At 47.7% G+C, this 69,946-nt stretch overlaps 3 protein-coding genes and 1 long non-coding RNA gene across 12 annotated transcripts in view; 2 read left to right on the top strand and 2 right to left on the bottom strand.

Annotated features, from left to right (window-relative positions):
• Positions 1–22,545, top strand: part of LRRC24 (leucine rich repeat containing 24) — a 43,211-nt gene extending 20,666 nt beyond the window's left edge. For 2 of the 3 annotated variants that reach the window (XM_039330205.1, XM_039330204.1), the window contains 4 exons: positions 10,471–10,642; positions 12,001–12,279; positions 15,573–15,741; positions 19,451–22,545. In XM_039330205.1, the coding sequence (XP_039186139.1) occupies positions 10,481–10,642; positions 12,001–12,279; positions 15,573–15,741; positions 19,451–20,460 (1,620 nt within the window). In that variant the 5' untranslated portion in view covers positions 10,471–10,480 and the 3' untranslated portion in view covers positions 20,461–22,545. Of the gene's footprint in view, positions 1–4,000; positions 4,149–10,470; positions 10,643–12,000; positions 12,280–15,572; positions 15,742–19,450 lie in introns of those variants that run through there. The other variant, XM_039330206.1, reaches the window with a different exon arrangement.
• A 1,954-nt stretch (positions 22,546–24,499) lies between these two features.
• On the bottom strand, positions 24,500–30,165 carry LOC120302181 (abnormal spindle-like microcephaly-associated protein homolog). The gene is made up of 2 exons (XM_039330221.1): positions 29,901–30,165; positions 24,500–26,179 (listed from the first exon to the last, which is right to left on the bottom strand). The coding sequence occupies exon 2, from the start codon at positions 26,177–26,179 to the stop codon at positions 24,701–24,703; it is 1,479 nt and encodes a 492-aa protein (XP_039186155.1). The 5' UTR covers positions 29,901–30,165; the 3' UTR covers positions 24,500–24,700.
• Positions 30,166–37,794: 7,629 nt separating this feature from the next.
• On the bottom strand, positions 37,795–63,603 carry LRRC14 (leucine rich repeat containing 14). 7 transcript variants are annotated; one of them, XM_039330211.1, is made up of 6 exons: positions 63,544–63,603; positions 47,135–47,348; positions 46,133–46,251; positions 44,889–45,246; positions 41,120–41,755; positions 37,795–38,602 (listed from the first exon to the last, which is right to left on the bottom strand). In XM_039330211.1, the coding sequence occupies exons 4-6, from the start codon at positions 45,209–45,211 to the stop codon at positions 38,032–38,034; spliced, it is 1,530 nt and encodes a 509-aa protein (XP_039186145.1). In that variant the 5' UTR covers positions 45,212–45,246; positions 46,133–46,251; positions 47,135–47,348; positions 63,544–63,603; the 3' UTR covers positions 37,795–38,031. The 7 variants fall into 7 exon arrangements, with proteins under 7 accessions (XP_039186145.1, XP_039186144.1, XP_039186143.1 ...); XM_039330210.1 differs by lacking the exon at positions 63,544–63,603 and adding an exon at positions 63,474–63,522 and having other exon boundaries at positions 47,090–47,348; XM_039330209.1 differs by lacking the exon at positions 63,544–63,603 and adding an exon at positions 63,474–63,522.
• Positions 63,604–63,690: 87 nt separating this feature from the next.
• Positions 63,691–67,013, top strand: LOC120302182. Its single transcript, XR_005555097.1, has 3 exons — positions 63,691–63,776; positions 66,383–66,494; positions 66,626–67,013. It is a non-coding gene; the product is annotated as an uncharacterized LOC120302182 (long non-coding RNA).
• The last annotated feature ends 2,933 nt before the right edge of the window (positions 67,014–69,946 follow it).

The raw sequence follows: 69,946 nt of genomic DNA, 5'->3' as shown, positions 1-69,946 counted from the left end.
AGGAAGAGGAGGAGAGCTGTGGGGTCCTGGGTGCCCTCTGAACTTGGTGGTTTTCTTCCAGACATTTCATTACCCAACTAGGTAACATCATCAGTGCTAGAAGGGGGGGAGGAGGAGGAGGAGGAGGACGTCATCGTCGACGACGATGATTAGGACTATAAGGTCCTTGTTGCTCTCTGGGCTGGGTGGTTTTCTTCCAGACATTTCATTACCCAACTAGGTAACATCATCAGTGCTAGAAGGGGGGGAGGAGGAGGAGGAGGAGGAGGATGTCATCGTCGACGACGATGATTAGGACTATAAGGTCCTTGTTGCTCTCTGGGCTGGGTGGTTTTCTTCCAGACATTTCATTACCCAACTAGGTAACATCATCAGTGCTAGAAGGGAGTGGGGGTTTGCAGGGAGGAGGAGGAGGAGGAGGAGGAGGAGGAGGAGGAGGAGGAGGAAGACGACGACTGTGGGGCCTAAGCATGGTCATTTGCTTGCAGACATTTCATTAAAACCAGCTGACCTCATCTGTGCTACAATGATGAAACCTCCCTCCCTTCTGACCCTGATGAGGTTATTTAGTTGGGTCACGAAATGTCTTCAAGAAAACCGCCAAGCTCGGAGACCCCAAAGTAACTTTTGCTTATCCAGGACCTGTCCTCCGTGCAACGCCAAAAATTTCTAATTTTAGTCTGTGAATAAGATATATTTTATTTGGCTTTCCAAAAGCCACCTCATCGTTTCAAATGAAGGATGCCTTGCTTAAAGTTTTTAGGAATCAAGTTTGCTGACCTGGCTTGGCGTGAGCTGCTTGCTGTGTGAATCGCTAGAGCTGGGTAGCTGCCAGAGTCGTGATGCTGCTGCGGTTGAAAATGGGTGGATTGCCTCAAAGTGTTTCACAACTTTTAAAGTGTCTGGACTTCAATTCCCAGAATTCCCCAGCCAGCTATGCTGGCTGGGGAATTCTGGGAGTTGAAGTCCAGACATCTTAAGATGGCTAAGATCGAAGAACACTGCCCTAAACCAGGGCTCAACAAACTTGGCCACTTTAAGACTTGTGGACTTCAACTCCCAGAATTCCTTAGCCAGCCATGAGGCCACCCATGCTGGCTGGGGAATTCTGGGAGTTGAAGTCCAGACATCTTAAGATGGCTAAGATCGAAGAACACTGCCCTAAACTAGGGCTCAACAAACTTGGCCACTTTAAGACTTGTGGACTTCAACTCCCAGAATTCCTTAGCCAGCCATGAGGCCACCCATGCTGGCTGGGGAATTCTGGGAGTTGAAGTCCAGACATCTTAAGATGGCTAAGATCGAAGAACACTGCCCTAAACCAGGGCTCAACAAACTTGGCCACTTTAAGACTTGTGGACTTCAACTCCCAGAATTCCTTAGCCAGCCATGAGGCCACCCAGGCTGGCTGGGGAATTCTGGGAGTTGAAGTCCAGACATCTTAAGATGGCTAAGATCGAAGAACACTGCCCTAAACCAGGGCTCAACAAACTTGGCCACTTTAAGACTTGTGGACTTCAACTCCCAGAATTCCTTAGCCAGCCATGAGGCCACCCAGGCTGGCTGGGGAATTCTGGGAGTTGAAGTCCAGACATCTTAAGATGGCTAAGATCGAAGAACACTGCCCTAAACCAGGGCTCAACAAACTTGGCCACTTTAAGACTTGTGGACTTCAACTCCCAGAATTCCTTAGCCAGCCATGAGGCCACCCATGCTGGCTGGGGAATTCTGGGAGTTGAAGCCCAGACATCTTAAAATGGCTAAGATTAAAGAACACTGCCTTAAAGATTAAGCTTCTTGGCCCGAGATTATCCTTCTGGCTCTGCCTTCTCCTGCTCTACAGCCCATAATATTTTGGGCTTCAATACTCTCCTGCAGTTCACCTGGGCTGCCTCTTGGCTTCTGCAGGCTCCAGGGTAGATCAGGCCGTTCGTGCAGGAAAATACCAGCCAAACTTTTCTTGACAAAACCCATCTTGATTTTCTGCCCAAGCTTTTGTTAAAAGGGTTTTTTTTTTCCCCTCCTGCATTTGCATTCTGATCAGAGTGTTGCGTATCAGAGGCAGCTGCCATCAGAAGCAACTGTGTTCCCTGATCCTGGTTCACAAAATGCAGGTAGTCCTCAAGTTACAACGACAATTCAGCCCAGAATTTATGTTGCTAAGTGAAACAGCCGTAAGTGTAAAAAACGGTCATCTTTTTCCAGTGCCATTGTAACACCGAACGGTCACTAAATGAACCGTTTTAAATTGGGGACTTCCTGGACATCTTTGCACAAACCTTGAAAGCAGCCTTTCTCAACTTTTAAGACCAGTCGACTGCAACTCCCAGAATTCCCCAGCCAGAATTCTGGGAGTTGTAGCCCACTGGTCTAAACTAGAGAAAAACCGACTTGGTGAGCAGCCCATCTTGGCCAAATGCGGTTGTTTAACCACAGACCTGGTTAAGTATGTGTGAACTCCACCTTTGAGTTCATTCATGGAAGGGTAGAGAGTCAGCTAGGGCAGGGGTCCCCAATCTTGGCCACTTTAAGACTGGTGGACTTCAACTCCCAGAATTCCCCAGCCAGGCACGGGGGTTGGACTAGAAGACCTCCAGGGTCCCTTCCAGCTCTGTTATTCTGCAAGGGTTATTCTGGGGCTCAGTTGCGGCCGAGGACTAGCTGCATAGGGTTTCTCCTGCCTGAGCAGGGGTTGGACTAGATGACATCATCATCATCATCATCATAAAGTTGGAAGGGACCTTGGAGGTCATCTAGTCCAACCCCCTGCTCAGGCAGGAAGCCCTGTACCATTTTGGACAAATGGCTGTCCAGTCTCTTCTTAAAAACTTCCAGTGTTGGAGCATTCACCGCTTCTGGAGGCAGGTGGTTCCACTGGTTAATTGTTCTCACTGTCAGGAAATTCCTCCTTAGTTCCAGGTTGCTTCTCTCCTTGATCAGTTTCCATCCCTTGATTCTTGTCCTGCCTTCAGGCGCTTTGGAGAAGAGCTTGACTCCCTCTTCTTTGGGGCAGCCCCTGAGATACTGGAAGGCTGCTATCCTGTCCTCCCTCGTCCTTCTCTTCATTAAACTAGACCTACCCAATTCCAGCAACCGTTCCTTATATGTTGTAGCCTCCAGTCCCCTGATCATCTTTGTTGCTCTTCTCTGCACTCTTTCCAGAGTCTCAACCTCTTTTTTACATCATGGTGACCAAAACTGGATGCAGTATTCCAAGTGTGGCCTTACCAAGGTCCCGTCCAACTCTGTGATTCTGCAAGGGTCTCCTGCTTGAGCAGGGGGCTGGACTAGAGGACCTCCAAGGTCCCTTCCAAGTCTGTTCTTCTGTACTCTGTACGGAAACCAACCGGAAGATGCTTCATTCTTTTGTTTAGCTGAGAAGGAGACGCTCCCGAAGCCGCTGGACTGTGATGGAAGAACCCTTTAAAGCAGTGTTTCTCAACCTTGACCATTTTAAGGCATGTGGACTTCAACTCCCAGAATTCCACAGCCAGCAATGCTGGCTGTGGAATTCTGGGAGATGAAGTCCACATGCCTTAAAATGGTCAAGGTTGAGAAACACTGCTTTAAATATTCTCTCAAATATTCTCTTGCAAAAACGGAGTTGCAGCTTCCCCTGGGAGCTTCGCTTGCAGATGCTTTAGCCCCCCCCCCACTTCCTCCCCCCCCCGCACACATCTGCCCAGCAGGCAACCTAGAAACTCCCACCCCCTTTGGGGGGGGTCTGCGTGGTCTCTGTGGGGGGGGGATGGAGATCCCTGCCCACCCATTTCTCCCATAATTCCACCCGCCTGGCTTTGAAAGCTGAAGGTCACATGGGATCCCCTCCCCCCCCCCCCCGTGGCTGAGTTTTCTAATGACCTGTCATGCTTGATCCACCGTAATCTCAGGGGAGAATTCTTGATTACAAGCCCCTGGGATTAAGAGGCTGGCGGCTTTGCACGTCATCCCTGCCCTATCCGTGGAGGATCAGGCTGGATCGTGATCTGGTGCATCACCCGCTGTATCTGCTTCTCCGTTTGGCAAGGGCGACCGAGAGTCCCTGTTGCCATTTGGTCTTTAGAGCCTCTGAAGCCCGCGGGAAGTCCTTCGGAAAGCTTCGTATTATTCTAGCCCTCCAGTGGGGGAACTGAGGCAGAGGGAGCCAGGTGGGTGCAGTCAATCAAAACATGGTTCTCTCGGTGCTTGTGGAGTCCTTAGTAGTCTCTGAGCTGGGTGTTTTGCTTGCAGACGTTTCATGACCCAACTAGGGAACATCATCCGTGCTAGAAGGGAGTGGGTGTTTGGAGTGGAGGAGGAGGAGAAAGCGAGGAGGAGGAGGAGGAGGAGGAGGAGGAGGAGGAGGAGGAGGAGGAGGACGACGACTGTGGGGTCCTTGGTGCTCTCTGCGCTTGGTGGTTTTCTTACAGACGTTTCACGACCCAACTAGGGAACATCATCTGTGCTAGAATGGATTGGGGTGTGTAGGGAGGAGGAGAAGAAGGGGAGGAGGAGGAGGAGGAGGAGGAGGACGACTGTGGGGTCCTTGGTGCTCTCTGAGTTTGGTTTTTTGCTTGCACATGTGTCATGACCCAACTAGGTAGCATCATCCGTGCTAGAAGGGTGTTTGGAGTGGAGGAGAAGGAGAAAGGGAGAAAGAAGAAGAGGAGGAGGAGGAGGAGGAGGACTGTAAGGTCCTTGTTGCTCTCTGCACTTGGTGGTTTTCTTACAGATGTTTCATGACCCAACTAGGGAACATCATCACTGCTAGAAGGCAGAGGGGTTTGAGAAGAAGAGGGGGGGAGGAGGAGGAGGAGGAGGAGGAAAGGACTCTGGGCTCCCTGGTGCTCACTGAGCTTGGTGGTTTTCTTGCAGACGTTTCATGACCCAACTAGGGAACATCATCTGTGCTAGAAGGGAGTGGGGTTTGTAGACAGGAGGAGGAGGAGGAGGAGGAGGAGGAGGAGGAGGAGGAGGAGGAGAGGACTGTGGGGTCCCTGGTGCTCACTGAGCTTGCTTGTTTCCTTGCAGACGTTTCATGACCCAACTAGGTAACATCATCCGTGCTAGAAGGGAGTGGGTGTTTGAGAAGAGGAGGAGGAGGAGAAGGAGGAGAAGGACTGTGGGGTCCTTAGGGCTCTCTGAGCTTGATTTTGCTGGCAGACATTTCATGACCCAACTAGGTAACCTCATCCGTGCTGGTGAGTGTGGGGTTTCCTCTGTCTATATACAGTAGCCTCTCCTGGAAATGTTGGTGGGGAATCTGCTTTTCTACTTGGCAATTCCTTAATTAGGGTATTGTTTTCTGCTAGATTGTCTGTCTGCTATCGATTATCCGGGTGTTGGCTGCTGGAAAGAAGGCCTTCTGGCCTTATTGCTTAGCTTTTTCATGGTCTCTTTGCAACGGTGGTGAAAGCAAGGTTTATCTCTATGGGTCTGTTGAGGGCTGACTTGTCTGAATGCCAGACTTGCAGGAATACCCTAGGAAAGACCAAGGAGAAAACCACATTCTCACCATACATCCCCCCTCCCCGAGACCGGCAGGTGGGCTACTGTATTTAAATGCGTTGCAGACCCTACATCAGTGGTGGCGAACCTATGGCACGCGGGCCAGAGGCGGCACTCAGAGCACTCTCTGTGGGCATGCGCGCTGTGCCCCGGAGATGACAACTCTCCTCTTCAACCAGCCGTGCCCGCTAACTCGCCGAGGTCCCACGTGGCCGGATGCATCCCAGCACCCATGCGCTCGCTGGCCTCTGTGTGCGGGGGATGATGGTGTCAGGCAGCAACCGCCCTGGCCCCTGCCTCGCCTTGCCCTGTGACAATGGCACCCCCACCCTGCCTCGCCTTGCCTCGCCTCACCCCGCAGGATGGAGACCCCCAGGATCCCCCCCCAATCCTGCCCCCACAGGCGTCCCTCCCCAGGAGCAATATTATGGTCACGCCCACCCTGGCGATGCCCATCCATCTGCATGACTACCATAGCCACATCCACCAGGCGGTCCACGCCCACCTGGCCCCTGGCGATACGTAAGTGGGTTTTGGGTTGCAGTTTGGGCACTCGGTCTCTAAAAGTTTCGCCATCACTGCCCTACACCATTTCAGACAAATGGCTGTCCAGTCTCTTCTTAAAAACTTCCAGTGTTGGAGCATCCACCACTTCTGGAGGCAGGTGGTTCCACTGGTTAATTGTTCTCCCTGTCAGGAAGTTTCTCCTTAGTTCCAGGTTGCTTCTCTCCTTGATGAGTTTCCATCCATTGCTTCTTGTCCTGCCTTCTGGTGCTTTGGAGAATAGCTTGACTCCCTCTTCTTTGGGGCAGCCCCTGAGATACTGGAACACTGCTATCATGTCCCCCCTCGTCCTTCTCTTCATCAATCACATCAAAGACTCAGTCACCAAGATGAGCTTGAAATCGAAGGAGCCACCTCGAGCGCTGAGAATCCATCATTTTTACAAGCGGAGAACCAAAAGCTTATTATTCACAGACCGGATTAATTGCTGACCGTTTTCTGCGTAGTCCTTGGTGCCCTCTGAGCTTATCTGTGCTTGCAGACCTTGTCCCAAAGCTGCTTTTTCCAAAAAAGCAACTCGGTTTTGTTTTGTTTCTTTCTTCTTCTTTGAAAACATTTTTTGCTTCTCCTTCCAAGAACTGAAGAAGCTTCTTTGATTAAAATGGAAGAACTAAAGAAGTTTTTGGGGATGAGAAGCGAAAAGTTTTCAAATAAAAAAAACACACACACACACAAGGTTCTACATTTAGGCAAGAAAAACCAAATGCACAAGTACAGCATAGGTGGCACCGTGCTCAATAGTAGTAACTGTGAGAGGGACCTCGGAGTCCTAGTAGACAATCACCTAAATATGAGCCAGCAGTGTGCTGCAGCTGCCAAAAGGCCAACACAGTGCTAGGCTGCATTAACAGAGGGATAGAATCAAGATCACGTGAAGTAGTAATACCACTCTTCAATGCCTTGGTAAGGCCACACTTGGAATACTGCATCCAGTTTTGGTCACCACGATGTAAAAAAGATGTTGAGACTCTAGAAAGAGTACAGAGAAGAGCAACAAAGATAATAAGGGGACTGGAGGCTAAAACATATAAGGAACGGCTGCTGGAATTGGGTATGTCTAGTCTAATGAAGAGAAGGCCAAGGGGGGGGGGACATGATAGCAGTATTCCAATATCTCAGGGGCTGCCATAAACAAGAGGGAGTCAAGCTATTCTCCAAAGCCCCTGAAGGCAGGACAAGAAGCAACGGGTGGAAACTGATCAAGGAGAGAAGCAACCTGGAACTAAGGAGAAACTTCCTGACAGTGAGAACAATTAACCGGTGGAACAACCCACCTCCAGAAGCAGTAAATGCTCCAACACTGGAAGTTTTTAAGAAGAGACTGGACAGCCATTTGTCCGAAATGGTGTAGGGTTTCCTGCCCGAGCAGGGGGTTGGACTAGATGACCTCCAAGGTCCCTTCCAACTTTACTACTATTACTAAGAAAGTCCAGTTGCCTTTTGGAAAAGCAGCTTTGGGACAGTCGTCACCTGGACGATTGAGGACCTCCATAGACCAGGGGTCTTCAAACTTGGCCCTTTGGTGACTTTCCCGGCAGGGAGAACAATTGTTCAGGGGAACTGCTGGCCACCAGAGGTTGTGGGTGCTCCGACACGAGGAGGTTTTTAAGAAGAGACCGAACCGCCACTTGTCTGGAGTAGGCTTTCCAGCTCAAACGGGGTTGGACTAGAAGACCTCCGGGGTCCCTTCCAAATCTGTTATTCTGAAAGTGAGGTCCTGCTGACTGGGGGGGGGGGTGTCCTGGTGTCCTTCTGCCTTCTCTTGCTTTGGTGCTATATTTGGCTTCTTGGGCGCCCAGCCTGCCAAAGCGGCACGTGATGATGCTCAGACTGGGCGCCACGCCAGCCCCTTGGCTCAGCTTGAGGATGCGGTAACATTTCGGAGGATTGGGGGGGGGGGCTTAAAGCAAAGAGTTCGCTTGAAGAAGAAGAGGAAGATTCAAGCAGCCGGGGGGAGGAAGACCCACGGCCCCCTGCCCAGCTTGTAGACCCCTTGGATTTATGGCGAGGCTCGGGGGGGGGCCTTAAAGACAGACATCTGTAAGCTCTCTGGGAGCCTGGGAGCTCCACACTGCAGGCTCCTTGGTGGAGGGTGCCCCCACCCCAGAGCAAGCGTGGGCAACGGTGGGAACGTTACAACTGGTTCACTCCGACTCCCAGAATTTCCTGAGCCAGAAGCAATGTGTGACAACCCCAGCTGAGTCCAAAATACCAATGAAGGAGAATCTTTGTAGCTGAGGGTTGACATGAGTGGGTCCTGGGTGCCCTCTGAGGTTGGCTGTTTTCTTGCAGACGTTTCATGACCCAACTAGGTGACATCATCAGTGCTGGAAGGGGGGTGTTCATGGAGAGGAGGAGGAGGAGGAGGAAAGGACTGTGGGGTCCTTGGTGCTCTCTGAGCTTGGTGGTTTTCTTGCAGACGTTTCATGACCCAACTAGGTAACGTCATCAGTGCTAGAAGGGAGAGTGTTTTGTGGAGAGGAGGAGGAGGAGGAGGAGGAGGAGGAGGAGGAGGAGGAGGAGGAGGAGGAGGAGGAGGAGGAGGAGGAGGAGGAGGAGGAAAGGACTGTGGAGTCCCTAGTGCTCTCTGAGCTGGGTTGTTTTCTTGCAGACGTTTCATGACCCAACTAGGTAACGTCTTCAGTACCTGAAAGGAGTGGGCTTTACTCTCTGTTTGTGTACAAGTGGTTTGCCCTGTCGATATTGTTCGAGCGTTGGTTTCTTGTGCGATCCTTGGTGCCCTCTGAGCTGGGTGGTTTTCTTGCAGACGTTTCATGACCCAACTAGGTAACATCATCAGTGCTAGTAAGCTGTTTGCCCTCAGTTTATATTCTGGGGTCTTGCCCCTCTGGGGAGGGGGAGTCCTAGGGATGCTTTGGTTGGGCTGTTTACTAATGGCTCCGTGGCTGTTTCTTGACTGGGGTCTTGCTGACTTGAATGCTGGTCTGTTTGTTGGAAGCCGGCTTGGAAGGTGACGAGTGGCGGATCATGTGATCCCAGAATGCCGCAACAGTCCTTGGTACCTGCCAGTTGCCCCCAGTCCACGAGGATGCTGTAACGGTTGTTAAGTGGGAAAAGCAGCCCTAGGTCCCTTTTTTTCAGTGCTGTTGTAATTTCAAATGGTCACTAAAAAAATGGTCGTAAGTCGAGTCGACTTATAATAATTCGCTTAGTGACCATTCAAAATTACACAAAAAAGGGACTCATGGACCATTTTTCACACTTACGACCGTCAGAGCATCCTCGTGGACGTGCGATCAAAATTCAGACGATCGGCAACCGACTCATGTTTATGACGGTTCGCAGTGTCCCCGGGATCATGTGATCCCCCTTTTGGGACCTGCTGACAAAGTCCAGGGGGGGAAGCTGGCTTCACTTAACAACTGTTGTTACCAACCTAACGACTGCGGCGATTCACTTAACGACTGCGGCGAGAAAAGTGGTAAAATGGGACAAAAACTCGTTTAACAGCTGTCTCGCTTAGCAACGTAAATGTTGGGCTCAGTTGTGGTTGAAAGTTGAGGGCTACCTGTACACAACAGGATGGGGCAAAAATCAAAGACTAGCTGTAGAAAGGGCCCAGTTGGGCACTCTTGAGATCATGTTAATGATCCTCGTCATCACCAGACTGCCCAAGGGTTACCATCCGGCCATCTTGGGGTGCGCTGCCTCATTCTCTCCTGTGTTGGGAGCCCTTTTGCAATTCTTTCTCTCTCACTTTCTCTCCCTCTCCCTCTTTTTCCCTCCCTCCCTCCTCTCTCTCTCTCCCTCTCCCTCCTCTCTCCCTCCCTCTCCCTCCCTTCCTCTCCCTCCCTCTCTCTCTCCCTCTCCCTCCCTCCCTCCCTATCTCTCTCCCTTTTTCTCCCTCCCTCTCCCTCTTTCCCTCCCTCCCTCTCTCCCCCCTCTCCCTCCCTCTCTCCTTCCCTCCTCCCTTCCCCTCCCTCTCCCTCCCTCCCTCTCCCTCTCTCTCCCTCTTCCTCCCTCTCCCTCTTTCTCTCCCTCCCTCCTCTCCCCCCTCTCTCCCCCCTCTCCCTCCTCTCCTCCCTCCCTCTCTCCCCTCTCCCTCCCCTCCCTCCTCCCCCTCCCTCTCCCTCTCCTCTTTCTCCCTCTCTCCCTCTCCCTCTCTATCTCTCCCCTCCCTCCCTCCCTCTCTCCTCCCTCCCTCCCTCTCTTCCTCTCCCTCCCTTCTCCTTCTCCCTCCCTCTCTCCCTCTCCCTCCCTCTTCTCCCCCTCCCTTCCTCCTTCTTCTCTCTCCCTCCCCTCCCTCTCTCTTTCTCCTCCCTCCCTCTCCCTCCCACTCTCTCCCTCTCCCTTTCTCCTCCCTGTCCCTCCCTATCTCTCCCGCTCCTTCCTTCCCTCCCTCCTCTCCCTCTCCCTTCCTCCTTCCTCTCTCTCTCTCCCTCTCTCTCTCCCCTGCAGCTGGTCTAGGATGGCCCCGGCGAAGGTCCCACTTCTCTGCCTCCTGCTGCTCGGGCTCCTGGTGTTCCAGGCGCACGTGTGCCCTGCGCCCTGCCGCTGCTACAGCCTGACCGTGGAGTGTGGCTCTTTGGGGCTGAAGGACATTCCAGGGGGCCTCTCCCCCAACACCCAGGTGAGGCCGCCAGCGCCCCCCTCTCCTCTCCCCCCCCCCAGGTGCGTTCTCACGAGCCAGGCAAGGTTCTTTATTCCCTCCCGAAGGGGCTTTTCCAGGAAGGCCACCGGGCTTTCTCTGCTTTTCCCTGAAGACGTTTCACTTCTCATCCAAGACGCTTCTTCGGTTCTGACCAAATGGTGGAGAAGGGAAGGACTGGTAGTCTTTGCAGTCATCTGATTGTTAGTACTCCGAAGGTCGGTCGTGAGCGCTCTCAGTGCGGGGGCTTATCTTGTATGGTTCCACGTCCAGAGGGCAGATGGGTGTAGAACTTCAATGGCTTTCAAGACAGCTAACTCCCCCTCCTCCTCCTCTTCCTCCTTTACAAAAAACCCATTCCTTCTAGTGCTGATGATATTGCCTAGTTGGGTCACGAAATGTCTGCAAGAAAACCACCCAGCTCAGAGAGTATCCAGGATCCCACAGTCTTCTTCTTCTTCTTCCTCCTCCTCCTCCTCCTCCTCCTCTCCAAAAACCCCATTCCTTCTGCCACTGATGATGTTCCCCAGTTGGGTCATGAAACGTCTGCAAGAAAACCACCCAGCTCAAAGAGCACCAAGGACCCCACAGTCCTTTCTTCTTCTTCTTCTTCTTCTTCTTCTTCTTCTTCTTCTTCTTCTTCTTCTTCTTCTTCTTCTTCTTCTTCTTCTTCTTCTTCTTCTTCTTATTCTTCTTCTTCTTCTTCTTCTTCTTCTTCTTCTTCTTCTTCTTCTTCTTCTTCTTCTTCTTCTTCTTCTTCTTCTTCTTCTTCTTCTTCTTCTTCTTCTTCTTCTTCTTCTTCTTCTTCTTCTTCTTCTTCTTCTTCTTCTTCTTCTTCTTCTTCTTCTTCTTCTTCTTCTGCTTCTTCTTCTTCTTCTTCTTCTTCTTCTTCTTCTTCTTCTTCTTCTTCTTCTTCTTCTTCTTCCTCTTCCTCTTCCTCTTCCTCTTCCTCTTCTTCCTTCCTCTTCTTCCTCTTCTTCCTCCTCCTCCTCTTCCTCTTCCAATCCCCACTCCCTTCTAGCACTGATATTGTTCCCTAGTTGGATGATGAAATGTCTGCAAGAAATACAGTCAAGTTCAGAGAGCACCAAAGACCCCACAGTCCTTTCCTCCTCCTCCTCTTCCTCCTCCTTCTGCAAGCCCCCCTCCCTTCTTCCACTGATGATGTTCCCCAGTTAGGTCATGAAACGTCTGCAGGAGAACCACCCAGCTGGGAGGGCACCGGGGACCCCATGCTGTAATTTACGCAACAAAGGACTGTGTCCCACCCTTGACTGAATCTGGGCTTTGTCCCTCCCTCCCTCCCTCCCTCCCTCCCCCCCTCCCCCCCCACTTGTCAGACCATTTTCCTGCAGGACAACAGCATCACCCAGATCCGGCAGCAGGAGCTGGCTTCTCTCCTGGACCTGCAGTACCTCTACATGCAGAACAACAGCATTTCCGCCCTGGAGCCTGGCGCCTTCCACCACCAGAACCGGCTGCTGGAGCTGGCGCTGAACGGCAACCGCATCCATTTGATCAACAGCAGCATCTTCAAGGGCCTGGAGCACCTGCGCGTCCTCTACCTCTCGGCCAACCAGGTCACCCGCCTGCCGGACTTCACCTTTTGCGACTTGGAGGTCAGGCTCCCTGGGGGGGTCCAGGGGGGAAAAGAGGCCGGAGAGCCTTCAGCCCCCCACTGACAGCAGCATAGGGCCATTGGGATTGGGATTAGGATGATTAGGATTAGGATTAGAATTAATTAGGATTAGGATTAGAATTAATTAGGAGGATTAGAATTAGGATTAGGATTAATTAGGATTAGGATTAGAATTAATTAGGATTAGGATTAGAATTAATTAGGAGGATTAGAATTAGGATTAGGATTAATTAGTATTAGGATTAATTAGAATTAGAATTATTAGAATTAGAATTAATTAGAATTAGAATTATTAGAATTAGGATTAAGATTAGGATTACAATTAGAATTATTAGAATTAGAATTAGAATTAATTAGGATTAGGATTAGGATTAGAATTAATTAGAATTAGAATTAATTATTAGGATTAGAATTAGAATTAGGATTAATTAGAATTAGAATTATTAGAATTATAATTAATTAGAATTAGAATTGTTAGAATTAGAATTAGGATTAGAATTATTAGAATTAGAATTAATTAGAATTAGGATTAGAATTAGGATTAATTAGAATGATTAGAATTAGAATTATTAGGATTATTAGATTAGAATTAGGATAGAATTAAAATTAGAATTAAGATTAGGATTAGAATAAGAATTATTAGAATTAGAATTAATTAGAATTAGGATTAGAATTAAAATTATTAGAATTAGAATTATTAGAATTAGGATTAGATTAGGATTAGAATTAGAATTATTAGAATTAGAATCACAGAGTTGGAAGGGACCGTGGAGGTCATCTAGTCCAGCCCCCTGCCCAAGCAGCAGACCCTACACCATTTCTGACAGATGGAAGTCCAGTCTCTTCTTGAAAGCCTCCAGGGATGGGGCTCCTTCTGAAGGCGACTTCTGTTCCATTGGTTGATACCGTCAGGAAATGTCTCCTTATTTCCAAGTTGAATCTCTCCTTGATCAATTTATAAGCCCTGTTTTAGGGAACTGAGGCCGAGCTTAGGTTTATGCATTGAACTAAGCCTTGGTTTGTATAAATCAATATCCAGTAGATCATAAATTTATGATTCCTTTATGCTGTTTTATACTGGATTGGTGTAGCCACACTTGCAACATTGCATCCTGTTTTGATTGCCACAACATAAAAAAAGATGCTGAGACTCTAGGTCAGTGGTTCTCAACCTTTTTAATGCCGTGACCCCCAACCGGTCGTAAGTCGAGGACTACTCAACTGGTGCAGCACCGTTTGCAGACTGGGACTTTTGGCGGGCTCAGCAGGGCAGAGACAGCCTGGACAATTCCTATTGGCTTTGGAAAGCCAATAGAATTAGATTCTATTCAAGAGAGTCTCTTCTATTGGCTTTCAAAAGCCAATGAATAAAAGGGAGTAGCACAGCTAAGGAAAAGGGGGGAAAAATGGCGGACTGCGTTGTTTGGCGACCCCCGTGAAATGGTCGTTCGACCCCAAATGGGGTCCTCACCCACAGGTTGAGAACCACTGGTCTAGAGTCTAGAAAGAGTGCAGAGAAGAGCAACAAAGATGATCAGGGGACTGGAAGCTAAAACCTATGAAGAACAGTTGCAGGAACTGGGCACAGCCAGTCTAGTGAAGAGAAGGACCAGGGGGTGACATGATAGCAGAGTTCCAGTATCTCAGGGGCTGCCCCAAAGAAGAGGGAGTCAAGCTATTCTCCACAACGCCTGAAGGCAGGACAAGAAGCAACGGATGGAAACGTATCAAGGAGAGAACAAGCCTAGAAATAAGGAGGAATTTTCCTGACAGTTAGAACAATCAATCAATGGAACAACGTGCCTTCAGACGTTATGGGTGCTCCAACACTGGAGGCTTTTAAGAAGGGAATGGAGAACCGTTTACCCAGAATGGTCTAGAGGTCTCCTGCTTGAGCAGGGGGCTGGACTAGATGACCTCCAAGGTTCTTTCCAACCCTATAGTTCTATATTCTAAGACAGGGCTCTCCAAACTTGGCCACTTTAAGATATTGTGGACAATAATAATAATAATGATGATGATGAAGATGAAGTTGGAAGGGACCTTGGAGGTCATCTAGTCCAACACCCTGCTTAGGCGGGAATCTCTATACCAGTGATGGTGCACCTTTTAAAGACCGAGTGCCCCAAAACTGCCCCCCCACTGCACCCCCTGCCCTGCTCTGCTCCACCCCGCCTGCCCACAGGGCCACTCACTGCCTCCACGGCCCACCGCAGATCGTCCAGGCAGCCCAGCAGCGCCATGGCGGCTATGCCCCTTCCCCGCGCCCCGCAGCATCAACTGTGCGCGATGGGGCATGAGGGCAGAGTCTTGTCTACGCTTCCTGGCTGCCATGTCCTTGGCTACGCTGCTCCGCATGGGCCACTCTTAGGGGCGACTCTCCTCCGGAGGGGCTGCTGGTGAGGAGGGGGTCGCGGGGGGAGTCAAGGCTGGGGCAATGGCACGTGTGCCCACAAAGAGGGCTCCGAGTGCCGCCTTGTCACCCGTGCCATAGGTTCGTCACCACTGCCCTGTACCATTTCAGACAAATGGCTGTCCAGTCTCTTCTTAAAAACTTCCAGTGTTGGAGCATTCACCGCTTCTGGAGGCAGGTGGTTCCACTGATTAATTGTTCTCACTGTCAGGAAGTTTCTCCTTAGTTCTAGGTTACTTCTCTTTGGTTAGTTTCCATCCTTTACTTCTTGTCCTGCCTTCAGGTGCTTTGGAAAATAAGTTCACACACACACACACAAACACACACACACACACACACAAACACACGTCTTCTTGGTGGCCGCCCCTCAATTACTATAATACTGCTAGCCATTCACTGGTAAATTAACAGAATAATAGAGTTGGAAGGGACCTTGGAGGTCTTCTAGTCCAACCCCCTGCTCAGGCAAGAAACCCTACACCATTTCGGACAAATGGCTGTCCAGTCTCTTCTTAAAAACTCCCAGCATTCACTGCTTCTGGAGGCAGGTGGTTCCACTGGTTAATTGTCCTCACTGTCAGGAAGTTTCTCCTTAGTTCCAGGTTGCTTCTCTCCTTGGTTAGTTTCCACCCGTTGCTTCTTGTCCTGCCTTCAGGCGCTTTGGAGAAGAGCTTGACTCCTTTGGGGCAACTTTCAACTCCCAGAATGCCATCTGGGGCATTCTGGGAGTTGACGTCCCACAAGGCTTACAGTGGCCAGGTTTGCAGAGCCCTGTTTGAAGACCCACAGAGTAAGGACTGGAACCGCTGAAGGGTGTTCTGCTCCGTCTGAAGACGTGTGCTCCTGTTTTCCCTCTGCAGAGACTGCAGGAGCTCCACCTGCAAGAGAACAGCATTGAGATTCTGGAGGACCAGGCGCTGACCGGGCTGACCTCCCTAGCCCTGCTGGACCTCAGCAAGAACAACCTGCGCACCATCAGCCGGGTGACCTTGAGGCCGGTCATCAGTCTGCAAGTGCTGAGACTGACAGGTGTGTCCATAGCGACCTTCGGAAGGCCTTCGTTTCTCCTGCCCGAAAGAAAAGATGGCTCGGTAGAAAGGAGTCTGGAACCTCTGAGAACTTGGGTCCAATCAATGTTCTGTCGTGGCAGGGACCATAAAGGGTGGGGAGACCTCGCCTGGTGGATTTGAGGGAGTAGGGCCTGGGTCTAACCCAGGAATCGGACTCAGCTTTAGCAAGACAACTGAGCTGGAGTGACAGCCTAAAGAAGCCGTGGTGGATCAAGCACTCTTGGTAGCTCCCCATAACTCTAGTTGTCAGGCTTTCAGGGGTAGGGAAGGGTTCATGTCACCACTGCTTTCAGTTGTGTAAGAGATGGGACTGAAGTGTGAGTGAGAGAATCCATGTCAGTGATGACGTTATCTAGCTGGGTAATGAAACGTCTGCAAGAAAAACACCAAGCTCAGAGATCACAAGGATGGGTGGATAGGGAAGGGAAGGGAAGGGAAGGGAAGGGAAGGGAAGGGAAGGGAAGGAAAGGAAGGAAGGAAGGAAGGAAGGAAGGAAGGAAGGAAGGAAGGAAGGAAGGAAGGGGAGGAAGGAAGGAAGACCACTGATGGTGTTACTTAGTTGGCTAAGGAAACGTCTGCAAGAAAACCACCAAGGTCAGAGATCACAAAGATGGATGGATGGATAGGGAAGGGAAGGGAAGGGAAGGGAAGGGAAGGGAAGGAAGGAAGGAAGGAAGGAAGGAAGGAAGGAAGGAAGGAAGGAAGGAAGGAAGGAAGGAAGGAAGGAAGGAAGGGGAGGAAGGAAGGAAGAGGAAGGAAGGAAGACCACTGATGGTGTTACTTAGTTGGCTAAGGAAACGTCTGCAAGAAAACCACCAAGGTCAGAGATCACAAAGATGGATGGATGGATAGGGAAGGGAAGGGAAGGGAAGGGAAGGGAAGGGAAGGAAGGAAGGAAGGAAGGAAGGAAGGAAGGAAGGAAGGAAGGAAGGAAGGAAGGAAGGAAGGAAGGAAGGAAGACCACTGATGGTGTTACTTAGTTGGCTAAGGAAACATCTGCAAGAAAACCACCAAGCTCAGAGATCACAAGTATGGATGGATAGGGAAAGGAAGGGAAGGGAAGGGAAGGGAAGGGAAGGAAGGAAGGAAGGAAGGAAGGAAGGAAGGAAGGAAGGAAGGAAGGAAGGAAGGAAGGAAGGAAGGAAGACCACTGATAGTGTTACCTAGTTGGCTGATGAAACGTCTGCAAGAAAACCACCAAGCTCAGAGATCACAAGGATGGATGGATAGGGAAAGGAAGGGAAGGAAGGAAAACCACCGATGGTGTTATCTAGTTGGCTGATGAAACATCTGCAAGCAGACACCTAAGGTCAGAGAGCACCAAGGACAAAGAAGGGAGGGAGGGAGAAAGGAAGGAAGGAAACAAATCAACTTAGAGAGCAACTCCAGAGCTGAACCCTGAGCTACAAATATTCTCTACAAATATTGGAAGAATCCGCATCTTTGACTCTTTTTTACGTCAGGCTGGGAAGCCTTCCCCAACTGGGCTTCCTCTTGGGTGCCAGGTACAGGAGGAAGGCCATGTTGGAGAAAGCGGCCGTCAGAAAGTCACGTTAAGCGGGTCTACTAGGCGGAATTCCTGCCTTAGTTTCCTTCTCTGGGGAGGGAGACAGGACTCAGTGGACTACAGGTGGTCCTCAACTTACGACCGCAACCGAGCCCAACATTTCCGTTGCTAAGCAAGACAGTTGTTTTATGACCTCATTTTACGACCTTTCTCGCCGCAGTTGTTAAGTGAATCATTGCAGTCGCACAGTTGTTAAGTGAATCTGGCTTAACTTGTCAGAGGTCGCAAAAATGTGATTGTATGACCCTAGGATGCTGCGACCGTCATAAATATAAGTCAGTGGCCCAGCGTCTGAATTTTGATCACATGACCTCAGGGAGGCTGCAACAGTCAAGTGTGAAAAAGGGTGCCGTGGTAACGGTTCCTAAACGAACGGTTGTAAGTCGAGGACAGCCTGTGTACAACAGCTTAAAGAGGAAAAAAAAAACGAAGTTTGTGTTTCTTTATTTTCTTGCTTTGCACTTGATTCCTGTGTCTTTAAGAGTACAGGGAAGGAATTGGGGGGAGTGCATTCTTACTACACTGTGGAAGGAGAGCTAAGAAGGGCCAACCAGCTAGCTCAGGGGGTCTACAAACTTAGCAACTTTGAGACCTGTGGACTTCAACTCCCAGAATTCCTTAACCAGCCGTGAGGGCTGAGGAATTCTGGGAGTTGAAATCCACAAGTCTTAAAAGTGCCAAGTTTGAAGACCCCTGAACTAGCTGGAAGTGGTGCATATTTGTCCAAAATGGTGTAGGGCAGTGTTTCCCAAACTTGACAATTTTAAGGCATGAGGACTTCAACTCCCAGAATTCCACAGCCAGCGTTGCTGGCTGTGGAATTCTGGGAGTTGAAGTCCACATGCCTTAAAATTGTCAAGTTTGGGAAACACTGGTGTAGGGTTTCCTGCCTGAGCAGGGGGTTGGACTCGATGACCTCCAAGGTCCCTTCCAACTTTATTACTATTACTATATTAATAAACATGGATAAATTCATCAGACATTTGTCAGTGCAAAGGGAAAGGGATTCAACAAAGGAACAGCCACCGAAGAAATTCAAACCGGTCCTTTTTTCTTTTTTTTTTCTACTGTTTGTAATATTTTATTAGATTATAGAATAAAATACAAAAATACAAAAGCAAATAGTAGGACACAATGGGGAGGAAAAGGGGGGGGAAATGAGGGGGAGAAGGGAAAAAGAACAGACTTCCTCTGTTTCAGTAGAAGGAAGTATTAACATTGAACCACAACTTTTTTTACTTTTCCATAATATTATAAACCAGCCATTTCTATAACAACAAATGAATCTAATCAGTAAAATCCCAAATCCCCCCCCTTTTTTTTTTAGTCATCAAGTTTTTGACACCTTGCTAAACATTGGTGGTAGTCGAATATTGTCATGTCCTAAAAGTGGTACAATAATAATGATGATGATGATGATGATGATGATGAAGTTGGAAGGGACCTTGGAGGTCATCTAGTCCAACCCCCTGCTCAGGCAGGAAACCCTAAACCATTTTGGACAAATGGCTGTCCAGTCTCTTCTTAAAAACTTCCAGTGTTGGAGCATTCACCGCTTCTGGAGGCAGGTGGTTCCACGGGTTAATTGTTCTAACTGTCAGGAAATTTCTCCTTAGTTCTAGGTTGCGTCTCTCCTTGATGATGAGTTTCCACCTGTTGCTTCTTGTCCTGCCTTCAGGCGCTTTGGAGAAGAGCTTGACTCCCTCTTCTTTGGGGCAGCCCCTGAGATATTGGAAGGCTGCTATCCTGTCCCCCCTTGTCCTTCTCTTCAAGGTTGAAAAGTCCTGCTCTAAGTCATTTTTTTTCAGTGCTGTGTAACCTCAAATGGTCACTAAGGGAACCGTGGTAAGTCCAGGACCACCCGTATCAGGCAAACAGAGGAGTGGACGTGGTCCTCAACTGGTTTGTGGGACCTCCAGTCAATCAATCAATCAATCAATCAATCAGTCAGAACAGATCTGGGAGGGACCGTGGAGGTCTTTTAGCCCAGCCCCCTACTCAGCCCTATACTATTCCAGACAAGTGACGGCTCAGTCTTCTCTTAAAAACGTCCAGTGAACTATTGTTGACGGGATACGTCTTCTTTTTTTTTCTCCGGCAGAGAATCCATGGCGATGCGACTGCGCTCTGCACTGGCTCAGCAGCTGGATCCGAGAGGAAGGCCAGAGGCTCCTGAGCCCCCTGGACAAGAAGATCGAGTGTTCGGAGCCACCACGCCTGGCCTACCAAAGCCTAGCGGACGTTTCCGGCAACAGCTTGATCTGCATCCCTCCGGTCGTACAAGTGCAACCACTTGAAGTCATGGCCCGCCTGGGTGAAGACCTGCGCATCTCCTGTCAGGCCTCGGGCTACCCACAACCACTCGTGACCTGGCGTAAACTGGCCCACTGGCGGGCCGGGGGCTCCAGGGGAAGCCGGACCCGGCTTCCCAGTGGAAGCTTTGAGCTGAGAGAGCGCAGCGTCGGGGAGCGTTTTGAGCAGTCAGACACCGGCAGCGGGATGCTGTTCCTGAACAACGTGACGGTGTCCCATGCCGGGAAATACGAATGTGAGGCCTCCAATCCCGGGGGGATGGCCCAGGTGGTCTTCCACCTCATGGTTAACCTCTCACAGCATCAGCAACAATCGCAGGGCTACCCAGCGTCGGTAGACATCAGCCAGGAGCCCCTCTACGACATGGAGAGCATGGACTTCCACGCCCTGGGCATGGCCACGCAGACGGCCATCGCCGTGGCCATCTCCCTGCTGGCCCTGGTGGCCCTCCTCTTGGTGATCATGATCTACCGGAAACACCGCAAGCGGAAAAAGGCGAAGAAGGAGGAGAACATTTTATACGTCAACGACTATTCCGACGGGCCCACCACTTTCGCGCAGCTGGAAGAGTACCGAGACGAGAGGGGCCACGAAATGTTTGTGATTGACCGCAACAAGCCCCTCTTTGCCACCTATAAGGACCCCCAAGGCCTGGCAGGGGTCTTCCCGGAGCAGCTCCAAGACCAAGCGACTCAGACTCTGGAAGGAGAAGAAGAGGCTCCCCAAGAAGACAGCGAGCTCTTCGCCAACCAGGGAGTGATGCTCCAGCCTCAGATAGCGTACGAAATCCACTGCTGAGTGGAGTTACGGAAGTTGGGGTGAATGGACACCCCTCCCCCCAATGGAGCTGTTGTCTTGACCTCCTCCTACCATTGTCTGCTTAAGTTCGGGGCCTTGAGTGGAGGAACCTGTGTTGGTGGACCATTCCACAGGTTGCAGAGAGGACTCGTGTATGTTCAACGAGAGAAGCCACCCTGTGGTTAACTCCTGGGGCACGTTCGGCCCTCACCATGTTGATCATCCCCATCCCGTTGTCCAATGTTCTCTGAAAGGGACGTGGAGCAATTCACGAGGGTCCCTCGTGTTCACCTTCAAATCTGAAAGCATAGCACGCCAGAATAGCTTTGCTACAAAGGTCACCTTAGGCCAGCATTTTGCTTCTCACTGTGATTGATCAGATTCCTCCAGGACACTCACAAGCAAGAGAGGGATCCACACCACCTCCTCCTCTTCCTCCCTCCGACGTTGTTCCTCAGCACACAGGACCTGGAGGCACCTTACTCACCAAGCTGGACACCTTCAAATGATAGACCTGTCAAAAGCGTGATAGGATAGCTGATGGACAGCAATGGGTTTTGATCCCTGAACGTTTCCCAGCCATCAGCTGTGACCCTCCCTGGGCATTCTGCAACTGGATGTAAGGACTTTACACACAAAGCTTTTGGTCACAGTCAGCAGAGAAAGTGCAGCTTGGAAAAAAACTCACCGAAGGCTGGATAAGAGGTTCACTGTGCAAATTTGACCAAAACTGTGCAAATTTGACCAAAATTTCAGTGATGAAGGGATGACATTTACAGTCCCTCACGCAGGTTGAGTGGGACACTCAAGTTTTTTGAGGGGCCTTGCCTGTCATTTTGCTTTAAAAGGATAAAAATAATGTCACAGTCCCAAGCTGCAACAGCGGCATTTGTAGAATGCAGGGGGAAAAAACCCTCCTTATTTCCACCTTACAGGCGGTCGGTCCTTGCCTTATGACCACAGTTGAGCCCAAAATTTCTGTGGCTAAGCAGGACAGTTCTTAAGTAGTTTTTGCCCCCATTTTGTAACTTGCTTGCCACCGTTGTTAAACGACTCACTGGTTTCTCCATTGACTTTAGCTTGTCAGAAGTCACAAAATGTGATCACATAACCGCGGGGACGCTGCGACCGTCATAAATGTGACTCAGTTGCCAAGTGTCAGAATGTTGATCACATAACTGCGGGGACACTGCGACCGTCATAAATGTGACTCAGTTGCCAAGTGTCAGAATGTTGATCACGTAACCGCGGGGACACTGCGACCGTCATAAATGTGACTCAGTTGCCAAGTGTCAGAATGTTGATCACGTAACCGCGGGGATGCTGCGACCGTCATAAATGTGACTCAGTTGCCAAGTGTCAGAAGGTTGATCACGTAACCGTGGGGACGCTGCGACCGTCATAAATGTGACTCAGTTGCCAAGTGTCAGAAGGTTGATCACGTAACCGCGGGGACGCTGCGACCGTCATAAATGTGACTCAGTTGCCAAGTGTCAGAATGTTGATCACGTAACCGCGGGGACGCTGCGACCGTCATATATGTGACACAGTTGCCAAACGTCAGAAGGTTGATCACGTAACCGCGGGGACGCTGCGACCGTCATAAATGTGACTCAGTTGCCAAGTGTCAGAATGTTGATCACATAACCATGAAATCAGCTGTGCCCCCAAAGCACAGGCAACAGCATAGCCGTGTAGTTGCACCAGGAGCAAAATGGCTGCGTGCGAGATTTTTTTCTCAAGCAAAGAAGCCAATTAAATATAGCCAGCATCTCCTGGCTACTGAGGCTGTGTTGTCTTCTTTTAGGGAATTGGAGGCAGGGGATAATGGGGAAGAGAATCTTGGTTCTGCTGAAGGATTTCTGGTGGCTGAAACAGTTTCTTGCTGTCAGGCTGCACGTGGCTGGGAAGGTGCCTACTTATGCGATGGCATCTCTCTCACCAACATCGTTTATTCATTTTCTTAAATTTATATGTCACTCGTCTCACTGTCAAATGACTCTGGCCGGCTTACAAATATCCTAAAAACAGGTACAAATGTTGGAGCATGAAATATTAAATAATTAAACAAATTACCAGCCCAAACGGTTTGCCTGCTTAACATGTTTCTTTTTTTGGATAATCGTATTGTTGTATTTCTCATTTATTCTCTTTCATTATTTATTTTATTATTATTATTATTAATAATAACAATAGTAATAGTAATAATAATAATAAAAAAATTGGAAGGGATCTTGGAGGTCATCGAGTCCAACCCCCTGCTCAGGCAGGAAACCCTACACCGTTTAGGACAAATGGCTGTCCAGTTTCTTCTTAAAAACTTCCAGTGTTGGAGCATTCACCGCTTCTGGAGGCAGGTTGTTCCACTGGTTAATTGTTCTCACTGTCAGGAAGTTTCTCCTTAGTTCCAGGTTGCTTCTCTCCTTGATGAGTTTCCATCCGTTGCTTCTTGTCCTGCCTTCAGGCACTTTGGAGAATAGCTTGACTGCCTCTTCTTTGGGGCAGCCCCTGAGATACTGGAAGACTGCTATCCTGTCCCCCCTCGTCCTTCTCTTCGTTAAACTAGACATACCCAATTCCATCAACCGTTACTTGTATGTTTTAGCCTCCAGTCCCCTGATCATCTTTGTTGCTCTTCTCTGTACTCTTTCCAGAGTCTCAGCATCTTTTTTACATCGTGGTGACCAACACTGGATGCAGTATTTCAAGTGTGGCCTTACCAAGGCCTTGTAAATGGTATTAACCCTTCACGTGATCTTGATTCCATCCCTCTGTTAATGCAGCCCAGGACTGTGTTGGCCTTTTTGGCAGCTGCAGCACACGGCTGGCTCCTATTTAAATGATTGTCCACTAGGACTCCAAGGTCCCTCTCACAGTTACTACTATTGAGCAAGGTACCTCCTATGCTGTACTTGTGCATTTGGTTTTTCTTGCCTAAATGTAGAACCTTCCTTTTTTCACCATTGAATTTCATTTTGTTCTATTACTTTTTGTTCTTTTCTATTGCTAAACAAGACCGTTGTTAAGTGAGTTTTGCCCCATTTTACAACCTTTCTTGCCACAGTTGTTAAGGGAGTAACAGGATTCCCCGTGGACTTTGCTTGTTAGAAGGCCGTAAAAAGGGGTCACCCGGGGATACCGCAACCTGTCAAAAGTACACGTTGGTTGCCAAGCGTCCAAATTTTGAACACTGTGACCACAAGAATGCTGCAACAGCTGTAGGTGTGAAAAACAGCCCTAAGTCAGTGATGGCGAACCTTTTAGAGACCGAGTGCCCAAACTGCAACCCAAAACCCACTTATGCATTGTCGGGTGCCGGGTGGGTGTGGCCCATTGGGTGGGCGTGGCCCATTGGGTGGGCGTGGCCCATTGGGTGGGTGTGGCCCATTGGGTGGGCGTGGCTGCAGTGGTAATGGCGGACTGGGTGGGATTAAAAAGTTCAATCAATCAATTCCAACTTTGCAAGATTTTTTTCCCCCGCGAGAAGTTGAAATTGACTGACTGATTGAGCCTTTTTTTTTTTTTTTTGCACACGGCGGCGGAGGCCTAAAGCGAAAAGGTTTTATAAAACCCAGCTGAAGGTCTAGGACTGGGGTGACGGCGCGCGTGCCCACAGAGAGGGCTCTGAGTGCCGCCTCTGGCACCCGTGCCATAGGTTCGCCCCCACTGCCCTAAGTCATTATTTTAGTGCCATTTTAACTTCAAGTGGTCACTTAACAAAGTGAAGGAGTCCCTATAACAGTGGTTCTCAACCTTTTTAATGCCACGACCCCCAACCAGTCGTAAGTCGAGGACTACTCAACCGGTCGTAAGTCGAGGACTACTCAACCGGTGCAGCACCGTTTGCAGAATGGGACTTTTGGCGGGCTCAGCAGGGCAGAGACAGCCTGGACAATTCCTATTGGCTTTTGAAAGCCAATAGAATTAAGCTGTATTCAAAAGCCAATAGAATAAAAGGGAGTAGCACAGCTAAGGAAAAGGGGGAAAAAAATGGCGGACTGCATTGTTTGGCGACCCCCGTGAAATGGTCGTTTGATCCCAAATGGGGTCCCCACCCACAGGTTGAGAACCACTGCCCTAGAAGCAAAACTGAGAAGCATTCATAATTAGGCTCAATTTATTAGAATGCAAGCTTCCTTGTTAGAGGAGGCAGGGAGAGGAGGCTGAAATTGGTGTTCTTCTTTGAGCTGCCTCTTCTTCCCCCTCCCAGTTCCAAGAGGACCAGTCCCCTGAAAACGTTTTAATCCGTATCCCCTTCACTGAGGATTCCCACCTCCATCAGGTAAGCTCTGGTTCGGTAACCCCGATAGGCGGACTGGATCTTGATTGCCGCTTCTTCCTGCAGACGCAACATTTGCCTGACCCTCCAGCCCCGCCAGAAGGCCTGGATCAGGGTGGCTGCACGTACCACTTGCCACATCTGCTTCCTGGTCTTGAACACGCGCCTCTGGCCTTCGCCCATCCGGCGGGCAGCGTAGTTGTCGTACAACCAGTCGGAGGTGCCCTGGGAAGGCACGCCTTGCTGTTGTAGCTGCTGCTGTTGGACGCTGGTGGAGGAGAGACTGCGGGTGCTGGTGCGCTCCCGTGTCAGCCGGATGGAGGTTTGTGTGCTGGGGGCCACACGCTGGCTGACGACTACGCTGGGCTCCCGACTCTGCCTGCGTGGCTGCTCGTCGGCAGCCGTAGAGTAGCTTTTTGAAGGCCCCTGATAGGAGAAGCGTGGCCCGTAACGGCGTGGCTGGCTGTACGCTGGTCTCTCCTGCCGGGAGGTGTAGGACGTCCTTCGGGCATTCCTGGACGGAGAGGTACTTGCATGTCCTTCGCATTCACTGTCCTCCACTTCTGATTCTGATGGCAGCCCTTTGCCCACACCCACAAGTACACGGATGCTGGTGCAACGCCCGCAGCGCGGACAGGTCTTGGGCTGGGAGGGCTTGGGGTCCTCTTGCTGGACCAGGAAGGACGGGGATCGTGGTACCTTGCTTTTCCACTCCTCGGGGTCTCCCACAAGGCACTTGCGCCAGTGTTTCCTGGGGTACGGGCCCACCCAGGAGGAGCTTCCGGGCATGTAGCTGGGATGGCCATAGTAGGTCCCTGTTGGAAACCTTGGGGGGCTGTAGTAGGTCCTCTGTGGGCGTCCAGGGTGGTAAGTGTGGCTTCCTGCTTGGGCCATTTCCCGTCGGGTACGATATCCCCGCCAGTGAGCTTGGATGGTGGTGGCTGCCTGCTGGCATTCGGCGAGGGCCTGGCGTGTCAGGTAGCCCCGATAGTGTGCCTGAATGACCTGGGCAGCTCTCTCCCTGTCCATCCTGGGGTAACCCCAGGATTCTCTCTCCCCCCCAAAGGAGGAAATGGAGGACGTTCTTCGGCGCCTGTAGACTTGTGACGAAGGCTCCTGCTGCCGCTGCAAAGCATGGTACTCGCGAGAGATGTATCGCTTCCAAGCAGCCTGGATAGTGGCGGCCGCAGCCTGCTCCGTCATGAGCTGCTTACGGGTGAGGTGGCCCCGCCACGTTGCCTGGATGGTGGTGGCTGCCTTGTCCATGAGCATGTCAAGCTCATCCACCAGGAAGGAGGATCGGTGGCGGGATCGGCTGTTACTCCGAGCTCTGATCTTGGCCAGCTGCCGGTCATGGTGGTGCATATCTTCACCGGTCATCTCCTCTTCCCCACTTGGATAGCTGTAGGAGCACCAGGGGTGATCCTCATAAGTCTCCATCTGGGGAGGGGGGAGGTGAAACAACAGGTGTCAGCAATGAGGTACCGATGTCTATGGGTCAAATGATAAGATAACCTTTATTGTCATTTTTATACTGTGGGCACAACGGCACACATCAAAAATGAAATTTAGTTGCCCGCTCTCAAAATGAAACACGTACATGACACACACCTAAACATACTACGAACAACATATGTATAGACCCACATCCCTACATATACGTAGCAAATAAATATTAAATAGTGTCCATCTTGAATATATAACGGAAGGAGGAAGCTTGAGAGTTCGCAAGGTTGATGCTGTATGGAATGAAACTCTGGCTGAATCTGGATGTTCTGCTATGGATACCACGAAGCTTCCCAGAAGGGAACAAGGACAACAGGTCGTGGAGAGGATGTGTAGTGTCCCAGACAATCTTACGGACCCTGCTGAAGCAGCACTTGTGTGCCGTGTCCTGGATGGGAGGGAGGGAACTGCCAATAATCTTTCCTGCTGTCCTCACCACTCTCTGCACCACCTTCCTGTCTGAAGCAGGGATGCCTCCAAACCAGACTGTGATGCTGTAGGACAGGATGCTCTCAATCGTCCCCCTGTAGAAAGTGGTCAGGACAGGGGAAGGAAGATGTGCCTTCTAGATAAGCGCCTTGGTCTGCTAGATCCCAGTTATGACCCCAAGACAAGAAAGATCGTTTGATTTACGATTTAACTTGAAATGCTCCAATGACAAAGCAGTCTCTCTTTTATTGATTTCACTGAAAAAAAAAAAAAACGAAAAGGAGGACTGACACCTTCCCTTTTATAGATCACCGAATAAAAAGGAAGAATGTTCTGAATTGTTCCCCTTATTAAAGGGAAAAGTAACAAAAGCAAATGCAAAAAAAAAAAAAAAATCCCCACAAAGAATTTGTTAAAAGGGCCTTGGAGGGGGGGTCTAGGAGAGCTTTATTTTATTTATTTATTTATTTATGAGACTTATATACCGCTTTAAGCGCAAGCACTCTCTAAGCGGTGTACACCAGTAAGCAATGTATATATATATTTACATTGCTCGTCACAACCATCTCACCACAGTCAATTCGTTGTGCACGGGGTTGGACTAGATCAGTGATGGCGAACCTTTTAGAGACCGAGTGCCCAAACTGCAACCCAAAACCCACTTATGCCGGGTGGGCGTGGCCCACTGGGTAGGTGTGGTCCATCGGGAGGGCGTGGCTGCGGTGGTAACGGCAGACTGGGTTGGACTAAAAAGTTCAATCAATCAATTCCAACTTTGCAAGATCTTTTTTTTCCCCGCGAGAAGTTGAAATTGACTGATTGAACCTTCTTTTTTTTGTACACGGCGGCGAAGGCCTAAAGTGAAAAGGTTGTTTAAACCCAGCTGAAGGCTTAGGACTGGGGCAACGGCACATGTGCCCACAGAGAGGGCTCTGAGTGACGCCTCTGCCACCCGTGCCATAGATTCGCCACCACTGGACTAGATGACCTCCAAGGTCCCTTCCAACTTTATTATTATTATAATTTGCCTCGACCATCTAGCTGCGGGACAAAACATACACTAATATCAAAGAAAGGATCCCAAAGGAGGGACAAAAATCAAATGCGAATGGCAAAACTTGAAATACGTTTAAAAACTATTTTAAATGATTAATCTGAATCGCTGAGTTGTCCCGCAGAGAGCTGGCCATGGGGTCAGGTTATACCAGGGGTCCCCAACCCCCGCTCCGTGGACCAGTAACAGGCTGCGGCATGCCTGCAACCGGTCCACACAAACAAGCAAAAGTCCCATCCGTAGGATGCAGGCAGCACACAAAACCACACACTGTCCGGTCTGCAAAAAAAAGCTTTCTCCACAGAACCGGTCCCTAGTGGCCAAAAGGTTGGGGACCTTTTGAGTTATCTGATTCTGCTTGAAGGGCTTTGGCCGCTGGCTGGCCGAAATTGGGAGTCTGTGCAGAGGACGGGGACCAAAGAAATCACAATGGCACTACAACTTTGTGACGGAGTGTGCTTCGGGATGTGGCTCGATCCTGTAGTTGCCAGTGACACCTTGAGTTTTTTGGACACATTCAAACAACCAGCTGAGTTAGGGATGTGGGGTAGATGCAGATTCATAGATTCGCAGTCGCCCTCTATAAGTGGGGCAAAACGCCACCGTCAAATTGTGACTGTGGGACCGAAAAACAAACTATACAACATGGGTGTCAGAGTGTCAAAACAGCCTGTGCAAGCAGTCTTCAACTTACAGTGTTAGAAGTTACGACAACACTGGAAAAAGTGACCTATAACTGATTTTCACTTACGACCATGGTCACGTGATCAAAATTCAGATGCTTGCAGACTGACTCATATTTACGACGGTCGCGGCACCCCGGGGTCACGTGATCCCCTTTTGTGACCTTCTGACGGGCGAAGACCATGGGGCAGCCAGATTCATTTAAAAACTGTGTTGACTAACAATTGTGGTGGTTCGGGTAACTTCATTGTGGAACTACCTGCCTCCAGAAGCAGTGAATGCTCCAACACTGGAAGTTTTAAAGAAGAGACTGGACAGCCATTTGTCCGAAATGTCTTAAATCTAACAAACAAAATGGAGGCTGGCTCAGGAATTCTGGGAGTTGAAGTCCATGAGTCATAAAAAAGCCAAGGTTGCCTACCCCTGGTATAGGGTTTCCTGCCTGAGCAAAGGGTTGGACTAGATGACCTCCAAGGTCCCTTCCAACTTTATTATTATTATGGATCATATTATTATTATTATTATTATTATTATTATTATTATTATTATTATGGATCATCGCACAGTCAGCCAGATGTTCAGACTGGATTTGGCATTTTGTCTACCTATCGAGTCCTTACCCAGGACCTGGGATAGGCAGATGTGGATGTTTGATGGTATTACAGATATCGTCGCAGGATGGAAGCAGTTCCCAGTAAGGCCGCCTTTTGCAATTGACTAATAACGAATTTGTCAATGCCAATGGTGTTCAAGTAGTGCTCCAGTTGTTTTGGTATTATTATTATTATTATGGATCATCGCACAATCAGCCAGATGTTCAGACTGGATTTGGCATTTTGTCTACCTATCGAGTCCTTACCCAGGACCTGGGATAGGCAGATGTGGATGTTTGATGGTATTACAGATTTCGTCGCAGGATGGAAGCAGTTCCTAGTAAGGCCGCCTTTTGCAATTGACTAATGGTGAATTTGTCAATGCCAATGGTGTTCAAGTGGTGCTCCAGTTGTTTTGGGATTGCACCCAAGGCGCCTATGACTATTGGTACTACCCTTGCTTGCTTTTGCCACAGTCTTTCTATTATTATTATTATTATTATTATTGATCATCGCACAGTCAGCCAGATGTTCAGACTGGATTTGGCATTATTATTATTATTATTATTATTATTATTATTATTATTATTATTATTATTATTATTATTAATCTTTGTAGAGGAGCAGAAGAGATGACGCCTGAGCTAATTCTATGGAACTACTTTAGTCAGGAAACAGACCTCGTTGTTCTCTTCCGAGGACTAGACCCGAAACCTCACGCTGGGACTACGTTTTGGAAAGTAGCCATCTTAGAAGAAGCTGTGACTTCTTTCAATGAGGGTTTAACCCTGGTTAATCTAAGATCCGAACCCATTGTCTTCAGCCAAACCTACTGGAAACGCCGCAAGCAAGGCGCGCCAATTGATGGGAAGCGCAAATCAGCAGGATGGGCTACCTGGGCGTTTTTCTCCGTGGCCGATCTCTGAAAGGTTGGCCTGCGTTGCGACGTGTTGGTCTGTGACCTGGCGAAGAGAAAAGAAGAGGTTGAGTGGGCAGAGGACAGCGCCCCTGCCCTCCGGAAGGTTCCTGCATTGTTGGCAAAGCCAACCGAACACCGTATCTGTCTCCAGTGGGCACCACTTGTACGCACCCTGTTTTTGTTTCTGCCGGTAAAGCCTTCCAGCCAATTCTTTCTTAGGCCGAGAATTCTGGCCAGCCGTGACCTCAAGGGATGAGGTCACCGCCATTGTGGCATCGTGGCCTATGCGCAGCCAAGCATGAGTTGCTGGGGGAACGTTGGGACAACTGGTATTTGGAACGGAGCACCCACCTCCGATGTAGGTTTCACAGGTACGACGTCAAGCCGATGAGAAGACAGGATGCTGTGTCTAGTTTTATGCTGAACCAGAGTAGACTTGGATGCTTATAATAATAATAGTAATAATAAATAATGATGATGATGATAATGTAATAATAATAATAATAATTAAGGTGACCAACTTTTTTACAATGAAAAGGAGGACACAAATAAGTTGAAGAAAAAAATATTGTAAATATTGTAAATAAAAGAAACATTTTATTCATTGCAACAATAATACAGATTACACTATAATATGATAAATGCATAATAAAAAACATTTGTAACAATAACATTTTATATTGTAATTATGCTTACATACTGCGCCCCGCCCGCAGCCACCCAGCCAGCACTGCTGCCCGCCGTGTAGAGCGGCCCCGCGGCTCCCAAAGTACCAGTTCCGCTGGCTCTGGCCCCAGGGGGCAGCCCGCCATTGACACACCCCGCCTGCAGCCGCCCCGCCAGCACCACCACCTACCCTGCACAGCCCCGTGTAGAGCAGGCCCCGCGGCTCCCACAGCACGGGGGGCAGCTGGCCACCACTGCCCCTCACACCACCTGCAGCAGCCCTGCTGCCCCTGCCTCTTGCACCCGCAGCCATTATTGCCGTAATAGGATGGAAGATCAAGAGAAAGTTACCGTGGCGTTGCCGCTCCAGTCTCCTCCAGGTATCTTCGGGACTAACTAGGAGATGGTGTAATTGGGTAGCAGGGAGGGGTGCAAATTTCCTGCCAATTCACCTTCGCTGCAGACAACTTACATATGCAAAGTTTGCTGGCCGGGTGTTTTGGTGCGCTTAGCAGCAATTCCTATTGGCTTTTGAAAGCCAATAGGGGGAGTAGCACAGCTCATTAATAAGTTGAAAAAAAAAACATCAAAAAAAAAGGTTCCGGAATGCCGTTCTGAGCGTTCTATGAGGGGAAAAAAAAGCCCTGCAGATTAGTCTTCAAATATCGAAAAGGAGGACATGAAGGAGGACACTTTTTGAGGGAGGACAGAACTCACAAAAGGAGGACTGTCCTCCCTAAAGGAGGATGGTTGGTCACATAATAATAATAATAATAATAATAATAATAATAATAATAATAATACCCCCAGTGAGGCACTACCTTGACGTGGTTGTGGGGCTTGTATACTCTGAGGAAGATGAGAGCTATGCCAGAGGTTCAACCATACTGGACAGGTCTCATCAGAGGAGTCAAAGAGTGTCTCTCCCATAAAAAATATGGTGAGACGTAACTTTCAGAATGCCATACCGGCTCGGATGTTGCCCGGGTTAACAAGGTCCACGCTAGATATTGGAGTTCCTGGATATCTGGTGAAAAATGGGTTACAGAACTCAGGACTGTTGGCTGAGCAACCAGGGCCAGCAGCTGCAGAACTACTGGAAGAAAAGGTGTCTACCCGTCGCAGATACACAGTGATTGAAAACAAAGAAATAATGATCTGTTACTACAGATCAAGTCCAACAAGAAGAGGATATCTAAAACGAATGCACCAGTTCTGGAAAGAACAACATCCAGAATCAGAAATAACAGAACAGAGACTAGCAGATCAATGCCGAAGACCTACAAATAGAAAGACTGTGGCAAAAGCAAGCAAGGGTAGTACCAATAGTCATAGGCGCCTTGGGTGCAATCCCAAAACAACTGGAGCACCACTTGAACACCATTGGCATTGACAAATTCGTTATTAGTCAATTGCAAAAGGCGGCCTTACTAGGAACTGCTTCCATCCTGCGACGATACCTGTAATACCATCAAACATCCCCATCTGCCTATCCCAGGTCCTGGGTAAGGACTCGATAGGTAGACAAAATGCCAAATCCAGTCTGAACATCTGGCTGACTGTGCGATGATCCGTAATAATAATAATAAAAGTTGGAAGGGACCTTGGAGGTCATCTAGTCCAACCCCCCGCTCAGGCAGGAAACCCTATACCATTTCAGACAAATGGCTGTCCAGTCTCTTCTTAAAAACTCCCAGTGTTGCAGCATTCACCACTTCTAGAGGCAGGTTGTTCCACTGGTTAATTGTTCTCACTGTCAGGAAGTTTCTCCTTAGTTCTAGGTTGCTTCTCTCCTTGGTTAGTTTCCATCCGTTGCTTCTTGTCCTGCCTTCAGGGGCTTTGGAAAATAGCTTGACTCCCTCTTCTTTGGGGTAGCCCCGGAGATGTTGGAAGGCTGCTATCCTGTCCCCCGTCCTTCTCTTTGTTAAACTAGATATACCAAATTCCATCAATCGTTCCTTATGTTTTAGCCTCCAGTCCCCTGATCATCTTTGTTGCTCTTCTCTGCACTCTTTCTAGAGTCTCAACATCTTTTTTACATCCTGCTGACCAAAACTGGATGCCGTATTCCAGGTGTGGCCTTACCAAGGCCTTGTAAAGTGGTATTAACCCTTCACGTGATCTTGATTCCATCCCTCTGTTAATGCAGCCTAGCACTGGGTTGGCCTTTTTGGCAGTTGCAGCACACGGCTGGCTCCTGTTTAAGGGATTGCCCACTAAGACTCCGAGATCCCTCTCAGTTACTATTGAGCAAGGTAGCCCCTATACTATACTTGTACATTTGTTTTTTCTTGCCTAAATGTAGAACCTTACTTTTTTCACCATTGAATTTCATTTTGTTGGATAGCGCCCAGTGTTCAAGTCTGTCCAGATCCTTCTGTATCTTAAGCCTGTCTATGGGAGTGTTGGCTATTCCTGCAGTTTGGTGTCATCTGCAAATTTGATGCGTTGTGAACCCTCTTGTGACATCACATCCCCCCTCCAGTAGTCTGCAGAGCACAGGTTGAGAACCACTGTTCTACTCCAACCCCTTGCTCAAACAGATCCTACATCACTGCAGACAAATAGCTGTCCGGTCTCTTTTTTAAAAACCTCCAGTGTTGGAGCATTCACTGCTTCTGGAGGCAGGTGGTTCCCCCGGTTAATTGTTCTCCGTCAGGAAATTTCTTAGTTCTAGGCTGCTTCTCTCCTTGATTAGTTTCCATCTTTTGCTTCTTGTCCTGACTTTGGAGTGCTTTGAAGAATAGGTTTGACCCCCCCCTTCTTTGTGGCAACCCCTCAAATATTGGAAGACTGCTATCCTGTCCCCCCCCAGGGTCCTTCTTTTGATTAAACTAGCTCTACCCAATTCCTTCAACTGTTCTTCACACGTTTTAGCCTCTAGCTCCCTAATTATCTTTGATGCTCTTCTCTGCACTCTTTCCAGATTCTCAACATCTTTTTTATATCGTGAGGACCAGAACTGCATGCCTTATTCCAAGCGGGGCCTCGCTAGTGCAGTATAGAATGGTACTATCGCTTCACGTGATAAATCTCCATTCCAGGGCTGTTGCCGGGATAAAAATAGAGATCCTTATGCACGTCACCTTGAGCTTCCGGCAAGAAAGCAAGATATAAATGCAATGAATACAGGTCTGTATTTCACCCAAAATGGCAACCCGTTGTAGCTGCCAGCAAACCCTGTGCATTTTCCTGCTGGTTTTTCTTGAACAAAACTATGGATGTTTATATCGTAATAACAGCTCATAATAAATTATATTGCATCAGTCTTTGGGGCAGCGTAGTGCATAAAAGCTGTTCACGTTGTTCAGTTAGTGTTTTGGTTCTCAAAACTGCTTCATCTGGAGAGCCGGCTTCATCTAATAGTGAAGGCACCAGGCTAGATACTGGGAGTTCTAGTCTCACTTTAGGCATAAAAGCTGGCTGGTGACTTTGGTCCAATCACCAGGAGACGGTGAGTTCTAGTCTCGCCTTAGGCATGAAAGCTGACTGGGTGACTTTGGGCCAATCACTAGGAGACGGTGAGTTCTAGTCCCGCCTTAGGCATGAAAGCTGACTGGGTGACTTTGGGCCAATCACTAGGAGACGGTGAGTTCTAGTCCCGCCATAGGCATGAAAGCTGACTGGGTGACTGGGGCCAGGAGACGGTGAGTTCTAGTCCCGCCTTAGGCATGAAAGCTGACTGGGTGGCTTTGGGCCAATCACTTGAGTTCTAGTCCCGCCTTAGCATGAAAGCACTGGGTGACTTTGGGCCAATCACTAGGAGACGGTGAGTTCTAGTCCCGCCTTAGGCATGAAAGCTGACTGGGTGACTTTGGGCCAATCATTAGGAGACAGGTGAGTTCTAGTCCTGCCTTAGGCATGAAAGCTGACTGGGTGGCTTTGGGCCAATCACCAGGAGACGGTGAGTTCTAGTCGCGCCTTAGGCATGAAAGCTGACTGGGTGACTTTGGGCCAATCATTAGGAGACGGTGAGTTTCTAGTCCTGCCTTAGCATGGAAAGCTGACTGGGTGACTTGGGCCAATCATTAGGAGACGGTGAGTTCTAATCTGCCTTAGGCATGAAGCTGACTGGTGACTTTGGGCCAATCACCGGAGACGGTGAGTTCTAGTCTCGCCTTAGGCATGAAAGCTGACTGGGTGACTTTGGGCCAATCACCAGGAGACGGTGAGTTCTAGTCCCGCCTTAGGCATGAAAGCTGACTGGGTGACTTTGGGCCAATCATTAGGAGACGGTGAGTTCTAGTCCCGCCTTAGGCATGAAAGCTGACTGGGTGACTTTGGGCCAATCATTAGGAGACGGTGAGTTCTAGTCCTGCCTTAGGCATGAAAGCTGACTGGGTGGCTTTGGGCCAATCACCAGGAGACGGTGAGTTCTAGTCGCGCCTTAGGCATGAAAGCTGACTGGGTGACTTTGGGCCAATCATTAGGAGACGGTGAGTTCTAGTCCCGCCTTAGGCATGAAAGCTGACTGGGTGACTTTGGGCCAATCACCAGGAGACGGTGAGTTCTAGTCTCGCCTTAGGCATGAAAGCTGACTGGTGATTGGGCCAATCACTATGGAGACGGTGAGTTCTGAGTCCCCCTTAGGCATGAAAGCTGACTTGACTTTGGCCAATGAGGAGACGGTGAGTTCTAGACTGGCTGACTGGGTGGCTTTGGGGAACGGTGAGTTCTAGTCGCGCCTTAGGCATGAAAGCTGACTGGGTGACTTTGGGCCAATCACTACGGTGAGTTCTAGTCCCCTTAGGCATGAAAGCTGACTGGGTGACTTTGGGCCAATCATTAGGAGACGGTGAGTTCTAGTCCTGCCTTAGGCATGAAAGCTGACTGGGTGACTTTGGGCCAATCACCAGGAGACGGTGAGTTCTAGTCCCGCCTTAGGCATGAAAGCTGACTGGGTGACTTTGGGCCAATCATTAGGAGACGGTGAGTTCTAGTCCCGCCATAGGCATGAAAGCTGACTGGGTGACTTTGGGCCAATCATTAGGAGACGGTGAGTTCTAGTCCTGCCTTAGGCATGAAAGCTGACTCGGTGGCTTTGGGCCAATCATTAGGAGACGGTGAGTTCTAGTCTCGCCTTAGGCATGAAAGCTGACTGGGTGACTTTGGGCCAATCACTAGGAGACGGTGAATTCTAGTCCCGCCTTAGGCATGAAAGCTGACTGGGTGACTTTGGGCCAATCACTAGGAGACGGTGAGTTCTAGTCCCGCCTTAGGCATGAAAGCTGACTGGGTGACTTTGGGCCAATCACTAGGAGACGGTGAGTTCTAGTCCCGCCTTAGGCATGAAAGCTGACTGGGTGACTTTGGGCCAATCACTAGGAGACGGTGAGTTCTAGTCCTGCCTTAGGCATGAAAGCTGACTGGGTGACTTTGGGCCAATCACTAGGAGATGGTGAGTTCTAGTCCCGCCTTAGGCATGAAAGCTGACTGGGTGACTTTGGGCCAATCAGTAGGAGACGGTGAGTTCTAGTCCCGCCTTAGGCATGAAAGCTGATTGGGTGACTTTGGGCCAATCACTAGGAGACGGTGAGTTCTAGTCCCGCCTTAGGCATGAAAGCTGACTGGGTGACTTTGGGCCAATCACTAGGAGACGGTGAGTTCTAGTCCCGCCTTAGGCATGCAAGCTGACTGGGTGACTTTCAGCCTCTCACAAGGAAACGGTGAGTTCTAGTCCCGCCTTAAGCATAAAATCTCACCTTGGACCAGTCCCCCAGTCTCCCTCATAGTTGTGGGGGAAAAAGGAGGAGAAAGTATTTAGCTATATTCTCTCCGTGGAGTTATTTTAAGGACACTAAAGGCAAGCTAGACCAAATAAAGAAATAAATAGAAGTCGTAATTAGCAGGAATGAGAGGCTTGGGCATCTTGTGTGATCACATTCTGGGTTGTAGGGAGTTGTACAAAGGGGGCAGGTTTCGGCTTTGGAGGCTACCAAATTTGGCAACTGGTACCAAGTTTTGTCTTTTGCTTGCCTTTTTTTTTTTGGTCTTTCATTTAGGAAAGTTTTTGCATTCTCTCAAAACCAAAACACTCACCCATTATTATTATTTTTTGGCACAAATTATTTCCTCCCCCTCCCCCAAAAAGCTGCTGGAATTTGATTCCCATTATTGGGAACTTGAAGACTGGTGGCTCAGGAATTCTGGGAGTTGAAGTCCATCAGTCATAAAAGGGCCAAGTTTGAAGACCCCTGTCTTAAATCTAACAAACAAAATGGAGGCTGGCTGAGGAATTCTGGGAGTTGAAGTCCACAAGTCCACCTATGCCAGGGGTAGGCAACCTTGGCTCTTTCATGATTCGTGGACTTCAACTCCCAGAATTCCTGAGCCAGCCATGCTGAGGGGAAAGGGAGAGGTTTCCAAGCTGAGCCGTGCTGGCTCAGGAATTCTGGGAGTTGAAGTCCACCAGTCATGAAAGGGCCAAAGTTCCCTCATGCTGGCTCAGGAATTCTGGGAGTCGAAGTCCACCAGTCATAAAAGAGCCGAGGTTGCCTACCCCTGGCCTAGACTTCTACACCACTCCATGGTGCTTTACAACCGTCTCTGAGTGGTTTACAAATGTCCGCATGTGTATCCCGACAATCTGGATCTTCATTTTACGGATCTTGGAAGGATGGGAAGCTGAGTCAACCTGGAGCCGGTCAGCATGGAACTGCTGGCAGTCACGAGAATTCTGCCTTCTAACCACTGCGCTCTTATTGTCAAATTTTGTCTACTCATCTATAGTTCGACTTGATCAGAACTTAATTCAAGATGGGAGCAGCTCGCGCTGCAGGCAGAACCCAGCCCTTCCCACAAGTAAACGACATTGGCTAGCGTTTTGCTCGGAGAGCCATCGTCTTTTATTTCAAGATAAAAGCCGCTGCGTCATCTTCCCCGTCCCGCCGCCCGTCCTAAAACGAGGTTTCCCTCTCAACTGACCTGCTCCCACCTTCTCCGACAACGACGAGAGGGCAAACGACACAGGTGAAAACCACCCTCCCCTCTCAGACCCCCCCCCACAGCAACACAACGCTACATTCTCAGGTATAGAATTAAAAAAAAGAAAAACCCCAATCAAACAACCAGGAAAACAATTCCTTCTCCCCCCCCCCCAATTGCTACATGCACTGGAATTGCAATTGAAAAGAAAAATAAGGCGGGCTGGCATCCATCTTCAGCGGAGATGGAAAGAGAGCAGAACGCCCCCCCTCTGCCCCAACTGTGCCCCCCCTCCCCATCCCTGCGTGGTGGCTTCCGTTCACCGGCTCCTTCGGGGCCCAGCACCACCGGCAGGGCGCGTTTCCACGCTTGCGGAAAACCTCCCTGCTGGCTCTTAATCGGCTGCGCGACTTCCGGGACCGCCCAGAGGGCTCAGATCAGCCACAACAGAGGAAAAGGAGGGGCTTTATTCCACATTTCGGAGGAGAAGAGTACGGTGGCCCCGAGGGGGTGGGGGCTATAAACTGAAATAGTCGAGGCTGTTGTGGCGACAAAGGTTCGTGGTCCAGATGGCGTCTCCCCGGTTGGCGCTGAGCAGCATCTGCTGGAGTTCGTTGCTGACCCGGGAGAACTTCTCCTCGTCCACGGAACCGTTGAGCAGGTTGGAGGAGGTGGGGGGCCAGGGCAGGTCGTCCCCGTAGCAGTCCACGGGGTAGGGGTAGATGACCAGCCGCAGGTCCAAGAGGCCCACCGTCTTGTGGAGCAGGTTCTTCACCCCTTTGGCCGAGATGGGGTTGCCGAAGACGCCCAGGTAGCGCAGGTGGGAGCAGCGGCAGAGGGCCGGCAGGAGCAGGTTGAGGTGGGTGTCCATCAGGCGGCACTCCATGATGTCCAGGTGGAGCAAGGTGGAGGCGGCCTCGGTCAGCAGGCCCTGCAGGGGCTGGAGGAGGCTGTCGGACAGGTTGTTGCCGCTCAGGTCCAGCTTCTTTAGGGCCGAGGTGTGGAGGCTTTGGGAAAGGTAGGCAAAGTCGTTGGGCAGCAGGTAGCAAAAGGCCAGCTCCAGGCTCTCCAGGGGGCTTCGCAGGTCCCTGCAGGTACAGCGAAAGAGAAGGCCGCTTAAGGACTGGCAGGACCCCCCCCCCTTCTCCCCTCGTGCCGTGCTCTGCAGCAGGGCTTTTCAACCAGGGGTACGGGTACCACCTGTGGTACATGGGCACCTGGCAGGTGGTACGCCACCATCCTAGAAAAGTGATAGCAGGGGAGGGGACTGAGCTGAACCAGTGGCAGCACCACACAAGCCTGAGCGAGAGACCGCTGGAGCTGCAGGGCTGTCAAGGCTCAGTGGAAGCGCCAGGATCAGCGCCAGGCTCCAGCTGAGCCCTGAAGAAGCATCAATCAGCTGGAAAGCAGCACTGATCCTGGTGCTTCTGCTGAGCCCAGAAAAAGCACCAATCAGCTGGAACTTGGCGCTGATCCTGGCACTTCTGCTGAGCCCTGAAGAAGCACAGATCAGCTGGAATGTTGCAGCCTCTCCAGGGTCTTGTGATTTACATTCAGATGCTTGGCAACCAATTCATATTTATGACGGTCACAGTGTCCCAGGGTCATGGGAAGGGACCAAAACCTGCTGCAATCACCCAACAGATGGGGGGAATAAAAACCAAACACCCCCCACCCCACCCCTGCTGTCAATCCTCAACAGAAATGCTCACAACAGTGGAAACCTCGGACAGGAGGAAGAGCACCGCCGGGCGGGCAGGCAGGTGTCTTGCTCGGCTGTGGCTTGGGGGCACTTTTTTCAGTGCCATTGTAACTTGCAACAGTCACTAAGCGAACTGTTGTAAGTCGAGGACTACTTGTACTTCATCCTTTTTTCCTTTTTTTTTTTCGTCATCAAGTTTTTGACCCCTTGCTAGGCGACTGGTGGCACTCGGATGTTTGCCATATCCCAAAAATGGTACAATGGGTGGAAAGGTTGAAAAGCTCTGCTCTACAGCCCCCCCCTCAGGCTGGGACACCCAGAGCTCTGCGGCGGTTTCTGGAGGAGAAGCCCCCTTGCACCCAAGGATGCATGGCCAAGAGTCACGGCCAAGATCGGTTATTGATTATTCAATGTATTGACCGCCCATTTTACCGCAGGTTAAGTCTGGGCGGCTTACAATATTAAAAGCGTACGATTAAAAAAAAACTTAGGGGCAATATGATCTAAGTAATACAAAAAGATATTCAACCCCAACTAATAAAATGAAAATAAAATTTTTAAAAAAGGGATGCGAAATGAAATGTATTTCATTTGCCCAAGGATATGTGCTTAAGTAATTATGAGTAATGGATCCAACCATGAATATATATTTTTTTCTCTCTCCCTTTCGGGCAGCCTGAAAATTACAATTCAAAACATTCCCTGAAGGTCTCTGGGGCTTCGTTAAATGTTGCAAGGGCCACACCTATGCCAAGGCCTGAGATTGTAGAATAACAGAGTCGGAAGGGACCTTAGAGGTCTTCTAGTCCAACCCCCTGCTCAGGCAGAAAACCCTATAGCATTCCCGACAAGTGGTTGACCAGTCTTTTCTTAAAAACTTCCAGTGTTGCAAAAGGGAGGGAGGAAGGAAAAGGATAACAGAGCTGGAAGGGACCTTAGAGGTCATCTAGTCCAACCCCCTGCTCAGGCAGAAAACCCTATAGCATTCCAGACAAAAGGTTGACCAGTCTCTTCTTAAAAACTTCCAGTGTTGCAGAAGGGAGGGAGGGAGGGAAGGAGGGAAGGAGAATAACAGGACTGGAAGGGACCTTGGAGGTCATCTAGTCCAACCCCCTGCTCAGGCAGAAAACCCTATAGCATTCCAGACAAATGGTTGACCAGTCTCTTCTTAAAAACTTCCAGTGTTGCAGAAGGGAGGGAGGGAGGGAGGGAGGGAAGGAGAATAACAGGACTGGAAGGGACCTTGGAGGTCATCTAGTCCAACCCCCTGCTCAGGCAGAAAACCCTATAGCATTCCAGACAAATGGTTGACCAGTCTCTTCTTAAAAACTTCCAGTGTTGCAGAAGGGAGGGAGGGAGGGAGGGAGGGAGGGAGGGAGGGAAGGAAGGAAGGAAGGAAGGAAGGAATGAAGGAAGGAAGGAAGGAAGGAGAATAACAGAGCTGGAAGGGACCTTGGAGGTCATCTAGTCCAATCCTCCTCTGCTTAATTGTTCAGCTTGTGCGCCACCCACTTAATGGGCCTTTTAAGAAGCGAAAGGCAGCACAGGAGAGACGTAAACCAACACCAAGCGAGGCAAAAGTACACATTAAGCCCACAAACACACAGCGCATCGAGCAACCTTGACCCCTTTTCCTTTTTCATGTTATCCCACGCTTTTTCCTCGTCCTCTTTGCCATCCCTATTTTCCTACGTTTCTCCTTTTTGTTCGTGTTTTACGTTTTGACAAATTAGTAAAAAAAAAAAAAAAATTACCGGAGAGAGAGGGGGGGAGGGAAGAGACAGGCGGCAAATAAATCTGAGTTTCCGAACGGGAGTGTGGCCGCGTTGCTCGAATGGGGAAAATAGCCCTCCCCGTCTCCGTCTCCCCGTGGGCCGGGCCCGCTCCGCCCAGGGTGCCTTACCCCAGCAGGTGCCGCAGCTTCCCCGACAGCCGCGAGGAGCCCAGGTTCAGCTCTTTGAGGCAGCTCAGGCGGCTGAGCTGGGTGGCGAAGTACTGCAGGCTCCCTTCCATGCCCACCGTCAGACGCCGGACGTCGATGTTGCTGTAGGGCAGCTTCAGGCTGGCCAGGTTGGTGAACTTGGTCAAGTGGGGGAGGACCACCCGCAGGCCGGAGAGGCCGAGGTTGTTGAAGCGCAGGTCCACCTGCCGGACCCCGGCCGGGTCCAGGAACTCCAGGAGCCCCACGGTGCTGGCGATGGACAGCTCTTCCGCCCGGAAGTCCCGGCACCGCAGGCGCAGGGCGTTGCTGCTGTTGATCTGCAGGGCGTCCTTCAGCACCACGTAGGAGGTGCTGTTGACAAAGAGGTCCACCCAGACGTCCACGGAAACGGGCTGGGGCGCCGGCTGGGCCACCGAGCTGCTGTAGGGGCCCTTCCTGCGCTTGGAGGAGCGCTTCAAGCACTTGCTCTGCTGCTTGGAGACGTCCAGGCAGGCCTTGGCCAGCGTGACCGTCCTGGACCACAAGCTCATGCTCTCCGGGCCCTGCCCTTCGTCCTGCAGGCCCGTCATGTCCAGGATCTGCAAGCGCTGCCCCTTGCTGCAAAAGGGAAAGCCGTTAAAGCAGGAGGAGGAGGAGGAGGAGGAGGAGGAGGAGGAGGAGGAGGAGGAGGAGGAGGAGGAGGAGGAAAGGACTGTGGGGTCCCTGGTTGGTTGTTTTCTTCCAGACGTTTCATGGCCCAACTAGGTAACATCATCAGTGCTAGAAGGGAATGGGGTTCGCAGAGAGGAGGAGGAGGAGGAGGACTGTGGGGTTCTTGGTGCTCTCTGAGCTGGCTGGTTTTCTTGCAGATGTTTCATGATCCAACTAGGTAACATCATCAGTGCTAGAAGGGAGTGGGGTTTGTAGAGAGGAGGAGGAGGAGGAGGAGGAGGACGACTGTGGGGTCCCTGGTGCTGTCTGAGCTTGGTTGTTTATTTTGAGACGTTTCATGACCCAACTTGGGAACATCATCAGTGCTGGAAGGCAGTGGAGTTTGCAGAGAGGAGGAGGAGGACGACGACGATTGTGGGACCTTGGAGGTGTCTGAGTTTGGTCATTTGCTTGCAGACATTTCATTAAAACCAGCTGACCTCATCTGTGCTATAATGATGAAACCTCCCTCCCTTCTAACACTGATGAGGTTTATCTAGTTGGGTCATGAAACGTCAGCAGAGCATAGCTGACTCAGGAATTCTGGGAGTTGAAGTCCATGAGTCATAAAAGAGCCGAGGTTGCCCACCCCTGGTCTATACATATGCTGTAGAGAGCATGTTTTAAATGTGCGTTATGTATGTGTACACTGGAGAGCAAGCATCTAAATTTCGTTTTTAATGTGTGCCGTTGTGCCCACAGTAAAAAAAAAATGACAATAAAGGTTATCTAAATCTAGAAAAAAAAATCTAATCTAATCTAAATGCCTCCATCTGGCTGACAGTCTTAAGTGTGGCTTATTTTGGGGCGCAGGGCTTATATTACGAGGGTCCTGAAAAAAATCACGCTAGGGATTATTTTCCTGGCTGGGCCGTATTTTGGGGGAAATACGGTATCTGTTATTACTCCAGCTGATCACTGAGTGGGCTGGCTTGCCTTCCTAGAGGTCACCCTTTGCCCAAGCCTAAATAAGTGCTTTGACGGGACTAGGAAGAAAATAGGATTCGGTTGTGTTCACGGTGATCTTTACTAAAATTATTCTGGGGTCCCTGGAGGAAATAGCTTTATTCCTGGATTGCCTTATTGCAGTGTTTCCCAAACTTGACAATTTTAAGGCATGTGGACTTCAACTCCCAGAATTCCACAGCCAGCAACGCTGGCTGTGGAATTCTGGGAGTTGAAGTCCTCATGCCTTAAAATTGTCAAGTTTGGGAAACACTGCCTTATTGGGTACCGTTTGGTCTTCTCAGCGTCTTTAGGGCAAAGGATCCAGGACAGCCACTGGGCAAATAAAATGAACATCAGGCAGGTGAACCCAACCTTTATCTTCACAAGCAAAGGTTTTGACACCGTGTGTAGGAATCGCAAGCAATGAGAAATGGTTTTCCAGATAGAGAGAGAAGGTCAGGGTCTTAAAAATGCTGGAGAGAAGTTTTAAGTGTGTGATAGAATGACAACTGACAATGAAAGAGCCAGGTGAGAGGCATCACAAATTAGAAAGTTTAGGGAATCCTGTGGTTTTAACACCACATTTCTGTTCCTAAGCGAGACAGTGAAGTGAGCTTTGCCCCGTTTTGTGACTTTTCCTGCCACAGTTGTTAAGTGAGTCTGTTGTTAACTTTGTACAGGCAGTCCTCGACTTACATCAGTTCGTTTAGTGAACGTTCGAAGTCACAACAGAACTGAAAAAAGTGACATGACCGTTTTTCACACTTATGACCGTTTTTCACAGTCACGACCACCGCGACATCCCCGGGGTCACGTGATCTAAATTCAGGAGCTTGGCAATGGCCTCCTATTGACGACAGTTGCAGTGTATCCCGTGTGTGTGTGTGTGTATGTGTGTGTGTGTGTCACTTGATCCTTTTTTGCGACCATACGACAAGCACTGTCACCGGAGAAGCCAGATTCACTTAAAAACGGTGTTATTAACAACTGAAATGATTCACTTAAGAACGGTGGCAGCAAAGGTCATACAATGGGGCAAAATTCACTTAACAAAAGCCTCACCAAGCGTCAGAAATTGGGGGGCTGAATTGTGGTAGTAAGTCACCGGTCATAAATAGGAATCGTTTGCCAAGCGTCCGAATTTTGATCGTGTGACCGTGAGGCGGCTGCAACGGTTGTTAAGTGCGAAAAACGATCCTACGTCACTTTTTTGTGCCTTTGTGATGAACTGAACTGTCATTAAGCCGAGGAGCACTTGTCTTTTTCTGGCCTCAGTGGAGAAGCACGTTCGGTATCCACCAACCCTTCCCTTGTGGCAGTGGTGGCGAACCTATGACACGTGTGCCAGAGGCGGCACTCAGAGCCCTCTCTGTGGGCACACGCACCATGTCTCAGAGATGGCAACCGTCCCTCTTCAACCAGTTGCCCACTAACTCGCGGAGGTCCCAGGTGGCCGGATGCATCCCAGCATGGCTGGTTTCCTTCCCCCCCTGTCCCATCCCTCCTGGCCTCGCATGCTCTCCTTTTCCCGGGCACAACCCGCTGCATCGCCTCCTTACCTGTCGGCAGGCCGGCCAGCTCAGAGGTGGCTTCTCTGAACTGCTGGCGGTGGGCTGCAGAGCCCCAGAGTGTGCCGGTCAAGAGGCCGATAGGCTGTGGCTGCTGACGGACACTGTCGGCCCCCATGCACTCACTGGCCTGTGTGTGGGGGCTGATGGTGTGAGGCAGCAACCGCCCCAGCACCTACCTCGCCTTGCCCTGCAACAATGGCACCCCTGCCCTGCCTCGCCTCACCCCGCAGGACGAGTCTCCTGCCCACTGCCCCACCCACCAGAGACCCCCTGGATCTCCCCCAACCCTGCCCAGCCCCACAGGTGTCCCTCCCCACGAGCAACATCAAGGTGACCATGCCCACCTTGGCCACACCCACCCAGTCTACCATGACCACAGCCACAACCACCCTGTGAGCCATGCCCACCTGGCACCCGGTGATTAAATATGTGGTTTTTGGGTTGCAGTTTGGGCACTCGGTCTCTTAAAAGGTTCGCCATCACTGCCTTATGGAGACCAAAGAACAAAGGGGAGCACGTACCTCTTAGTACGACTTCGATCCTCCAGCATCTTCATGAGGTACGTCACCACCCCCAAGATAATGGCCTGAATGCACAGCTTGTTGGGTTTCTCCCGGATCAGGGCCCGTTCGCAATGCTGACACTTGCGCAGGAGTTTCTGGAAACTGAGGACGTGGAAGGGCCAGGTCTGCACTAACTGCTGGAGCGACGGAGTTCTCTTATCCATGAACGCGGCCTTGAACAGGACGGGATACAGCTCCTTCGGGAGGAAGCCCAGGGCATCTTGCAGAGTTGTGTAATGAGAGACAACTTTCTGGGCACAGAGGAAGACCAGGGAATACATGGCGGCAACCGGCCAGGGAGCGAGCCAGAGGGACGCTAGGGAAAAGAATAATATTGCTAGATATTTTTTCTCGCCAGTCTATCTCGAAAAACATCCATCTAAGTTTCCTAGCGACTTCAGTTTCAAAAAAACATATGAGAAATGGAGATACAAAATGCACATTATAAACAAACAAAAAAAAACCCCACAACGTTCCCGCAACGAATTCACAGAGAAGGGGTCACCCTATCGTCCAAACCACCTGAGAGCAGGACAAGAAATAATGGAGGGAAACTAACTGAGGAGAGAACCAACCTGGACCAAAGAGAAATTTTCTGAGAGTGAGAACGATCAATCAGTGGAACAGAAGTTGCCTCCAGAAGTTGTGGATGCCCCAACACTGGAGGATTTTAAGAAAAGACTGGACAGTCACTTGTTTGAAATGGTATAGGGTCTCCTGCTTGAGCAGGGGGTTGGACTAGAAGACCTCCAAGGTCCCTTCCAGCCTGTTATTCTATGTTCTAAGGAAGGAGTCTTCAAACTTGGCCCTTTGATGACTTGTGGACTTCAACTCCCAGAATTCCTGTCTTAAAGCATCCTGGCCGAGGAATTCTGAGAGTTGAAGTCCACAAGTCATCAAAGGGCCAAGTTTGAAGACCCCTGTTCTAAGGTAACAGCTATTATTTGTCAATTCCAGCCAAAAACCCACAACAACTTACGGTACCTTAAAAACTAGTAAATGGGTTATTACGTCAGTTTTTAGGATTACTCTTTACTTCTTCAAATACGTGGATCCAATCCAACGTTCTGCAGCCTGCGAAAGTCTAGACTGAAGGATCGGATTAATGTCAGGCACGAAAGACCAAGTCCACAGTGAAGGTCCAATTAAACTGATTTATTGCTAAGCAGCACACAGGGATCTTGTCAACTAATGGGGGGTACCTGCTGAAGTGAGATAATGGTCACTGAAGGAAGGTGGGATTTAGTCTGCTTGCAGCTACGAAGGGATTCTAGGCTGATTCCTCTTTAGACTCCGCCTCCAGGTTCTGCCACTCCTTCTCCTACAGTTAGGGACAGATTGTCATGGAGAACATCTATGTGCACACTAAGAGTTGACAGTGATTTGATGGCACATAAACAATCAATCAATCAAGCTTGAAAGGGCCACAAGCCTCACTCTTGTTAAAGTTAAGAAAGGTCTTCAGCCCGGCCTTTCAATCACAAGATCACGTGAAGTGTTAATACCACTTTACAAGGCCTTGGTAAGGCCACACTTGGAATACGGCATCCAGTTTTAGTCACCACGATGTAAAAAAGATGTTGAGACTCTAGAAAGAGTACAGAGAAGAGCAACAGAGATGATTAGGGGACTGGAGGCTAAAGCATATAAGGAACGGTTGCTGGAATTGGGTATGTCTAGTTTAATGAAGAGAAGGACCAGGGGGGACAGGATAGCAGTGTTCCAATATCTCAGGGGCTGCCCCAAAGAAGAGGAGGGTCCAGCTATTCTCCAAAGCATCAGAAGGCAGGACAAGAAGCAACAGATGGAAACTCATCAAGGAGAGAAACAACCTAGAACTAAGGAGAAACTTCCTGACAGTTAGAACAATTAATCAGTGGAATAACCTGCCTCCAGAAGTGGTGAATGCTCCAACACTGGAAGTTTTTAAGAAGAGACTGGACAGCCATTTGGCCGAAATGGTATAGGGTTTCCTACCTGACCAGGGGGTTGGACTAGATGACTTCCAAGGTCATCATCATCATCATCATTATTATTCCCCTGACCGCAATAGAGGCAAAGTTCATGAAATCACTGCCTACTTAAGTTTGTATTGCATACTTTCTTGGTCCTCCAAGAGATGAAACTCTATGATAGATGATCCCCTTTTGCAGACTTACAGGTCCTGGAAGCTTCTGGATGTCTTGGGATAAGAGAAAGGTTACCTCCACAGATAGCTGCTCTGCTGACAGGCTAATCCCACTGGATCCAAAAAGCAGATTCAGCCCTTCCGACTCTTAAGGATTGTGGCTGCTGCTGCTTCTTCTTCTGATTTGATCCACAGAGCTATCCAAAATGAGTTGACTTCCTCAGGAAATGTAGCTTTGTATATCGTATCCTCTTTAAAGCTCTTCCCTTAGGATTCCTCCATGACTAAATCTGAGACACAAAGGCAAGAGCACAATTAACTTACTAATGGAGCTTTTGATGGAGCAGGCATACAGGTAATGGAGCAGGCACGCAGGTAAAACAACAGGTTATGTCTATTTATTTATTTATGAAACTTATATACCGCTTTAAGTGCAAGCACTCTCTAAGCGGTGTACACCAGTAAGCAATGTTATGTATGTATGTATTTATGTATGTATGTGCGTGTGTGTGTGTGTGTGTGTAGAGATATATATATATGTTTTCTGAGGTTTTCGCGGGTATTTGTATATAGGTCTTTGGTTGTTCGGGTTTTCTCCCGCGTAAAATTGGAAGTGTCTTGGCAACGTTTCGACGAAGTCACATTCATCATCTTCAGGCTGGTGTTTTTAGCTTCTTGCTTTGAGCAGCAATGTGTGGTTTTAGCTGTTTCTTCCTTTTAACTGCCAGTGAGGGTATGAACTGATTGGATGGGAGCTTGGCTGTGTTCTGATTGGGTGGAGGTGTGTTCTGAATGGTTAGGGGCTTGGCTGTGCTCTGATTGGCTGGGGGAGTGTTCTGTTTGGTTGTGCTCAGGTTAGTCTGAGTTGCAGAGGGGTTTAAGATTTTGGGGTTAGGGAGTCGTTTGTCAATAAGGGCAGGTTTCCAAATGGCTGGTAGGCGGGAGGTATCATCTCGCTTGTTCATGCTGTGTGGGCGTTTTTCTATCTCGATGGCTTCTCTGATTATTCTGTTATTAAAATGTTCACTTTTGGCAATGGTTCTGGTATTTTTAAAGTCAATTTCGTGTCCTGTGGCTTTAAGGTGTTGGACCAGGGAAGATGTTGGTTCCTCTTTTTTGACTGAGTTCTTATGTTCTTCAATGCGTGCACTTATTCTTCTGTTGGTTTGTCCGATGTATGTGGTGGGACAAGTGGTGCATGGGATTTCGTATACTCCTTGATTTTCTAATTCAATTTTATCTTTGGGGTTTCTAAGGATGGTGGATATTTTTCTGTTTGTGCAGAATGCTGTTTTGATGTTGTGTTTATGGAGGATCTTACTGATTCTGTCTGTGGTGCCTTTTATGTATGGGAGGAGGGCTTTGCCGTTTTCTTGTTCTTTGTCTTGGATTTTAGTGGGGGTTTCTTTTTGGATTAGGTTTGTAATCTTATTTCTATGGAATCCATTGGATGTTAGTACATTGGTGAGAGTGTGTAGTTCGGGTTTTAGGTGTTGTTCGTCAGCTAAGCGTTTTGTTCTGGAGATGAGTGTCTTGGCTACAGAGTTGATCTGTGCTGGGTGGTGGTGTGAGAGAGCGTGCAGATAGCGGTTTGTGTGTGTTTTCTTCTGGTAGATGGTGTGTCCTAGGGAGCCATTGGATTTCTTGTAGACTAAGACATCCAGGAAGGGAAGTTGGTTGTTAGCTTCTGTTTCCATGGTGAACTGTATTTTGGGGTGTAGGCTGTTGAGGTGTGTGAGGAAGTTGTCCAGTTTTTCTTTCCCATGTGGCCAGATTATGAAGGTGTCGTCTACGTATCTGAGCCAGAGTTTGGGTTTGTGATCCGATTTTTCTAGAGCTTGGGTTTCAAAGTGTTCCATGTAGAGGTTGGCAATGACAGGTGAGAGGGGTGATCCCATGGGTGCTCCTTCTGTTTGTTTGTATTTTTGTCCGTATAGATGAAGTATGTGTTGGATAGGCAGTGGTTGGTCAGATCTAAGATGTGTTTGGGGGGGTTATATTTGTTTTGAATAGCTGTCAAGGCTTCTTTGATAGGCACTGGGTGAAGAGGGATATGACCTACTAGTGAGCTTCGATGTCATATCCCTCTTCACCCAAGTGCCTATCAAAGAAGCCTTGACAGCTATCCAAAACAAATATAACCCCCCCAAACACATCTTAGATCTGACCAACCACTGCCTATCCAACACATACTTCATCTATAATGGACAAAAATACAAACAAACAGAAGGAGCACCCATGGGATCACCCCTCTCACCTGTCATTGCCAACCTCTACATGGAACACTTTGAAACCCAAGCTCTAGAAAAATCGGATCACAAACCCAAACTCTGGCTCAGATACGTAGACGACACCTTCATAATCTGGCCACATGGGAAAGAAAAACTGGACAACTTCCTCACACACCTCAACAGCCTACACCCCAAAATACAGTTCACCATGGAAACAGAAGCTAACAACCAACTTCCCTTCCTGGATGTCTTAGTCTACAAGAAATCCAATGGCTCCCTAGGACACACCATCTACCAGAAGAAAACACACACAAACCGCTATCTGCACGCTCTCTCACACCACCACCCAGCACAGATCAACTCTGTAGCCAAGACACTCATCTCCAGAACAAAACGCTTAGCTGACGAACAACACCTAAAACCCGAACTACACACTCTCACCAATGTACTAACATCCAATGGATTCCATAGAAATAAGATTACAAACCTAATCCAAAAAGAAACCCCCACTAAAATCCAAGACAAAGAACAAGAAAACGGCAAAGCCCTCCTCCCATACATAAAAGGCACCACAGACAGAATCAGTAAGATCCTCCATAAACACAACATCAAAACAGCATTCTGCACAAACAGAAAAATATCCACCATCCTTAGAAACCCCAAAGATAAAATTGAATTAGAAAATCAAGGAGTATACGAAATCCCATGCACCACTTGTCCCACCACATACATCGGACAAACCAACAGAAGAATAAGTGCACGCATTGAAGAACATAAGAACTCAGTCAAAAAAGAGGAACCAACATCTTCCCTGGTCCAACACCTTAAAGCCACAGGACACGAAATTGACTTTAAAAATACCAGAACCATTGCCAAAAGTGAACATTTTAATAACAGAATAATCAGAGAAGCCATCGAGATAGAAAAACGCCCACACAGCATGAACAAGCGAGATGATACCTCCCGCCTACCAGCCATTTGGAAACCCGCCCTTATTGACAAACGACTCCCTAACCCCAAAATCTTAAACCCCTCTGCAACTCAGACTAACCTGAGCACAACCAAACAGAACACTCCCCCAGCCAATCAGAGAGCACAGCCAAGCCCCTAACCATTCAGAACACACCTCCACCCAATCAGAACACAGCCAAGCTCCCATCCAATCAGTTCATACCCTCACTGGCAGTTAAAAGGAAGAAACAGCTAAAACCACACATTGCTGCTCAAAGCAAGAAGCTAAAAACACCAGCCTGAAGATGACGAATGTGACTTCGTCGAAACGTTGCCAAGACACTTCCAATTTTACGCGGGAGAAAACCCGAACAACCAAAGACCTATATACAAATACCCGCGAAAACCTCAGAAAACATATATATATATATATATCTATATATATATATATATATGTAGGTCTTTGGTTTTCGGGTTTTCTCCCACGTAAACTTGGAAGTGTCTTGGCGACGTTTCGACGAAGTCCCATTCGTCATCTTCAGGCTGGTGCTTTCAGCTTCGTGCCTCGAGCAGCAGTGTGTGGTCTTGGCTGTTTCTTCCTTTTAACTGCCAGTGGAGGTATGAACTGATTGGGTGGGAGCTTGGCTGTGTTCTGATTGGGTGGAGGTGTGTTCTGATTGGTTAGGGGCTTGGCTGTGCTCTGATTGGCTGGGGGGTTGGCTGTGCTCTGATTGGCTGGGGGGTTGGCTGTGCTCTGATTGGCTGGGGGAGTGTTCTGTTTGGTTGTGCTCAGGTTAGTCTGAGTTGCAGAGGGATTCAAGATTTTGGGCTGCCCTGCCATTCCTTGGCTTCGCGTTCGTGGTCGTGCTTCCTCTTCATGGAGGTGTCAGTTTGCTTCATGTATGGATTGGGGGGTTTAAAGTGGCTAATGATGCAGCTGTGGTCTGGCTTCTGGTTTGTGGTCGTGCCTCATAGTCAGTGTGGCTTTGGGTTTGTTTTTTGCGTGGATGTTTGGTGGTGACATCCTGTGTGGTTTTTGTGAGTGTGGGTCTGGTATCATTTTTTGTGTTAGGGAGTCGTTTGTCAATGAGGGCGGGTTTCCAAATGGCTGGTAGGCGGGAGGTATCATCTCGCTTGTTCATGCTGTGTGGGCGTTTTTCTATCTCGATGGCTTCTCTGATTATTCTGTTATTAAAATGTTCACTTTTGGCAATGGTTCTGGTATTTTTAAAGTCAATTTCATGTCCTGTAGCTTTAAGGTGTTGGACCAGGGAAGATGTTGGTTCCTCTTTTTTGATTGAGTTCTTATGTTCTTCAATGCGTGCACTTATTCTTCTGTTGGTTTGTCCGATGTATGTGGTGGGACAAGTGGTGCATGGGATTTCGTATACTCCTTGATTTTCTAATTCAAATTATCTTTGGGGTTTCTAAGGATGGTGGATATTTTTCTGTTTGTGCAGAATGCTGTTTTGATGTTGTGTTATGGAGGATCTTACTGATTCTGTCTGTGATGCCTTTTATGTATGGGAGGATGGCTTTGCCGTTTTCTTGTTCTTTGTCTTGGATTTTAGTGGGGGTTTCTTTTTGGATTAGGTTTGTAATCTTATTTCTATGGAATCCATTGGATGTTAGTACATTGGTGAGAGTGTGTAGTTCGGGTTTTAGGTGTTGTTCGTCAGCTAAGCGTTTTGTTCTGGAGATGAGTGTCTTGGCTACAGAGTTGATCTGTGCTGGGTGGTGGTGTGAGAGAGCGTGCAGATAGCGGTTTGTGTGTGTTTTCTTCTGGTAGATGGTGTGTCCTAGGGAGCCATTGGATTTCTTGTAGACTAAGACATCCAGGAAGGGAAGTTGGTTGTTAGCTTCTGTTTCCATGGTGAACTGTATTTTGGGGTGTAGGCTGTTGAGGTGTGTGAGGAAGTTGTCCAGTTTTTCTTTCCCATGTGGCCAGATTATGAAGGTGTCGTCTACGTATCTGAGCCAGAGTTTGGGTTTGTGATCCGATTTTTCTAGAGCTTGGGTTTCAATGTGTTCCATGTAGAGGTTGGCAATGATAGGTGAGAGGGCTGTAGTTGTTTGGCGAGAAATTTGGCTAGGTTTTGTAGAGGTGAGCCTAGGAGCTGACTATAGGTCTGAGTGGGATTCCCTTCCTTGTGTATCTTGGGGAGACCATACAGCCCTATGCAGAATCCATCACCTCACACGTAAAAAACTCATTCCAGTTTATAGAGATCATAAAGAAACAAAACTTACAGCCCAGCGACCTACTAGTGAGCTTCGATGTCATATCCCTCTTCACCCAAGTGCCTATCAAAGAAGCCTTGACAGCTATTCAAAACAAATATAACCCCCCCAAACACATCTTAGATCTGACCAACCACTGCCTATCCAACACATACTTCATCTATAATGGACAAAAATACAAACAAAACAGAAGGAGCACCCATGGGATCACCCCTCTCACCTGTCATTGCAAACCTCTACATGGAACACTTTGAAACCCAAGCTCTAGAAAAATCGGATCACAAACCCAAACTCTGGCTCAGATACGTAGACGACACCTTCATAATCTGGCCACATGGGAAAGAAAAACTGGACAACTTCCTCACACACCTCAACAGCCTACACCCCAAAATACAGTTCACCATGGAAACAGAAGCTAACAACCAACTTCCCTTCCTGGATGTCTTAGTCTACAAGAAATCCAATGGCTCCCTAGGACACACCATCTACCAGAAGAAAACACACACAAACCGCTATCTGCACGCTCTCTCACACCACCACCCAGCACAGATCAACTCTGTAGCCAAGACACTCATCTCCAGAACAAAACGCTTAGCTGACGAACAACACCTAAAACCCGAACTACACACTCTCACCAATGTACTAACATCCAATGGATTCCAGAGAAATAAGATTACAAACCTAATCCAAAAAGAAACCCCCACTAAAATCCAAGACAAAGAACAAGAAAACGGCAAAGCCATCCTCCCATACATAAAAGGCATCACAGACAGAATCAGTAAGATCCTCCATAAACACAACATCAAAACAGCATTCTGCACAAACAGAAAAATATCCACCATCCTTAGAAACCCCAAAGATAAAATTGAATTAGAAAATCAAGGAGTATACGAAATCCCATGCACCACTTGTCCCACCACATACATCGGACAAACCAACAGAAGAATAAGTGCACGCATTGAAGAACATAAGAACTCAGTCAAAAAAGAGGAACCAACATCTTCCCTGGTCCAACACCTTAAAGCTACAGGACATGAAATTGACTTTAAAAATACCAGAACCATTGCCAAAAGTGAACATTTTAATAACAGAATAATCAGAGAAGCCATCGAGATAGAAAAACGCCCACACAGCATGAACAAGCGAGATGATACCTCCCGCCTACCAGCCATTTGGAAACCCGCCCTCATTGACAAACGACTCCCTAACACAAAAAATGATACCAGACCCACACTCACAAAAACCACACAGGATGTCACCACCAAACATCCACGCAAAAAACAAACCCAAAGCCACACTGACTATGAGGCACGACCACAAACCAGAAGCCAGACCACAGCTGCATCATTAGCCACTTTAAACCCCCCCAATCCATACATGAAGCAAACTGACACCCTCCATGAAGAGGAAGCACGACCACGAACGCGAAGCCAAGGAATGGCAGGGCAGCCCAAAATCTTGAATCCCTCTGCAACTCAGACTAACCTGAGCACAACCAAACAGAACACTCCCCCAGCCAATCAGAGCACAGCCAACCCCCCAGCCAATCAGAGCACAGCCAACCCCCCAGCCAATCAGAGCACAGCCAAGCCCCTAACCAATCAGAACACACCTCCACCCAATCAGAACACAGCCAAGCTCCCACCCAATCAGTTCATACCCCACTGGCAGTTAAAAGGAAGAAACAGCCAAGACCACACACTGCTGCTCGAGGCACGAAGCTGAAAGCACCAGCCTGAAGATGACGAATGGGACTTCGTCGAAACGTCGCCAAGACACTTCCAATTTTACGTGGGAGAAAACCCGAACAACCAAAGACCTACATACAAATACCCGCGAAAACCTCAGAATGAATATATATATATATATATATATATATATTATATATACACACACACACACACACACACACACACACACACACACAACACACTGCCCCCGACAATCTGGGTCCTCATTTTACCTACCCCGGAAGGATGGAAGGCTGAGTCAACCTTGAGCCGGTGAGATTTGAACCGCTGACCTGCTGAACACAGTCAGCTAAAGTGGCCTGCAGTACTGCACTCTAACTGCTGCGCCACCTCGGCTCATATGAGAATCTCCACAGACATACAGTTAATCCTCCACTCACGATTAAAATTGACCCCCCAATTTTTGTTGTTAAATGAGTCCGTCCCATTTTACGACCTTTCTTGCCACAGTTGTCAAGGGAATCGCTGCCGTTGTTAAGCTAGTAACAAAATCTGGCTTCTCCACTGTCGGAAGGTCACAAAAGTTGATCACGTGACCCTGGGACACCCCAACTGTCATAGCTATGAGGCGGTTGCCAAATGTCCAGAGTCTGATCACCTGATCAAGAGGATCGTGTGAAATATGGTCATAAGTCACTTCTTTTAGTGCCACTGTAACTTGGAATGGTCACTAAATCAATGGTTGTAAATCAAGGACTACCTGTATCTTGGAGGTATTTGCCTGACCAGAAGTATGGCTTTAAGGGGGGGGGGAGAAAGAATATCAGGAGCTCTTTTAAATGATTCAGGAGGGAAGCTTTTCTTTGGCTTATGATACAATGCTTGCTCCAGGGGAGGAAAGCTATGGCAAATTTATTTATTTATTTATGAGACTTATATACCGCTTTAAGTGCAAGCACTCTCTAAGCGGCGTACACCAGTAAGCAATGTATATATATATATATTTACATTGCCCCCAACAATCTGGGTCCTCATTTTACCTACCCCGGAAGGATGGAAGGCGGAGTCAACCTTGAGCCGGTGAGATTTGAACCGCTGACCTGCTGAACACAGTCAGCTAAAGTGGCCTGCAGTACTGCACTCTAACTGCTGCGCCACCTCGGCTCTAGACAAATCTAGACAGCATACTAAAAAGCAGAGACGTCACCCTGCCAACAAAAGTGTGTCTAGGCACGGCCATGGTTTTCCCAGTTGCAACGTAGGGCTGTGAAAGTTGGACCATAAGAAAGGCTGAGCGCAAAAAGAATGGAGGCCTTTGAACTCTGGGGCTGGAGAAGGCTCCTGCGAGTCCCCTGGACTGCAAGGCGATCCAACCGGTCAGTCCTGGAGATCAACCCCGACTGCTCTTTAGAAGGCCAGATCCTGAAGTTGAAACTCAAGTCCTTTGGCCACCTAATGAGAAGGAAGGACTCCCTGGAGAAGGGCCTGATGCTGGGAAAGATGGAGGGCAAGAGAAGAAGGGGACGACAGAGAAGGAGGTGGCTGGATGGAGTCCCTGAAGCAGGAGGCGGGAGCTTCAATGGACCCCAGAAGATGGTAGAGGACAGGAAGGCCTGGAGGAACGTGGTCCATGGGGTCGCGATGGGTTGGACACGACTTCGCAACTAACAACTACAACAACAGTGCATAGTTTCAAGAGGACAATCTGTACACCGTGATAGCAATGTTCCAATTAAGCTTTATCCCTGTGAAGTAGCAAATGATTGCTAGCCTTCCTAAAAGCTCCTATAAAATAAAAGTGTGGTTGCAGCATTAAGCGGCATCTGAATGACTGCTATTGAAATGACTCACGTTAACATTTAAGCTCTTAAGTATCTTGATTATTTAAGCTCTTAAGTATCTTGATGGTCAACGGTTTTTTTCTTTTTCATTTTAATGATAGGCACCTTTGTGCGTGAAACTCCCAAAGAAGTTTAGTCTTAAAGAGCCTTATCTTAAAACAAATCTGACTGACCTCCATAACTTGTTTAGCCGGTGGCTGGATACCCCATGGAGCAACAACTAGGTTCTTTGCTCTGGGGCAGTGGTTCTCAACTGGTGGGTCGGGACCCCATTTGGGGTCGAACGACCATTTCACGGGGGTCGCTAAACAACGCAGTCCGCCATTTTTTCCCCCCTTTTCCTTAGCTGTGCTACCCCCTTTTATTCTATTGGCTTTTGAAAGCCAATAGAATAGACTCTCTTGAATAGAGTCTAATTCTATTGGCTTTCCAAAGCCAATAGGAATTGTCCAGGCTGTCTCTGCCCTGCTGAGCTCGCCAAAAGTCCCATTCTGCAAACAGTGCTGCACCAGTTGAGTAGTCCTCGACTTACGACCGGTTGAGTAGTCCTCAACTTACGACCGGTTGGGGGTCGCGGCATTAAAAAGGTTGAGAACCACTGCTCTGGGGCCTAAAAAGACCCTGGTCTTGTCAAAAGGGGAGGGGTAGAGAAGCTCAGCTGGCCAGGCTCAGAGGGACCTGCAATCTCACCCAGCATTTTGAAGCTTGCTATTCTATAAATAGGTAGTTTTGAGAAGAGGCAGGATATAAATCTACCCACCCATCCTCAGTAATCATAAAGAACATTCTGAGTATGGGTGGGAAGTGTGGATTTGGTTATTAAGACTAGTGATTCTCATTATTCTCTTGCCTGGAAGAAGAAAGTGCAAGGTGTTAAACTACTAAAACAGTGGTTCTCAACCTGTGGGTCGGGACCCCATTTGGGGTTGAACGACCATTTCACGGGGGTCGCCAAACAACGCAGTCTGCCATTTTCCCCCCCCTTTTCCTTGGCTGTGCTACTCCCATTTATTCTATTGGCTTTTGAAAGCCAATAGAATAGACTCTCTTGAATAGAGTCTAATTCTATTGGCTTTCCAAAGCCAATAGGAATTGTCCAGGCTGTCTCTGCCCTGCTGAGCCCGCCAAAAGTCCCATTCTGCAAAGGGTGCTGCACCGGTTGAGTAGTCCTCGACTTACGACCGGTTGAGTAGTCCTCGACTTACGACCAGTTGGGGGGGGTCGCGGCATTAAAAAGGTTGAGAACCACTGTACTAAGAGGATGCTCCTTCTGGGAGAGAGCAGGTTGGACAATATACTGGAGATCTTTAAGAAAAGACTAGACAATCACCTGTCTGAGATGGTGTAGGTTCTCCTGCTTAAGTAGGGGGCTGGACTAGAAGACCTCCAAGGTCCCTTCCAGCTCTATTCTATTTTACTTCTTACTCTTACCTAAGAGAAAACTCTGTTCAACCAACGGAGCTTACTTTGGAATGCACGGGTTTAATACGTAAAACATATTAAATTTTACCAAAGATTCTTCAACAAGCCGAAATGCAACCTTACCATCAGGAAACGAGGACAATAATTTTATAAAGTACTGTCACTGCTTTGAACTGCTAGTCTTAATTGGGAAGAACAAAAAAGGCCTGAACTCAATTCTTCTCTTTTATTTCTACCTCTTTTGCCTTGGTGGTGAAATGGACTCCAGCTACCAGTCAGAAGACAAGAGGGAAAACTCTCTAATTTCACAACCTAGACTAGGCCGAGTTCAAACATGCTACGGAATTTCTAGAAGCCTGGCACTCTGATAAATTAACCACCAAGAGATACATAGACACAAAGAATATCCACGTACTATGTAAAAGGGACTATCGACAAGCCAAAGAAAAAATGGAACAAAAAGACTAAAACACCTCCCCACCAGCAATCAGCATTTATATGAGCACCAAGATTAACATTAGGTCAACAATCAAGGGGAAACAATACCCCAGTCAAGGAACCACCAAGGCTGGCAAACAAGCTAATAATAAACAGCCTAATCAAGGAAATACCAATACTGACAGGGCAAGCCAGTAGCCTATAAACTGAAAGCAAACCCCACTTCTTACTCGCACTGATGATGTTACCTAGTTGGGTCATGAAACATCCGGAGGAAAGCAACCAAGCTCAGAGAGCACCAAGGATCCCACAGTCCTCCTCCTTTTTCTTTTCCTCTTCTCCTCCCCTTCTTCCTCTTCCTCTTCCCTCCATTCTGCAACCCCCCCTTCTAGCATTGATGATGCTACCTAGTTGGGTCATGAAATGTCTGCAAGAAAACTGCCAAGCTCAGAAAGCACCAGGAGAGAGAACCCTCAATTCTCTTCCTCCAATCCCACTGCCTTCTACCACTGATGATGTTACCTGGTTGGGTCATGAGACGTCCGGAGGAAAGCAACCAAGCTCAGAGAGCACCAGGGACACCTCACAGAAGAGTTGTTGTATATTTCCCTACCCTGATTATTAAGCTGGAATCTAACATGTAGCTGAAGGAAGGAAGGAAGGAAGGAAGGAAGGAAGGAAGGAAGGAAGGAAGAAAGAAACAAACAGAGAGAGAGAGAAAGAGAGGGAGAGAGAGAGAAGTCCAAGTTTCTACATGCATTCACTCACCACAACTGAGCGCTCTATAGACCCACCCCCAATTACGGTGAACCTACCCAGCTACAGACCCCACCAAGCTGAAGGGTCTGTTTCTGGATGATGCTTTACTCTCTCCCCCCTTCCCAACCCACAAAAAATACGCAAGGCTCTGGGGATCTGGAAATTTGAGACTTAAGGAATACTTTTAACAAAAGAAACATTCAGAGATACAGTCATATCCCGTGAAGCCGCACAGCAGCAGATCACATCAAATCCTTAAAAAAACCATGGACACCCCTTGATGGATGTAAAACTGAACAGGATTTCGATACTGAATGCTTTTGCCAGCAATTTCAAGACACAATCATCAATGAAAAAAGAATCCTTACGAGACAATCTCAGCAGAGCAGAAACAAATTGCCATCCAAAGACTCAAGAGACTAACAATGACATCATAATCAAACAAGCTGAGAGCAAGCAACTTGGCCCAGATCTCAGGCTATCACGCTCCCATAAGAGGCACCATAGACTTCTTAAAGATCAAAATCTACTGACAACTCCTCTGAGACCATCATTTAGCCACCGTGGATGTGCCACACAATAACTTGGGGTGACCTGATAGCAGACTTCCAGTATCTCAGGGGCTGCTCCAAAGAAGAGGGAGTCAAGCTATTCTCCAAAGCGCCAGAAGGCAGGACAAGAAGCAACGGATGGAAACTCACCAAGGAGAGAAGCAACCTAGAACTAAGGAGAAACTTCCTGACAGTGAGAACAATTAACCAGTGGAATAACCTGCCTCCAGAAGCGGTGAATGCTCCAACACTGGAAGTTTTTAAGAAGAGACTAGACAGCCATTTGTATGAAATGAACTAGGGTTTCCTGCCTGAGCAGAGGGTTGGACTAGAAAAGAAGAAACAGGGGCGACATGATAGCAGTGTTCCAGTATTTGAGGGGCTGCCACAAAGAAGAGTGGGGTCCAATTATTCTCCAAAGCACCTGAAGGCAGGTCGAGAAACAATGGTTGGAAACGAACCAAGGAGAGAAGCAACCTGGAACTAAGGAGAAATTTCCTGACAGTGAGGACAATTAACCAGGGGAACCACCTGCCTTCAGAAGCGGTGAATGCTTCAATGTTGGAGGTTTTTAAAAAGATTGGACAACTGTTTGTCTGAAATGGTATAGGGTTTCCTGCCAAGGTCCTTCCAACTCTGTTGTTCTGTTAACATTTCCACACATATGGGCTTCGAGCTGTGAGGATCATCATTAATGTCAACACGGTATGCCTTCTGTGAGTTTGCATTCACCAGTATGAGCTTGTACTGTGACTGAATTTCTAGTTCAGGGGTTCTCAACCTTGGCCACTTTAAGACTTGTGGACTTCAACTCCCAGAATTCCTCAGCCAGCTTTGCTGGGAGTTGAAGTCCACAAGTCTTAAAGTGGCCAAGGTTGAGAACCCCTGTTCTAGTTGCTGATGATTAACTACTTCATTGTTGTTAAGAATTTTGATTATAACAGTAACATCTAATTCAAAGCAAACTTGAAGGAAGAAAAAAAAAATAGAAGTAAAAAATGCAAGAAAAGAAAAAGAGCAAGGATATAATAAGGAAAAAGATAGAGAATAACTTCTAATCGTCATAAGTAGAGACAGAGTTAGTGTTTATACTCTCTCAAGTTACGTTTATTTTTCATTTATCTATAAACAAATCCATAAAACATCTTTTCAGTCCTGGTGCCAGCAGAAAGTTTAAAAAGTGTAACCAGAAGTAATAAGATATTTTTTTTTCATCAAATAAACTAACTGTACATTCCTCCCTTTTACTTCTTTTATTCTTAATATTTTATTTGTTGACAAATATTGTCATAGGATTTTTATTTCTCTTCATTTCTTCTTTGTCCCATCACAATTCCAAGGCCTTAACAAGCCTCGGCTGAAAATCCACTAGGAAAAAATTACTTAATAATAATAATAATAATTATAGTAAAGTTGGAAGGGACCTTGGAGGTCATCTAATCCAACCCCTTGCTCGGGCAGGAAACCCTACACCATTTCGGACAAATGGCTGTCCAGTCTCTTCTTAAAAACTTCCAGTGTTGGAGCATTTACTGCTTCTGGAGGCAGGTTGTTCCACTGGTTAATTGTTCCCATTGTCAGGAAGTTTCTCCTTAGTTCTAGGTTGCTTCTCTCCTTGATTAGTTTCCACCCATTGCTTCTTGTCCTGCCTTCAGGTGCTTTGGAGAATAGCTTAATTCCCTCTTCTTTATGGCAGCCCCTGAGATATTGGAACACTGCTATCATGTCCCCCCTTGTCCTTCTCTTCGTTAAACTAGACATACCCAATTATTATGCTTGGCCTGTCGGCTATAAAACTCTGCTTGTCCACAGCTCCATTGATGGAATTAAATCAACCATTTAGAAGACGACCTACCCAGCCAGTGAGATCAAGAGACCTATCAACAGAGCCAGATCTATCCCTAGAGGGGACCTATTAAAAGGCAGACCACAGGAACACAATCACCTAACACCACTATTGACACCTCCAATTCACAGCCATTCAAATGCATTATTAATAGGCTGCAACCATGCCAGACACAGCCAGCCAGCAAGCCAACCTTAAGGGGATCCAGAGGGAGCCAGATCCACTTTCTTATATGTGAGTTTGAGTTGTCTGTCTCAAATCACAGCCAAACTTAAATGCCTAATTGTCGGCTAATTCCCTTGCTTTTCAAATGAAAAATGACCCTAAGAATGGCTCCATCAAAGCCTATGCAAAAGAACACAGAACAAAAGGCTGGCACTGAGTCCTGGCCCATGCTGACTCAGGAATTCTGGGAGTTGAAGTCCCCAAGTCATAAAAGAGTCAAAGTTGCCTACCCCAGGGACTCTGGCCCAAGCCCTTTCCCAACGTTTGGTACAAAGGAACAGCTCTACAGAAAACAGAAAAATGCCCACTGAATAGGCTGGATTCAGTTAACAACCATGCGATTCACTTAACAACTGCACTGACTTACGAAAGTAAAAACGATGGGTAGTCCTCAATTTTTGACAATGACAATTCAGCCCCAAACGTACGTTGCTAAGTGAGAAATTTGTTGAGTTTTGCCCCTTTTAGGATTTTTCTTGCCACGGTTTATTAGGTGAATCACTGCAGTTGTTAAGATAGCCACACAGTTGTTAAGTGAATCTGGCTTCCCCATTGACTTCGCTTGTCAAAAGGTCGTAAATGGTGATCACGTGACCCCCCCAGGGCACTGTGAACGTCATAAATATGAGTCAGCTGCCAAGCATCCGAATTTTGATCACGTGACCACGGGGATGCTGCCACAGGCCTAAGTGTGAGAAACAATCACAGGTCACTTTTTTTCCAGCGGCGTTGTAACTTCAAATCGTCACTAAACAAATGGTTTACAACATTTCATTTAGTGACTGAAGTTACAACAGCACTGAAAAAACATTTTCACACTTACAACGGTTGCAGCATTCCCATGGTCACGTGATCAAAATTCATATGCTTGGCAACTGGCATGGACGCATGACGGTTGGAGTGTCCCAGGGTCCATGTTTGCAATCTTCTGACAACCCAAATGAACAGGGAAGCCAGATTTGCTTAATGACTTGTTAAGAAGTTCCGAGGACTCTCTATATACGCTTCAGTGTTCTGCCAAACGTAGTATAAAGGAGCATTTAAACGACGGACAATGTGGTGGCAAAATAAGACACAACCCACGGACCAGATATGACGCTTCTCCCTCTAGGAGGGAAATGGGCAGTTTAAAAAGAAAAGTGATTAAAAAATAAACTAAAATTAAAACAATAATAATAATAAAAAACCACCCTAGAAATAAACTTGCAAGGAACCAAATCCTGCAGGTGAGGAGAAAAAAGCCAGAAAGGTTTTTGCACCCCTTCCCCAACTTAATAACAATAAAGTTGGAAGGGACCTTGGAGGTCATTTAATCCAACCCACTGCTCAGGCAGGGAACCCTATATCATTTCGGACAAAGGGCTGTCCAGTCTCTTCTTAAAAACTTCCAGTGTTGGAGCATTCACCGCTTCTGGAGGCAGGTAGTTCCACTGATTAATTGTCCTCATTTTCAGGAAGTTTCTCCTTAGTTCTAGGTTGCAATGAAATATTTATGTGCACGTAGGCGGCATTATAAATTTAATAAATAAATAAATATTATAAGTTTTATAAACAAACAAACCATATAAATTTTATAAATAAACCATGTACCTTTTACAAACCATATAAATGTTATAAAACAATATAAACTTTATAAACAACCAATATACATTTTACAAACATATATTGTATAAACAAATATAAATTTCTATAAACGATATAAACTTTGTAAATAAACCATATACATTTTATAAACAAACCATATACATTTTATAAATAAACACTGTACGTCTTATAAACCACATAAACTTTATAGATAAATAAATAAATGGATTTTATAAATAAATAAATTTAGGTGGGGTGTTGTTTTTTTTAAACGGCCTCTCCTGATGACCCGCCCATCGCCCCCCCTCCAAGAGGACCCTCCTGAGTGACCCTAATTTTCCCTCAGCATCCCTCCCCAATTATTGGGCGCCCCCCCGGAAAGCCCCCTAAGATGAAAGGGAGCGCCTGGGGGGGAGGAAAGATCGGCGGGGGGGCCCCCAGAGGCCTAGATTCCCGCCCATAGATGGGCCCGGCCTCCCCCCGCAGGCACGGCCCGAGAAAATCCCCTCAGCAGCTACCGGGGATCGGGGCCCTGCCCGCTCCGGGCCTCCCTTCCTCACGCTCCTCAGATCCTGAAGGGGGTCTCCATGGCAACGGCGCCCGCCGTGGCCCGCGAAACGCCCCTCCGCCCTTACCCGCGTCTCGCTCCGTCTGGCCCGCGCTTTCCCCCCCCCCCGAAGCCCGCCTCCCCCCCCAGACTCAGACCGGACAAGCGGTCCCTCGGCGGCCTCCGTATTTCGCCGCGCACGCGCAGACGGTGTCCCCCGCCTCCCGGGCCCCGTTTCCAGGGGCGCCCAGCACGAGGTAAGAGCGTTGATTGGCTGAGCGAGGGCCATCCTCTTTCCTATTGGTCGGCGCTTCGGGAGCGCGCGGGAGCGGCAAATCCTGTCAGGCTGGGCGCGGGAGATCCGCAGCGGCCTCGGACGGCGGGCTTTCCTGTAGGTTTATCCGGCGGGGAAGGCGGGGAACCCGGCTTCTTCTCCTTCTCCTCCTCCTTCTCCTCTTCCTCCTCCTCCTCCTTCTTCTCTTCTTCTTCTTCTTCTTCTTCTTCTTCTTCTTCTTCTTCTTCTTCTTCTTCTTCTTCTTCTTCTTCTTCTTCTTCTTCTTCTTCTTCTTCTTCTTCTTCTTCTTCTTCTTCTTCTTCTTCTTCTTCTTCTTCTTCTTCTTCTTCTTCTTCCTTCCTCCTCCTCCTCCTCGCGTGTCACCCTCCTTGGGGAGGCCCTGGCCCAGCCAAGCCAGGGGCTGGCACAATTTCGCGGGTGGCGGGGGGGGGCGCAGCGCCCCAATCCTGGAATAAGAGAGATTTGGGAGCTGGTTTTTGCGCAATTCTTCCGTGCAGGGGGGGCAGCGCTCGGGACCCCCCTCCAGTCCCCTCACAGCTGCCTTCCCTGAGGTGGTGCCCCCCCCCGTCCCATTGGGCGGCCTTTGGGGGCCCAAGTCCACTGCTGAAAAGCGATGGGGGGGTCTCATATTTATGTGTGTGTGTGTGTGTGTGTGTACGTGTATATATGCGTATATATGTGTGTATTTATATGTGTGTATGTATATATATGCATGTTTTCTGAGGTTTTCGCAGGTGTTTGTATGTAGGTCTTTGGTTATTCGTGGGAGAAAACCCGAATAACCAAAGACCTACATATATATGTATGTATATATGTTTGTATATATATGTGCATATATATGTATATGTCCTTAATGGTTATAAAAATACGAATCTCGGGCATATTTGTTCAATGATGCACAAATGTATATGTGTGTATGTGTGTGTGTATATATACATACACACATGTATATACACACACTATATATACATGCCTATACACACACACACATATATATATACATATACATATATACACACATATACACATATAATACATTTATACATACATATACAAGTAAATTTAGATTTTGCTGACAAAGAGTTAAAGGGAGACTAGTATAGCTATTTCGAGCTATTTAGCTCTCATCAGCTAGCCATACCCTTTTGAGATTCGAACCTAGCTAATTGATGAGAGCTAAATAGCTCAAAATAGCTATATTAGTCTCCCTTTGTCAGCAAAATCTAAATTTACAGAAATAGTTTATCACAATAGTGACTTGAGCCTGCAAAATGCTCCTAGATTGGGGCTGAAAGGCAAAAGTAATCATAGTAGAACAGGTGTTCTATTAGACCGGTTTTACTGGAAAACACTATACATATACACGTACACACACACACCTCTCTCTCTGTGTGTGTGTGTGTGTGTGTGTGTGTGAAAGCAAAAGGTTTTATTTATCCACGGGTGTCATATTTATTTATTTGGAAAGCAAGGGTTTTTTTAATTTATCCCCTGCTGAAAAGCAAAGGGGGATTTTATTTATTCATTCATTTGTTTATTTGATTTTTGGAAAGCGAGGGGGGGGTTAATTGGTTTAACTTGATTGGATTTTTTTTTATATACTTACCTTGATTATTTTATAAATTGTTATTTTGGGATTCTCAAGATTTGCAGGCCAGGCCTCTGCCCCCACAGTTCTTGGCTTCCTTTCTTCTATTTGTCACCTTCCTTTGCTTTTCCTCCTGCTTCTATCTTCTGCGCTTTCCTTTCTGGAATCTAAAGACAGAAATGGTGCAGAGAGTCTGTGGGTTCATATAAATCCCCTATTCTTGTGTCTTGTGCCTTCCTAAGAAAGGAAAGCCATAATGATGATTTATTAAAGAAAATAAAGGTGCACCCAAGTCAGGGGTAGGCAAACTTGGCTCTTTTATGACTCGTGGACTTCAACTCCCAGAATTCCTGAGCCAGCTGAGCCAAAGTCACCTACCCCTGACCCAAGTCAATCCAATAGTGAAAGGATTGGATTGCTTGGATGCAATCCCAAAACATCTGGAGCATCCCTTGAACACCATAGGTGTTGACAAATTCACTATCAGTCAATTGCAGAAGGCAGCTTCACTCAGAGCAGTTTACATCCTACGATGGTACCTCTAATCATATCAGACATCAACATCTGCCTATCCTAGGTCTTTGGGAAGAAGAGGTGGATAAAAATGCCAAATCCCATCTGAACATCTGGCTGACTGTGCAAGGAACCATACTTTATTAAATAATGTTAGCATGTTGAAAAAAAAAGAAAGGGTAATTCTGTTGTCATTGCTTTGATAGGACAAACTCTCAAATAATGATGCCATCTCAGCCTTGATATGTGTCCTCTGTAAAGGATTTCCAGTTCCATATTAACAGTGTATGTGTGTATGTATGTACACTGTGTGTGTGTCTATTCATATTCTGTATACTTAAACTGCAGGACAATGAATGCAATACCTTAAAGTGTAAAATTCCACTTTAAGGTATTGCATTCATTGTCCTGCACTTTAAGTTGCTGACTTGTGTATCAAAATCTGAATGAGAATATTGTGCAGTGATTGATGTTTGGGTCAAGGACTTGGATATTGTCCTGTTCATATTGGTATCGTTATTCTCTCTTGGTATTTCTTGCTAAATCTTCTGATGGAGTTTCCTTGGGGCTAATTCACCTGACATTCTGCCTTTTCATACAGATTTTTGGGGAAATTGCCAAATGGAACTATGGACCCTTTGGACAAAATTAAGATCCTCCTGAAAAAATGGGAGACTTCTTTTTTTCAGGAGCACCAGAGGAAGCCCAACAAGGTATTTTGAATGTGGTTTAATATCTCATTACAATAGGTTTCATTTTTATATATGTAGACTAATTAAACCATTTGCAACACAAGTGAAATCAAGCGGATTTCCGAAATCATTTCTTTGTGTTTATTTTCCAGGCAGATGTTCTGGATGCTCCTGAAAAAATAAAAAGTAAGCATGATTCTTCCCTACAGCGCATTACAATACTGGGTCTGGAGGTACACTAGTCGATGTGATAGAGCATCAACTTTGATCAGTAGAAAGTGATAGTTATTTGCAAACATTTAAAGTGCTATGTTTTGATCATTTTCTTATCAGAATGGAAGGAAGACTAGAAATCTGCATCTAAAACTTTAAACTAGGTGCTAATTGCAATGATTTTATAACAAAAATAAATGGCTCCTCATTTTGATTGCATTGCTATATGTTTTGTCAAAAGTGACTTCTTACTGAAGAAGACTATCAAGTGATTAATTAACATATTGTTTATAACAACAACAACAATAATAATAATAAAGTTGGAAGGGACCTTGGAGGCCATCAAGTCCAACCCCCTGCTCAGGCAGGAAACCCTATATCATTTCGGACAAATAGCTGTCCAGTCTCTTCTTAAAAACTTCCAGTGTTGGAGCATTCACCGCTTCTGGAGGCAGGTTGTTCCATTGGTTAATTGTTCTCACTGTCAGGAAGTTTCTCCTTAGTTCTAGGTTGCTTCTTTCCTTGGTTAGTTTCCATCCGTTGCTTCTTGTTCTGCCTTCTGGTGCTTTGGAGACTAGCTTGACTCCCTCTTCTTTGGGGCAGCCCCTGAGATATTGGAAGACTGCTATCATGATAATTAATTACTATTCATTGTTTTTTTTAAATACATGAACCCAGACAATATGCTGTTTGCTAAATATTAAGAATGTTATTTTAAAAAAACCCTAACCCCAACCCCATCCTATTCCTAATCTTATAAAAAATAGTAAAATATAAAAGTGACTTCTGACTCTTTAACTTTTTACTATCAAAAAAGCACAATTTAATTGTGAGTCTTATTATAATGTTATGAGGACACTGGTGACTAGCACCAAACAAACTATTGTTCAGGTCCATCGGTCAATCCCCCTCAGCTCAAAGTTTGTCAAGAATTTGGAAATGTGTGATTTTTTTTTTTCATCTGGATCGAAGCTAACGTTTCATTCATTTAATGTAAGAATAACAGCTAAATTTTTCCTTCTTGGCTTTTAGCAACTGTAATTTCAGTGTCCCAAAGGTGTTTTTTTCAAGAGGCAACGGAACTTACTTTGTTTTTCTTTGAAGACGTTTTGCTTCTCATCCAAGAAACTTCTTCAGTTCTTTTTGGATGAGAAATGAAACATCGTCCAGGAATAACAAAGAAAGTCCAGTTGCCTCTTGAGAAAGAACTTGGATGTCTGAGAATCTCCATGGACATAATTTCAGTGAGCTTTAACTGAATACACTTCCATGCTTTAGTTAAAAGAACTTTTTTTATAACAAGTTTTATTAATTTTTCAATTTTACATCCAAGCATTTAGGAAGCAGCGTGGTGATAGGGTAATCAATAGTCCAATAACAAAATCTTTCGTGCATATCTCAGGTTGCGTCATTAAAAGTTCCCTCTCTATTTCCCTTAATTATGATATCACATTCAAGTTAATACATTTCTAGTTATAGCTCAGTCAGTCGATACATTTGTCAATATAATTTTACTTACACATGTCACCTAAATAGGAGCCAGCCGTGTGCTGCAGCTGCCAAAAAAGCCAATGCAGTGCTAGGCTGCATTGACAGGGATAGAATGAAGATCACGTGAAGGGTTAATACCACTTTACAAGGCTTTGGTATGGCCACACTTGGAATACTGCATCCAGTTTTGGTCACAGCGATGTAAAAAAGATGTTGAGACTCTAGAAAGAGTACAGAGAAGAGCAACAAAGATGATTAGGAGACTGGATGCTAAAACATATAAGGAACGGCTAGTGGAATTGGGTAGGTCTAGTTTAAGGAAGAGAAGGACGAGGGGGGGACATGATAGCAGTCTTCCAATATCTCAGGGGCTGCCCCAAAGAAGAGGGAGTCAAGGTATCCTCCAAAGCGCCTGAAGGCAGGACAAGAAACAATGGAGGGAAACCAATCAAGGGGAGAAGCAACCTAGAACTAAGGAGAAACTTCCTGACAGTGAGAACAATTAACCAGTGGAACAACCTGCCTCCAGAAGCGGTGAAAGCTCCAACACTGGAAGTTTTTAAGAAGAGACTGGACAGCCACTTGTCTGAAATGGCATAGGGCAGTGGTTCTCAACCTTTTTATACCGGCGACCCCGGTCATAAGCACGCACCACGCATGCGCGCCGCAGCCCCCTGCGCAGCGCACATGCGCAGCGCCGTCCCCTGCGCCGCCCCCTGCGTGGCGCGCATGCGTGGCGCTGCCCCCTGTGCTGCCCCATGCGCAGCAACGCCCCCATGTGTGGTGCCGCCCCCTGCGCCGGCTGAGGAAAAAAATGGCGGAAAAAATGGCGGACCGTGTTGTTTGGCGACCCCTGTGAAATGGTCGTTCGATCCCAAATGGGGTTGCGACCCACAGGTTGAGAACCACTGGCATAGGGTTTCCTGCCTGAGCAGGGGGTTGGACTTGATGACCTCCAAGGTCCCTTCCAACTTTATTATTATTATTATTATCGATCATCGCACAGTCAGCCAGATGTTCAGACTGGATTTGGCATTTTGTCTACCTATCGAGTCCTTACCCAGGACCTGGGATAGGCAGATGTGGATGTTTGATGGTATTACAGATATCGTCGCAGGATGGAAGCAGTTCCTAATAAGGCTGCCTTTTGCAATTGACTAATAGCGAATTTGTCAATGCCAATGGTGTTCAAGTGGTGCTCCAGTTGTTTTGGGATTGCACCCAAGGAGCCTATGACTATTGGTACTACCCTTGCTTGCTTTTGCCACAGTCTTTCTATTTCTATTTGTAGGTCTTTGTATTTTGTTATCTTCTCCAGTTCTTTCTCTTCTATTCTGCTATCTCCAGGCACTGCCACGTCCACTATCCAGACTTTTTTGTCTTTCTTATCGACAATTGTTAAGTCTGGGGTGTTATGTTGCAGGTGCTTGTCTGTTTGAATTCTGAAGTCCCAGAGCAGTTTAATTTTATCATTTTCTATGACTTTCTCTATTTTATGATCCCACCAGTTTTTGCTTACAGGCAAATGATATTTTTTGCAGATCTTCCAATGCACCATTGTTGCTACTTTGTCATGCCGCTGCTTGTAATCAGTCTGTGCAATCTTCTTGCAACAGCTTACCAAGTGGTCCACTGTTTCTTCAGCTTCTTTGCATAGGCGGCACTTACTGTCTGTTGCTGTCTTCTCAATTTTGACTTTGTATGCATTTGTCCTTAAGGCTTGGTCTTGTGCAGCCAGAATTAGTCCCTCGGTCTCTTTCTTCAATTTT

Source organism: Crotalus tigris, unplaced genomic scaffold (assembly GCF_016545835.1).
Source record: "Crotalus tigris isolate CLP2741 ecotype Arizona unplaced genomic scaffold, ASM1654583v1 scf7180000024426.654172153:694254, whole genome shotgun sequence".
Taxonomy (NCBI): domain Eukaryota; kingdom Metazoa; phylum Chordata; class Lepidosauria; order Squamata; family Viperidae; genus Crotalus; species Crotalus tigris.
This window is presented reverse-complemented; position numbering and strand designations above follow the sequence as displayed.

Coding starts and splice junctions, on each gene's coding strand:
- LOC120302181 (XM_039330221.1), bottom strand. CDS start 26,179: ATGGAGACTTATGAGGATCACCCCTGGTGCTCCTACAGCTATCCAAGT.
- LRRC14 (XM_039330211.1), bottom strand. CDS start 45,211: ATGTATTCCCTGGTCTTCCTCTGTGCCCAGAAAGTTGTCTCTCATTAC. Junction 41,756..44,888: donor GATCGAAGTCGTACTAAGAG/GTACGTGCTCCC, acceptor TCCCTTTTGCAG/CAAGGGGCAGCGCTTGCAGA. Junction 38,603..41,119: donor AAGCTGCGGCACCTGCTGGG/GTAAGGCACCCT, acceptor CTGTACCTGCAG/GGACCTGCGAAGCCCCCTGG.